General features: G+C 47.1%; 1 protein-coding gene across 1 annotated transcript; it reads left to right on the top strand.

Annotated features, from left to right (window-relative positions):
- The first annotated feature begins 45,976 nt into the window (after positions 1 to 45,976).
- LOC137562217 (piggyBac transposable element-derived protein 4-like) lies at positions 45,977 to 57,302 on the top strand. The gene is made up of 2 exons (XM_068273550.1): positions 45,977 to 47,395; positions 57,276 to 57,302. The coding sequence occupies exons 1-2, from the start codon at positions 45,977 to 45,979 to the stop codon at positions 57,300 to 57,302; spliced, it is 1,446 nt and encodes a 481-aa protein (XP_068129651.1).
- Positions 57,303 to 72,089: the final 14,787 nt, after the last annotated feature.

Genomic DNA, 72,089 nt, shown 5'->3' with positions numbered 1-72,089 from the left:
AAGTGTAAAGACTTATAAGGGTGTATCTACACAAATAATTTTTCTTGGCCAATGATTGACCAATTTTACCACCTCCCATGTATTTTTCACCTTACCCTAGATCAGGGGTCTCAAACTTGCGGCCCGCGGGCCATTTGCGGCCCTCGATACAATATTTTGTGGCCCTCGCCGGCAAAAGCTTCCTTATACTTCGCTTTAGTGCTCCCAAGTAATCCGCCGCATCCCCGCCGCTAAACAAGGGCTGCAGAGCCCCCAAATCGCCCGGGGGGCAATCCGCCAGCATTTCCTGCAAGGGGCAGAGCTTTCAGCTTCAGCTCTGCCCCTCCTGACGTCAATTGCCACATGGATCGCCGCCTCTCCCCACCCCTCTCTGTGAAGGAAGAGTGAGAGGGGCGGGCAGAGGCGGCGATGCACCGCGATTGTGAAATTCGGTGCATCGCCCAGCCTCATCCTGACTTTGCCTCCTGCGGCCCCCAGGTAAATTGAGTTTGAGACCCCTGCCCTAGATCAATTGAGATATGTGTGTGTTCAGGGTGGTGGGTTTTTTTGTTTTGTTTTGTTTTTTTCTGGTTGGACTTGATGGTCGGATAACTATGTATGTAGTATGAGAGCTTACCTATTATTATTTATTGGATTTATATAGCTCCAACATATGCAGCGCTGTACAATACATAGGATTATAGACAATGATAACAGGGGTGATTGATAGCACAATACAGGTAGTAGACAATAGATACCACAATACAGGTAATAAAAAAGCAGTAAGATACACAACACAATGCAGGTAGTAATACAATGCCAGATCATACACTGGAGTGGTTATGCTAATAATACAAGTTCACATATTCTGGGTAGGGTGTACAATAAAGTATGATACACAAGGGGAGAGGGCCCTGCCAAAGGCTTACCATCTAGAGGGAGGAGTGGTGATGAATAGAGATGGCCCGAACCTCCGATTTTCGGTTCGCGAACCTCCCGCGAAAGTTCAGTTCGAGCAAACTTTTGTGAACTGCAATAGACTTCAATGGGGAGGCAAACTTTGAAAACTAGAAACACTCATGCTGGCCACAAAAGTGATGGAAAAGATGTTTCAAGGGGTCTAACACCTGGAGGGGGGCATGGATGAGTGGGATACAGGCCAAAAGTCCCGGGGAAAAATCCGGATCGGACGCAAAGCAGCGTTTTATGTGCAGAAATCACATTGAATGCTAAATTGCAGGCCTAACGTGCTTTAAAACATCTGTGCCTTGATTCACAAAGCGGTGCAAAGTGTTTGCACGCCAGTGAAAAGCCCCTTATCATGCCTAAACTCACTTTAGGCGTGATAAGAAGAAACTCGCGCGAAGTTACCGCGCGTACGCGCGTAAGTGCGCGCGCAGCACCCGACGCTTCGCGCGAAGCTCCCATTAAACCCTATGGGACTTTGCGCGCGCTCTCACGCGCGTACGCGCGGTAACTTCACGCGAAGAGCAGGAAAAAGCGGTGATAACTCAGTGGTGAAAAGGTCATCACGCCTAAAGTCTTTTAGGCGTGATAACTGGGTTATCACCGCTTTGTGAATCAAGCCCCTTGCATGTGTATAAATCAATCAGGGAGTGTAATTAGAGTACTGCTTCACACTGACACACCAAACTCACTGTGTAACGCACCGCAAGCAGCTGTTTGCGTAGTGACGGCTGTGTTGGACTGGTGCGCACCGTGGCGAGAGTGCAGGCGACAGCGGTTTTCCAGCTCATATGGTCGCCGGGCTGTGGTAGCTGAATGACAGAACAGTGACTGTCCAGCTGATCAAATTTGGTCTGTCTACAATGAAGCAACGACCTTATTATCTTTGGTGTGCCACTCGCCCCCCCCCCCCCCCCCGAGACACTCATATAGCCAGCGGTCATTGCTTCATTGTGATACGCAAGCCCCTTCACCGCGGCAAGGTAATGATCACGAAAGGGAACGGGCACATGTACATGCCTTTTGTTTTTTTTGTTGCAGCCGCCCGCAGTGCAGCCAGAAAAATTAGGCAGGCATGTACACGCACCAGAAAAATTTGTATAGCGGCGCTGCTAGCTGAATCCGCCTGGAGTCCTGGACCCTGTTGGTGGTGGCGTAGAAGGCAAGTGGCCTGCAGGCAGAGATGCTGTGGGGAGCGACTTAGTCTTGGGGCAGGTAGCCAGTCACATGGCATGCAGGCAGAGATGCTGTGCGTGGGGACTGACAGTGTTCAGGTGGGCAGTAACCCTCCGAGATCCATGCCTCATTCATTTTGATAAAAGTGAGGTACTGAACACTTTTGTGACTTAGGCGACTTCTCTTCTCAGTGACAATGCCTCCAGCTGTGCTGAAGGTCCTCTCTGACAGGACACTTGAGGCAGGGCAAGACAGAAGTTGGATGGCAAATTGGGACAGCTCTGGCCACAGGTCAAGCCTGCGCACCCAGTAGTCCAACGCAGGGCCGGGCCGAGGCAGAGGCAGGAGAGGCTCCAGCCTCTGGGCGCTGTGTAGGAGGGGGCGCACAACGCACTCAGCTATTATTCCCCTATTGTGTTTGTAGCAGAGAGAAATAAGAAAAGGAGATACATGGCAGTGACTGCAAGACAGATAACTAGAGATTAGGGTGTTGGGGGCCCTGGGACGCCCCTTACTCTAATAGTAATCAGTGTGTGATGAATGGGGGTGGGGGGGGGGCACTTTGGTGTCTCAGCCTTGGGTGCTGGAGGACCTTGTCCCGTCTCTGAGTCCAAGGGTTCATCGCTGCTCACAGTGTCTACATCCACACTTAAGGCCAGGTAGTCGGCTACCTGCCGGTCCAGGCGTTGGTGAAAGGGTGGATCCGGAAGTGCTAAGGCAAGGCGTTGGACTAAAGAATGTCCGCATGTCTGACATCACCATGAGATCGCTGGAGCGTCCTGTCCTTGCCTGCGTGGACATGAGAGGATTATTGGCACAGTGGTACCTTTATTGCGTTGTGCTTTGACATCACCCTTAAATGCATTGCAAAGCATAGTTGCCAGCTTGTTTTGCAAGTGCCGCATCCTTTCTGCCTTCTGGTGAGTTGGTAACATGTCCGGCACTTTGTGCCTATACCGAGGGTCTAGTTGCGTGGCCACCCGGTACAGCTCATTCCCCTTGGGGTTTTTTTATACGGGGGTCCCTCAACAGGCTGGACAGCATAAAAGACGACATCTGCACAAAGTTGGATGCAGACGTACGATCCATCTCCTCTTGCTCTTCCTCAGTGACGTCAGGTAAGTCCTCCTCCTTCCCCCAGCCACGAACAATACCACGGGAGCGTCGAGCAGCACAAGCCCCCTGCGACGCCTGCTGTGGTTGTACTTCTGCCGCCTCCTCCTCCTCCTCCAAAGAAACACCTTCCTCATCATCCGAGTCTGACTCCTCTTCCCCACACGACTCTTCCTCCGCCTCCCCCCTCTGTGCTGCCGCAGGTGTTGAGGAAACATCTGATTCTGATGTAAATTGCACCCACAACTGTTCCTGCCGTCATTGTTCCTCTTAAACAAAAGAGAGGGAGCACCGTTTCCAAAAAAGAGTATGCAGCGTGCCCAAGGTCTCTCCCCAGTGCCTCCTGGGAAGTGCAGTCCAGATAAAACAGAAAGGACCGGCACCGCTGTCTTGTATCAAAGCTCTTTTAATAGCACCAAAGTGGCAGCAGTGACAGACTGCTGTTTCGGTTTACACCTTTATCAAACTGCTCAAAGCCATTGTTCCTCTTCGTCATTGTTCCTCTTCACAGCTCCACAGCACGGCACGCTCCAGGAAGTAAGCATATGGGATCAATTCGCTGATGGTGCCTTCACTGCGACTCACCAGGTTGGTCACCTCCTCAAACGGCCGCATAAGCCTGCATGCATTTCGCATCAGTGTCCAGTTCGGGGGTTAGAACATCCCCATCTCCCCAGATTGTGTCCTTCTACTGTAATTGTACAGGTACTGGGTGATGGCTTTCTCCTTTTCTAGCAGGCGAGAGAACATGACCAGGGTCGAATTCCAGCGAGTCGTGCTATCACATATCAAGCGTCTCACCGGCAAGTTGTTTCTCCGCTGAATGTCTGCAAAGTGTGCCATGGCCGTGTAAGACCATCTGAAATGCCCACACAACTTCCTGGCCTGCTTCAGGACGTCCTCTAAGCCTGGGTACTTTGACACAAATCTTTGAATGACTAGATTCAGCACATGTGCAATGCAGGGTACATGTGTCAGCTTTCCCAAATCCAACACGGAAATGAGATTGCTGCCATTGTCACACACCACGTTGCCGATCTCCAGCTGGTGCGGGGTCAGCCACTGATCCACCTGCTTGTTAAGAGCAGCCAGGATAGCTGGTCCAGTGTGACTCTGCGCTTTGAGGCAAGACATGTCTAATATGGCGTGACACCGTTGTACCTGGCATGCAGCATAGGCCCTGGGAAGATGGGGCTGTGTAGCTGGAGAGATCACAGCACTAGTAGAGTTGAAGTGCCACTCAGCCAAGGAGGAGGAGGAGAGGAGGTGGCAGGAGGCCTGCCTGCAAGCCGTGGAGGCGTCACAAGTTGGTCCGCTGCACAGCCACATACTCCCTGCTTGCCATCGGTCACCAGTTTGACCCAATGGGCTGTGTAAGTTATGTACCTGCCCTGACCGTGTTTGGCAGACCAGACATCCGTGGTCAGGTGGACCCTTGACCCAACCCTGTGTGCCAGAGATGACACCACTTGCCTCTCAACTTCACGGTACAGTTTGGGTATCGCCTTTTTAGAAAAATAATTGCGGCCTGGTATCTTCTACTGCGGTGTCCCAATGGCCACAAATTTACGGAAGGCCTCAGAGTCCACCAGCTTGTATGGTAACAGCTGGCGAGCTAACAGTTCCGCCACACCAGCTGTCAGACGCCGGGCAAGAGGGTGACTGGCAGAAATTTGCTTCTTCCGCTCAAAGATTTCCTTCACGGACACCTGGCTGCTATAGGCAGAGGAGCAGGAACCACTCAAGGGCAGAGGCGGAGTGGAGGAGGGTGGCTGTGAAGGTGCAAGGGAGAAGACGGCTGAAGATGCTGCACCTGAAGGAGGAAGAGGAGAAGGAGGGTGGCTTTTCTTTTGTGTGCTGCTTTTGCTCAGGTGCTCTTCCCATTGCAGTGTGTGCCTTTTCTCCATGTGCCTTCGTAAGGCACTTGTCCCCTACGTGAGTGTTAGCCTTTCCACGGCTCAATTTTTGGAGGCAGAGAGAACAGATGGCATTGCTCTGATCTGAGGCAGACACATTAAAACATTTCCAAACCGCTGAGCCCCCCTGGGGTGATGGCACTATGGTGGCATCAGCAGCTGACGTTGAAGGACATGTTGGCTGGCTGTACATAGGTGGTGATACATGGCGCCGGACACTGCCACCAGCTGTTTCTGACGACGAGCTCCCCCTGCTTCTTTCAGGAACTCATCTACTCCTCTCTGACTCCCCCTCTGAACTGTCCCCTTGGTCATCTTGTCTATTAGGAACCCATGTGGGATCCGTATCATCATAATCATCATAATCATCCTGCCCAGCTTTGCTTGCCTCAGACACCTCCAAAACTGCACCAACAGCAGGTACTTCATCATCATCCTCCTCGTCACACATTACGTCCATAGTCTCCGCCTAACTCAGACATATGAGGTGGTGTAACTTGCCTAGCGCCTTCATCTGGTTGTAACAATAATGGCTGTGAATCAGTTAATTCCCCACCAATTAACTCCTGCGAAGTGTCAAATGCAATGTATGTGGTGCTTGTAGTAGCGCTGGTGGCTGTGGAAGACGAGGTGTTCTGTGTTAAATAGTCAACCACGTCCTGACAGTCTTGGGAGTTGATGGGACGTGCCTTCTTCTGAGCACTGTACTTTGGTTGAGGGCCACACAAAATCACATCAACACGACCTCACACAGACCTGCCGGGTGGCCTTCCTCTGGGTCTGCCTCTACCTTTGCCTGTTTTGTCTGTTGTGTCCATATCGGGGGGGGGGGGTTGAAGTGAAAGGTATGCACTGACTAATACAATGTGCAGTCACACAGGTGCAGTTAACAGGTATGCACGGAGTGGTATATCACACTGCGTGCACTCACGTAGGTAGGTGGGTGCACTGAACACAACAGGTAGGTATATGCAGTGATGGGTATTACAATGTGCACCTGTCACACACACACAGGTACCGGACAGGCACATTGACACTGCGTGCGCTCACGTAGGTAGGTGGGTGCACTGAAGTGAACAACAGGTAGTAGGTATATGCAGTGATGGGTATTACAATGTGCACCTGTCACACAGACAGGTAGCGGACAGGCACAGTGATACTGCGTGCGCTTAACTCACGTAGGTAGGTGGGTGGTGTCAGGAACTGGCACGCCTGCGTATACGGTTCCCGACTGCGGGTTTGACCAGATCAAGCGGGGAGAAGCCTTATTTGAGCTAAAACAAGGCTGGGACCCCTCAGAACACCTCTCACTGCCACCACTAGCGGTTCGCTAGACACTTCCACTCTGCTGTCGAGTCCTCAGCGCGCAATCCGCGTTTTCGTATTCGGGTCAGCTTTGCGCTTAGGCCGAATATGGGAACGCCACGCACCCACACACACACACAGTTGCAATCTTACACTGTAGGGAAGCAAAACCACTAACAGTCATTCCGAACGATACTGTTAGCTACTCGCAATGGCGTTTTCGTACGTTGGGTCAGCTGCGCGCTTTAGGCCAACGTATGACAAATGCCCCCACACACAATGCAATTACAATGTCATATGGTAGTGTTGCTCAAGCATACAATTAGGCATGGATTTATACACAGTTGCACCTCAATCTCTTCTAGGCTATGAGTGTTAGTTTAGTACAGCAGAAGTCAAGCTTATTAAATAATAATTTAACATTCCAGGGAAAAAAGTGGAACAATGCAGAACAGAATATATACAAGAGATTACAAAAACAAAGTAAAAAGTTACAAAGATAAAAGTTACAAAAATACAAGTTACAAAAATACACACACGGATATTTGCATAAAAATAACTGGGGAAAAAAAGAACGTTACCAGCTTAGGTTAGAACGTTGTTTGACGGGAGGACGCCGTTTCGACCAGGAGTCGCGGGCCCCCCGCGAAGGCAGGGGCTGCAGGGCCTATTGTTACGTCAGTGACTATTGGGACTATCCAGGACTTTTTTTCATGTTTTTTTTCTAATATGCTACTTGCACTTTAACATCGCTAAAGGGGTATCCTGTACTGATGACCACCTTACTTTGCCTTACATTTTAGATTTATTTTGAGGCATTTAAGTGATCATCATCAATAAGTCATATTAATGATTTTGTTTATAATCCAAGAGGTCCTTCATACCATTTTTCTTTCTATTATCTTGTAATGTCACCAGTAGAGATGATCAAAGATATGAAAATAATTTCAAGTTGATGGAAATATATGCAAATGTTATGCAAATATATGCAGTTTGAAAATGGACCAATCAATTTAAACCTGGGTTTAAATGGATTGGTCCATTTTCAAACTGCATATATTTGCATAAAAATGTGCATCATTTTGGAAAAATTTGCATCTCATTGATTAACCCTAGTCACCAGACCCTCTAATCTTTTGATTGGATGGAAGTATAACAAGAAAGCAGATTTGTATGAGGAGTCATTGTGGGACCCTGTGGTCATAATGATTACAGCAGCTGTGCAAGCCTCTGAACTCCAGCACAGAAATGTCAGCAGTAAGGTGCCAAAAATACAAGAAACTGGGAGGTGGTCTGTCTGGCACCTGCCTTCTCAGATTCCTGATTTCAGTGCATTAACTCCTTTTTAGTCACTTTAATTTAAAGAGAACCTGATCCGATCCTTAGGTTCAGAAACTAGTACTTACCAAAGGACAGGCGTCTTTGGGCAAGGCTCCCTAATGATCCTGATCGCGCGTGGAGCACGTCCTTAGTGGCTACAGCCCTGATTCACTTTGAGTCCGCCGGATGAAAAGCGCAATATAAATGTTCTGTGTCTTGTCTCGTCTAAGGAGAGGGAAGCCTCTGGATCCTAATGAGGCTTCTTACCGGGACCTTCTTACTGTTCAGGGCTATGCTCCTATACTAGCACAAGTGCAGCCATGCTGCGGCAGTGCGAGTACAGCCACACCTGTGCAATAGCGGGTGCACAAGCAGCTCAGGCTCACTGCACAGGCACTGCCATACTCACACAGGTACAGTACGGCCGTGCTCGTGCTTGAAGAGGAGCGTGGCTCCAATTAGATTACTGACAAACCTTCGTCGGTAATGTTTGGAGGGTCCGTGCTCAGCAAAGAGGGACTGGAGGACACAGTGGGAGATGTGCCTCTCCTTAGATAAGTATTATTTTGTACCTGAGCTTCGTCTCAGGTACACTTTAATTGTTGGAATGGTCAGAAGATGGCAAATTAATGGTTTATAATATCATGATTTTTTTATATATTTTTTTTCTGAAGAGCCAAAATTACAGTATTTAGTTTGCAGAGGAAGAAGAAATTAGATGATGGGAAAACCTGGAACGAGATCAAGAGAATAGCAACCAATAGATCTGGCTGGAGAGTCTTCACTGATGCTCTGTGCTCCACTGGGAGCGAAAGGAACAGATGATGATGAATGATGATGAGAGGTTTATAGGTATGCATTTGCAGATAATTTGCTTGGCTTGGAAGGGTGGTGGTGGGTAGGGAGGGAGGGTGGAGGGGAGGGCACTCTGTGTCTTATTTACTTGATTTAAACCAGACCTGAACTATCTGCAAGGAAAATTAAATAACAGCCCAACCCTCCATGTTCGCCTTTACATAGAAATGCATGAAGCTCTCACTGAAGCTAATAAAACGTATCCCAAAAAATCAGCAGATTTTAGAAGAACCTTAAAGTCCTGTAAGCTGCAGGGTGGGCTTTCCATGGGTCAATCTTGTTTTCCCAGCACATGCCATAAATAGATGGCAATCTATGGAAATTGAAGGCCAAAGAAAATGTGATCCATCAGGCCAGGCCACAGTTTTCATTTGCTCCAGAGTCCAGTTGTGATACTCAGTGTGCTTTGGAGATGAGTTCTGTGGATGGACAAGGGCCACTAAAGGAACTCTGACTGGTGTGCAGCTATCTATAGATATATATAGTTGGGTACAATCCTTTATACAGTGAAGAATTGAAACACAGTCCTTTTTAAAGGGCAGTCCAACTCGCCCACTTAGATCTTTGTTGATTTTAGAAAAGGACTTTATGTCAAAAAGAGGAACTGGAACACAAACTTGTAGTACAAAACTCTTGTAACGATTGTGGAATTATCTCCGTGGTCAGCGCACAAGATGTGCGCTGACACGGCGGAGGTCCTCCACAAGCGTATAAAAAAACAGAATCCAGCTTGGTGCAATGCACTTGTAGAGGGAAATTTCCACCGGCAGATGGAGCTGTGGAGTGCAGAGGAACAACCCTTCTGCACTGCCACAGATGCTAGATGGGAATTGTACGAATTGCAACAATGCAGGGCAAGATAGCCCTCAGAGAGAGAGTGAGCACAGAGACAGAATGTATGTGTGTCCACCAATCTAGTCGCCCCCCCAGCGACGGTGAACACACAACAGCGGAAATCAAGTGGGAACGCAATCGCAAGAGTGGCGATTGCCAACAGTGACACAAGACCGAATAAAGACAGAGCATAAGTGTAGCAAGAAAGACACAGCAAATAACAATGATCAGAACGCCAAGGAAAATAACATAATAACATAACATAGCATAGTGCTAGCTAAAGATTTTGCAGCCATGTGAGCAAATTAATTAATCCTGGGGGCACAAACTAACAAAACCTCCTGAGCGGCATAACGCTCAGGAGGTTAACCTCTTGAAGACCACAGTGATTAACCCCCCTAAAGACCAGGCCTTTTATTGTGAAAATGGCTACTGCAGCTTTAAGGCTAAGCTGCAGGGCCGCACAACACAGCACACGAGTGATTTCTCCCCCCCCCCCCTTTTCCCCCGCCAACAGAGCTCTCTGTTGGTGGGGTCTGATCACCCCCAGGTTTGTTTGTTTATAAATAAATATTTGCTGTGTCTTTTTTTAATTAAATGTTGTTTTTTTTTAATATGAAAATGACCCTCCCTCCCCCTGTCTGCCTATCACAGCGATCGGCTGTGATAGGCTTCAGCCTATCACAGTGGATCGCTTCTGAGTCCCCCAGGGGGACAGCCGTGTCACACAGCTGTCCCCAGTACAGTGCTGCTGCTGATCGCAGTGCTGTACTATAGGTAAAGACGGCAGTTTCGCCGCTCGGAGACTGAAGGCAGGGCGGAGCTCCGCCCCTCAAGCAGGAGAAGCGCGCACAGCCTGCACGCGATCTCCTGCAGTAGCCGGCCCCAGGACCTGATGCCATTTGACGTTAGGCGGTCCTGGGGCTGCCGCCACGACCACGCCCATTGGCATGGGGCGGCCTTTAAGTAGTTAAAATAAACACATGACGTAGCTGCAAATTAATATTACATACTAACCTCACCGTCAGTTCCTCTCAGAAGCTCACCATTTTCCTCTTACAGTAATCCTTTCCAGTTCTGACAATATTTTGTCAGAACTGAAATATACCATTTGTTGTCAGTTATATATCAGCAGCTGTCAGTTACAACTGAATGTGCACGGTAATGTCCATGTTTCCCTGTGGTTCAAGTGGTTGATATTACAGTTTAACAGTGTGCTGACCATTTTTAAAATGGAGGGCGGAGAATTTCATTGATCACATTGGACAAATGGGATGCAGGAGAGGAGAAAGAGATTGAGGAGTAGACTACACAGGAGATAAGTATGACCCGTGTATGGTTATTTTGACGTTTTTATTTTCAGTTAAGGGTCTCTTTAAAAATACATTAATGGAAGACTTTAAAAACATAGCTGAAGGAGATCTTTTTCTCTAACAACAAAAAATAGTATTGTGCCTTATCTAGGACAGGGATTGGTTCGCATACCGGCTTCTCAATGAGCAAAAGTGTAGTCTATTTTTCTATGACGTGTCAAACACTATGCATGACAATTGTTGCAGGGCCACATAGCGTCCCCTTCTTCAGATAAGTGCAGACAAACATGTTTGTTTAAACCAATCCTTTGGACTATTGGGACTTTCATAGGGTGTTGCTTTGCATCCTTGGTTCTGCACCCGAACATTAACGGCAAGGTGTGCTGCTCCTCACCTTCTTTATCTAGGACAGGGGTTCATAGATTATCATTGGTACTACTGCATTTGAACACAAGTGATACAAATAAAAGAGCCAAATTAATCCATGCCATGCACTGATGAGGATCAAACAATCCGAAACAGTCTGTATGCATGTTGGATTATTATGGCTCTGTACAATTTAACAAGCTGACACATCATTGCATTCCAGTGATTCTGGAGGTGTGTTTAGCTTCTAAGGGCACAATGGTTAATTTGCATATATTCAGCAGTGGTGCCTGGGAGACATCTCAAGCTCACTCCAACCTGAAGTATCGCAAATTCTTTCTGTTTTAGGAAAGCAAACTTTTGTTTTTCTTAACATCTTAGTAAGGGGGCTTTTAGGACCATTGTAGTCCCTTACACACCCCAATGAGTTCTGGGTCACCATGAGCTTGCTGGTTAGTCTGTACCTCACAAATAAAAGTGCTAATAAAGGTGAATATACCGTTAAGTTTTTTATCAACATTTTCTGACACAGTTCTGTCAGTCCTCTTCTCTCAAAAAATACGTTGCTTTTTGTAAAATGTCTTTAGGTGTGAAAAAGTGATTGGGTCCCTTTAAATAAGATCCATTTATAAGATATACATTTCTAAGCTACACTGACAGATGTGTGGGCACATCATACTAAACCCATAGGTGCAGATGAACAATACATTTGGCAAACCACAGGTATTAATATGGAGTGGATTTCCACCCACACACATACTTTGGTGCTTAAACAAGCTATACTCTTCTGAAAAAGCATTCCACTGGATTTTGGAAGAATGACAGAAATTGGCTCTTATTCAGACACAAGAGCATCAGTGAGGTCTTGTTTGTAGGGTGAGTGATGGCACCTGACTCATAGCAGTTCATCTCAAAAGTGGTCAACGAGGTTCTGGTCAAGCTCTGAGCAGGCAGGTCAGCCAGTTCTTTCACAAGGGATATACTGTAGTTACCCATTACCATACTGTCATTGCTTTGTACATGGGGTAAAGTCATGCTGAAAAAGAAACAGGCCCTCTTTAAACTGTTGCCAGAAAGTTGGAAGCACACAGTTCTTTCTTTAGTCTAGTCTAGTCATTATGTGCTGAAGCATTGTAATTGACTTTCATGGATATTAAGGGATCCCGCCCAAACCATTAAAACAGAGCCAGTTCATTATTCCAGCACCACCAAACTTTACAGTTGGCTTACTGATTGTTTTCTTGAAAAACTTACTGGAACCCCAGTATGACACTATAATAGTGACACAGTTTGGTGTATATAGACAATTTTTGCTACACCACTTTTAAGCTACTTAAAGTGGAACTGAAAGGTTTTAAAAAAATAAGAGTTTCATTTACCTGGGGCTCCTGCCAGAGCCCTGCAGCCAACCTGTGCCCACGTTGTGACATACCGATCCTCCGTTCCCCCGCCACAGCTCACTTTTCTTCACGCAGTGGAAGCCGACTTCTAAGTTGAGCTCCACTGCACCCTGGCCACGCATATCCTCGTATGCAATCGTGGGGCTAGGAGCGTCCTGCGCAGGCGCAGTACGAGAAAATCTCTACTGCGCAGTACGCTCCTGGCGACGGGAGCATGAACGAGGATGTTCACGGCCGGAGCTATGCAGGCGCAATGGATACCCACTGCGTGAAGTGAAAGTGAGCCGCGGTGTGGGAATGGAAGATTGGTATGTCACGCCGCAGGCACAGGTCGGCTGTAGGGGGCAGGCAGAAGCCCCAGGTAAGTGAAACTCTTTTTTTTACCTTTCAGTTCCGCTTTAAAGGGGTTCTGTGGAGGTGCTCAAAAGATAAAATCCGACACTTACCTGGGGCTTCAATCAGCCCCCTGCAGCTGTAATGTCCAATGCCGTCCTCCTCCGATGCTCCATTCCCCGCCGCCGGTCCCGGTCTAATATTCGTCTAAATAGACGTATAGTTCTTGCTCCCCCACGCATTATCGGGAGCTTACTGTGCAGGCGCAGTAAGAAATGTTCTTGTACTGCACCTGCGCAGTAAGCTCCCAATGACGCACACGTGACCGAGCACTCGCAGCTGCAGTGTAATTTGTTGCGTAATTACACTGGGACAGGGCGGCAGAGAACGGAGCATCAGAGGAGGACGGCGCGGGACATTACAGCTGCAGGAGGCCGATAGAAGCCCCAGGTAAGTTTTTGACCCCCTCCACAAAACTGCGCAGTAAGCTCCCGATGATGCCAGCGGGAGCGAGCACTATTCGTCTATTTAGATAAATATTAGACCGGGACCGGCGGTGGGGATTCGAGGATCGTAGGAGGACAGCGCAGGACATGACAGCTGCAGGGGGCCAATAGAAGCCTCAGGTAAGTGTCGGATTTTATCTTTTGAGCACCTCCACAGAACCCCTTTAATGTTCCCAATTCCATCTACCTCTGTCAAGTCTAAGGTTGTGGCTCACTGTCAGAGATGAATAGTTTATTCTACAGAAATTGTTGTCAAAGAGAATTCAGGGGGAACCATGTTATAAGTCTGACTAGGTGATTGATTTAGTCCACAGCAGAGGTGAGATATGATGACATATTTGCAACTAGCCAATGAGAGACTTGAATTTCAATCACCTGATCAGATCAGTCACATGCTTCTTCAAGAATCCTCCTCAGTGATAATTTTTGTAGAATAAACCGTACAGCTTTGCTTATTGCATGCAGAAGACATAAGAGAGTAGTTTGCCATCCAAATGAAAGCACCACATTCAGTTATGTGCATATATGAATGAATTTATTCACTCTGTGCAGGAACATTCACCCTGTTGACGATTCTCTTCCCACAACCCAGGGAAGCTTCTAGCATATCTTATATAACCTCTCATTAAATTAAATTGTGTAGTGTCCATCTGTGAAACCCTTGTACTGTATTGCTGATGTCTCAGTGGAATAAGATGAATACATGATTTATCAGGCAAGCCGATTTTAAGTCCTAGCTAGGCGACATTGCAATTATTTACCAATTTGTAGGTACTGTAATGAAAGAACTGATTGGTGACTTACAGTGAATACAGGTTGGAGGTGGTAGCTGGATATAGAAAGCATGAGCTGATTGTTAATGGTCTGTATGTAAGAGATGTCCTATCCCTGTGAACAATAATAATCCACCAGAAAAATGCAACCTGGCTTGTTGCTTTTGGACAAGCCTTTTTTTCAGCACTGCATCCATAAATTCCAGTACCAAGAATTCAACAAGAAAGCACCCTGATCCGTGAATGTTGCAGTGTCTGGAGCAAAGGACTATGTGAATCTCAGACACTGGTTCGCACGACAGCCGGGGGGCCCCGGACTCTCTTACTGGCCAGGGCCCCCAAACCACCATGTGATACATAGAGGGAAGTGTGGGTGGGCCCTGGATCTCTCACCACCAGGGAATTCACCCCCACTGCCTCTGAACTGAATGCTAACTGCAACACACACAATTGCTCACTCTCAGCTAAAGCTTAAATTTTATTTTTATCAAATGCTCAGAGCTCAGAGCAAAGGAAAGCAACTGGATCTCTACCTGGATCTAAATTGCTTACTTCAATCACCATAGATACAGAAGCACAACATTTCGGTCCCAGTGGACCTTTATAAAATGAATATTCTACTTGAATATGTTGTTTGAATAAAAGCAAGTGATTTAAAGGACACAGGGAATGAGAGGGATATGAAGGCTGACATATTTTTTTCCTTTTAAATAATACTAGTTGCCTGCCATCTGCATCTTGCCTGCATCTTTCATGCATCAGAAGTGTCTGAATCACACACCTAAAATAAGCATGCAGCAAATCCAGTCAAACATCTGATCTGCATGCTTGTTCAGGGTCTACGACTAAAAGTACTAGAGGCAGATGATCATCAGGACAGCCAGGTCATTTACATTGTTTAAAAGTAAATAAATATGGCAGCCTCCACATCCCTCTCTCTCACTTCAGATGTCCTTTAAATCCAAGTAAAGACCCATGTAAAGTCACTTTTACTCAGTTATTGCTTTTTTGTTACTGTACCACCTTTTGACCCAAAAAGTTAATCGGGCTGTACAGATATCCAGTTCTTTCCTTGTCCAACCATAAACAGCCAGATTAGGTGACGCTCATCTGATACTCTGCACATTTGGCTACACTATTTACATTCTCCTGTTAGTCTGTGCTTATCAGGGCAGGATTTACCATAAGGCACTGTAGGCACGTGCCTACAGATACCTGATCAGGGCCGAGCCTGGGCGGGTGCAAGGCACCCAGGCGCCTGCCTCTGAGAGGCGCCGTCCGGCGTCGCTCTCCCCCTGTGGCCGCCGCTCTGCCTCTCTCCCTCCCTCCCGCAGCAGGTGCACTGGCGCCACGTCAGACCTCGATCAGGCGGCGACCAGTAGTGCGGGCGCTAGGACCTAGCACGCCGCACTGATATGCGGAAGTGACATCACTTCCGCATATAGAGCGGGTGTGTCCGGCGCCCTCTTACTGGTAGAGATGGGAAGTTCGGATCTTTTCAATGATCCAGATGATTCGAATCGGATCATTGAAAAGATCCGGATCTTTGATCCGAATCTCGGATCATTTTACAATGGAAGCATTCGGGGGGTGAAATTACTAGCAGGGCAGGAGAAGGAGAGGGGGTGGACACACAGAGAAGGGGAGAAGATAGACAGAGGGCAGGGAGTGGACAGAGAAGGGAGGAGGGACGAGCAGAGAGCAGAAATGTTTGTTTGCACACAATACCCACATGCTGCAATCATATGCTTTACATATATTTCACCTACATGTTCATCTGTATACCTTGAATGGAAACGTCGCACAGTGAAAGAAAGCATTCCCCAAAGCATTCCCAGAAGATAAGTGCAGCTGTTTAGAGCGAGTGCAGGAGGATCATATTGCCCTGCAATCACAGTGCCTGCAAAGTTACTGAGCTATGCTGAGATGAGCCAAAAGTTTCCAATGTGTTCACTGTGCACAACTAGGAACAGACAGCCTATAATGAGCAGCACATTTCAGCCAGTATGTGTGCTCTACACATATCTGGCAGTGGCACCCATGTCCCCTCTACCTGTCCCTGCAAGGCTGGCTCCCCTGAGTCCCCTCCAACAGAGCGATCCATCTCTGCTCTGCTTCTTCCAGGACCTCGCTGCCCGCTGAGATGGGGCGTGTCGCTCCTGGCCCCGCCCCTTTTGCGATCCGAATCACTCATTTTGATGATTCGGATGATTCGACTCCCAAAATAGATTCGGATCAAAGATCCGAATCGTTCATGATCCGGACAACACTTGACTACTTATTGGTCGGGTCGCCCGCTGATCGAGGTCTGACGCTGCTGCAAGGTGAGGGGGGAGGAGCGGCGGCTAGGGAGGGGTGAGGGGGGACTGTCACTCACTCACTCACTCACTCACTAACTAAAGGGGGTCCCTGTCACTACATCTTCTGAGCACATATACCCCCTGGCTACATCTACTGGGCACATATACCCCCTGGCTACATCTACTGGGCACTAGTGTTGGGCGAACAGTGTTCGCCACTGTTCGGGTTCTGCAGAACATCACCCTGTTCGGGTGATGTTCGAGTTCGGCCGAACACCTGACGGTGCTCGGCCAAACCGTTCGGCCATATGGCCGAACTAAGAGCGCATGGCCGAACGTTCCCCGAACGTTCGGCTAGCGCTGTGATTGGCCGAACGGGTCACGTGGTTCGGACCCGAACGTGCTCTGATTGGCCGAACGGTCACGTGGTTCGGGTAAATAAATACCCGAACCACGTCATATCTCCGCCATTTGTCTGTGGGTTTAGCTTTGGGTAGGCAGGCAGGGTAGTTCGCGCTCCAGCCACGCTAGCCAGGGTCCCCCCTGTCATTGTGTCACTGCTGGGAACAGTAGTACACCGCTTGCTCAGCCACACTATATAGCATTCTGTTTACTGCCACTCTGTGTACCTCGCTCAGCCACACTATATAGCATTCTGTTTACTGCCACTCTGTGTCTGCTGGGAATAGTAGTACACCGCTTGCTCAGCCACACTATATAGCATTCTGTTTACTGCCACTCTGTGTACCTCGCTCAGCCACACTATATAGCATTCTGTTTACTGCCACTCTGTGTCTGCTGGGAATAGTGGTACACCGCTCGCTCAGCCACACTATATAGCATTCTGTTCACTGTTCTGTGTCTGCTGGGAACAGTAGTACACCGCTCGCTCAGCCAGAGTATATAGCATTGTGTTTACTGCCACTCTGTGTACACCGCTCAGCCAGACTATATACCATTGTTTACTGACACTCTGTGTACACCGCTCAGCCAGACTATATACCATTGTTTACTGACACTCTGTGTACACCGCTCAGCCAGACTATATACCATTGTTTACTGCCACTCTGATTCTGCTGGGAACAGTAGTACACCGCTCGCTCAGCCAGACTATATAGCATTGTGTTTACTGCCACTCTGTGTACACCGCTCAGCCAGACTATATACCATTGTTTACTGACACTCTGTGTACACCGCTCAGCCAGACTATATACCATTGTTTACTGAAACTCTGTGTACACCGCTCAGCCAGACTATATACCATTGTTTACTGCCACTCTGATTCTGCTGGGAACAGTAGTACACCGCTCGCTCAGCCAGACTATATACCATTGTTTACTGACACTATATAGCAGACTATATAGCATTGTGTGTACACCGCTCAGCCAGACTATATACCATTGTTTACTGACACTCTGTGTACACCGCTCAGCCAGACTATATACCATTGTTTACTGCCACTCTGATTCTGCTGGGAACAGTAGTACACCGCTCGCTCAGCCAGACTATATACCATTGTTTACTGACACTCTGTGTACACCGCTCAGCCAGACTATATACCATTGTTTACTGCCACTCTGATTCTGCTGGGAACAGTAGTACACCGCTCGCTCAGCCAGACTATATAGCATTGTGTTTACTGCCACTCTGTGTACACCGCTCAGCCACACTATATAGCATTGCGTACTCTGCCAGTCAGTGTGTATATTGCTGGGATCAGTAATACTCCACTCACCGTCAACCACTATATGAGCTCAACATGAGTTCCCCAGAGACCTCCGCTGTGAGCAGCACTCCCAACAACAGCAACAGCCAACGCCCCACGCAAGCTATAACATCCACCCCAGCAGCCAGTGGTCAGCAGCAGCCCTCCCCGGAGGAGAACGTTGTGTCCATCAGTCCGTCGCCAGAGCGATTAATGAGGGCTGCCATTGAGGAGATGATGGGGCCTGATGTGGAGGAGGAGGTCTGGCTCAGGCCAGCATCCCAAGTTAATGTTGAGGACGATGAGGGGTCTGTGTCTGGGGATGTTGGGGTGGCAGAGGTGGTGGGTGGGTCAGACTCAGGAGAAGAGTTGTATGATGAGGATGATGATCGGGACCATCTGTATGTGCCTCAGAGTCCGACCCCGGAAAACATGTTGTATCGTGTGTTTAGGTACTAAAATCTGCGTTCCCTCCCAGTAGTGTTGGGCGAACAGTGTTTGCCACTGTTCGGGTTCTGCAGAACATCACCCTGTTCGGGGTGACTATATAGCAGACTATATAGCATTGTGTTTAATGCCACTCTGTGTACACGGCTCAGCCACACTATATAGCATTGTGTTTACTTCCACTCTGTGTCTGCTGGGAACAGTAGTACACCGCTCACCCGCCACTGTATAGCATTGTGCTCTGTGTCACTGCTGACAATAGTGGTACACCGCTCACCCACCACTGTATAGCATTTCTGTACTGCCACTGTACTGCTGCCAGTCAGCGTGTACTTTAAGGATAAGTGAAATGAGGAAGAAATCCGGTGAAAGAGGGAGGGGCAAGGGAAGAGGTGTTTCCCCTGACGGTTCACGTACAGGCCACAGGGGAGCACCCAAGAAAACCCACTCAATACTGCCCATGTTGTCCAGGACAACAACCCTCACAGATCCAAAAGAACAGGACCAGATAATTACTTGGATGACCTCTCAAGCGTCCAGCAGTGGGTTAAGCAGCACCAGCACATCACGCACGAGGTCCGAGTCCTCAGCCAGTTAAAGTCTGGGCTTTCTTTGAAGACTGCACTGAGGATGTTACCATGGCGATTTGCAAGGTGTGCAAGACCCGCCTGAGCAGGGGGAAAAGTATTAACAACCTCTCCACCACCAGCATGAGCCGCCACATTCTATCCAAACATCCCACTCTGTGGGCAAACGCGGCAGGACAGGGTACCACCAGCAACACTGCCTCCCTTGGGTTCACCAGACTCACCACCAGACCCGCCTCAGCAGCAGCAGTAGCCCAGCCATTGCGTGGTTCACAACATTCACAAACATCAGACGATGCTGACACTGTCACTTTCCGGACTAGTGCTCTTGAGGTCTCCCAGTGTTCATCAAACACAACAACCAACAGCCCTTCGGTGTGCAGCGCTACGGTTGAGTTGTCTGTCTCTGAGATGTTTGAGCACAAGAGGAAATTGCCAGCAAATGACCCCCGGGCCGTGGCAGTAACAGCCAGCCAGCATAGCCAAGCTTCTGGCCTGCGAAATGCTGCCATATCGAGTGGTGGAGACAAACAGCTTCAAGGGCATGATGTCAGTGGCCATCCCACGTTACGTTGTTCCCAGCCGCTACCACTTTGCGCGCTCTGCAGTGCCTGAGTTGCATGAGCACGTGGTCAGCTAAATAACCCGAAGCTTGAAGAATGCCGTTGCCTGCAAGGTTCACCTCACCACTGACACCTGGACGAGTGCGTTCGGCCAGGGTCGATACATCTCCCTTACCGCGCACTGGGTGAACCTTGTGGAGCCTGGCAGCGATTCCTCACCTGCTACGGCGCGGGTGTTGCCCACGCCGCAAACAGCTGGATAACAACAGCAGCACCTACCTCTCTGACTCCTTCTCCTCCAACGCATCTCAAAGCTGTACCTCATCCGGAAATGCTAACCCAGCACCAGCAGCAGTAGGATCGTGGAAGCAGTGCAGCACAGCTGTTGGCATGCGTCAGCAAGCGTTGCTGAAGCTGATCTGCCTTGGGGATAAGCAGCACACAGGGGAGGAAATTTGGAGGGGAATAAAGGAACAGACGGATTTGTGGCTGGCACCGCTGGACCTGAAACCGGGCATGAAGCTAGACACCTGGCACGAACTGGCAATGTACGCAATAGAGGTGCTGGCTTGCCCGGCAGCCAGCGTTATGTCGGAACGCTGTTTCAGTGCTGCCGGAGGCATCATCACAGATCGGCGTATCCGCCTCTCCACAGAAAATGCAGACCGTCTGACTCAAATTAAAATGAATCAATCCTGGATTGGAAACGACTACGCAACACTCCTGGACCCCAACCAAGTAACATGACCGATGAACATCTGGGATGGTTTAGCGTTTCCGGTCCCTGTTTATTGAACCTCTCATCTGTATTACATTTATGACTGCATGGCGGCAAAAAGCATTGCTGCTATATCCGCACGCTTTTTGTCCTCATGCAAGGCCTGGGTTGTTGTGTCTCACAAAGCGTGGCCTTCTCCTCCTGCGCCTCCTCCTGTTCCATCACGTGTGCTGCTGCTGCTGCTGCTGCTGCTGCTGCTGGGTTACCGTTGCCGGTCCCTGTTTATGGAACCTCTTATCTTTATTGCATTTATGACTACATGGCGGTACAAAGCATGCTATCCGCACGCTTTTTGTCCTCATGCAAGGCCTGGGTTGTTGTGTCTCACAAAGCGTGGCCTTCTCCTCCTGCGCCTCCTCCTGTTCCATCACGTGTGCTGCTGCTGCTGCTGCTGCTGCTGGGTTACCGTTGCCGCGTGGTCCCTGTTTATGGAACCTCTTATCTTTATTACATTTATGACTACATGGCGGTACAAAGCATGCTATCCGCACGCTTTTTGTCCTCATGCAAGGCCTGGGTTGTTGTGTCTCACAAAGCGTGGCCTTCTCCTCCTGCGCCTCCTCCTGTTCCATCACGTGTGCTGCTGCTGCTGCTGCTGGGTTACCGTTGCCGCGTGGTCCCTGTTTATTGAACCTCTTATCTTTATTACATTTATGACTACATGGCGGTACAAAGCATGCTATCCGCACGCTTTTTGTCCTCATGCAAGGCCTGGGTTGTTGTGTCTCACAAAGCGTGGCCTTCTCCTCCTGCGCCTCCTCCTGTTCCATCACGTGTGCTGCTGCTGCTGCTGCTGCTGGGTTAGCGTTGCCGCGTGGTCCCTGTTTATTGAACCTCTTATCTTTATTACATTTATGACTACATGGCGGTACAAAGCATGCTATCCGCACGCTTTTTGTCCTCATGCAAGGCCTGGGTTGTTGTGTCTCACAAAGCGTGGCCTTCTCCTCCTGCGCCTCCTCCTGTTCCATCACGTGTGCTGCTGCTGGGTTAGCGTTGCCGCGTGGTCCCTGTTTATTGAACCACTTATCTTTATTACATTTATGACTGCATGGTGGTACAAAGCATGCTATCCGCACGCTTCTTGTCCTCATGCAAGGCCTGGGTTGTTGTGTCTCAAAGCGTGGCCTTCTCCTCCTGCGCCACCCTCCTCCTGTTCCATCACGTGTGCTGCTGCTGGGTTAGCATTACCGGTCCCTTTTCCTGGAACCTCTTATATGTATTACATTTATGACTGCATGCCGACAAAAAGCATGTTACCTGTGCAAAGAAAACAGACATTTCCCGCATTTAAAAGACAGTTTTCCCTTTGAAACTTTAAAATCGATTTTCTCAAAAACTATAAGCTCTTTTTGCTAAAATTTTTTTTCCTCTTGTACCCACTCCCAAGGTGCACATACCCTGTAAATTTGGGGTATGTAGCATGTAAGGAGGCTTTACAAACCACAAAAGTTCGGGTCCCCATTGACTTCCATTATGTTCGGAGTTCGGGTCGAACACCCGAACATCGCGGCCATGTTCGGCCTGTTCGGCCCGAACCCGAACATCTAGATGTTCGCCCAACACTACTGGGCACATATACCCCCTGGCTACATCTACTGGGCACATATACCCCCTGGCTACATCTACTGGGCACATATAGCCCCTGGCTACATCTACTGGGCACATATGACCCCTGGCTACATCTACTGGGCACATATGACCCCTGGCTACATCTACTGGGCACATATACCCCCTGGCTACATCTACTGGGCACATATACCCCCTGGCTACATCTACTGGGCACATATAACCCCTGGCTACATCTACTGGGCACATATACCCCCTGGCTACATCTACTGGGCACATATACCCCCTGGCTACATCTACTGGGCACATATGACCCCTGGCTACATCTACTGGGCACATATACCCCCTGGCTACATCTACTGGGCACATATAACCCCTGGCTACATCTACTGGGCACATATACCCCCTGGCTACATCTAGTGGGCACATATACCCCCTGACTACATCTGCTGGGCATATATACCCCCGGCTACATCTACTGGGCACATATAACCCCCGGCTACATCTACTGGGCACATATAACCCCCGGCTACATCTACTGGGCACATATAACCCCCTGGCTACATCTACTGGGCACATATACCCCCTGGCTACATCTACTGGGCACATATACCCCCTGGCTACATCTACTGTGCACATATAACCCCTGGCTACATCTACTGGGCACATATATCCCCTGGCTACATCTACTGGGCACATATACCCCCTGGCTACATCTACTGGGCACATATATCCCCTGGCTACATCTACTGGGCACATATAACCCCTGGCTACATCTACTGGGCACATATGACCCCTGGCTACATCTACTGGGCACATATACCCCCTGGCTACATCTACTGGGCACATTTAACCCCTGGCTACATCTACTGGGCACATATACCCCCTGGCTACATCTACTGGGCACATATACCCCCTGGCTACATCTACTGGGCACATATACCCCCTGGCTACATCTACTGGGCACATATACCCCCTGGCTACATCTACTGTGCACATATAACCCCTGGCTACATCTACCAGGCACATATACCCCCTGGCTACATCTACTGGGCACATATACCCCCTGGCTACATCTACTGGGCACATATACCCCCTGGCTACATCTACTGGGCACATATACCCCCTGGCTACATCTACTGGGCACATATACCCCCTGGCTACATCTACTGGGCACATATTCCCCCTGGCTACATCTACTGGGCACATATACCCCCTGGCTACATCTACTGGGCACATATACCCCCTGGCTACATCTACTGGGCACATATACCCCCTGGCTACATCTACTGGGCACATATACCCCCTGGCTACATCTACTGGGCACATATTCCCCCTGGCTCCATATACTGGGGACACTGGCTGTTTGTCATTATGTGCATTTACTGGTGAAAAGCGGTCTCTTGTTAAGTGCATTTACTGCTGAAAAGCGGTCTCTGGTTATGTGCATTTACTGTTGAAAAGCTGTCTCTTGTTATGTGCATTTGCTGGTGAAAAGCTGTCTCTTGTTATGTGCATTTACTGGTGAAAAGCGGTCTCTTATGTGCATTTACTGGTGAAAAGCTGTCTCCGATGTGCATTTACTGGTTAAAAGCTATCTCTTATGTGCATTTACTGGTGAAAAGCGGTCTCTTGTTATGTGCATTTACTGGTGAAAAGCGGTCTCTTATGTGCATTTACTGGTGAAAAGCGGTCTCTTATGTGCATTTACTGGTGAAAAGCGGTCTCTTGTTATGTGCATTTACTGGTGAAAAAAACTGTCTCTTATGTGCATTTACTGGTGAAAAGCTGTCTGTCATTACGTGCATTTACTGGTGAAACGCTGTCTCTTATGTGCATTTAGTGGGGAAATTTTGTCAGTAAAAATCTTTTGTCAGTAAATTTTTAGGTATTTGTCAGTAACATGGCAGGACATGGGTGTGGTTATGTGGTTGGGCGTGGTTAATTTAACCACTCCCATAGGCGCCAGAGAAAATCTTGCACCCAGGTGCCAGGCACCCCAGGCTCACTCCTGTACCTGATGATGGAAAGGTGGCTCACACCCCTCCAATCCCCTCCCCTAGTGTCTCCTCCTTCCTTATGCAGAGTCTCGAGCTGATTGTATATGTGGTTACTCACCCAGCCCTTAGCATTTCACTGATGATATTTCCCTTCAGTTGGGGGAACCTCTAGCTACTTAATAGTGAGGGTACCTCTGGCTACCTAATGCTAAGGGATACCTGTAGCTACCTATGACAGGTAAAAGAAGTAAGGGTGAAGTGACAGCTGGGCCAGCTAGCACACTTGTTGTGTGCTTCAATGGGTGTTTTTAGATCCGTGGAGGGAGAAGTCTGGGGTGCCAGGACATCTGTGCCTATAGGCACCTATGATGTAAATCCGGGCCTGGTGCTCCTACTTGCTTAAAGGGACACTTAAGTCAAAAAAAAAAAGAGTTTTACTCACCTGGGGCTTCCAAAAGCCCCCTGCAGCTGTCTACCCCCTGGCTACATCTACTGGGCACATATGACCCCTGGCTACATCTACTGGGCACATATACCCCCTGGCTACATCTACTGGGCACATATAACCCCTGGCTACATCTACTGGGCACATATACCCCCTGGCTACATCTAGTGGGCACATATACCCCCTGACTACATCTACTGGGCATATATACCCCCGGCTACATCTACTGGGCACATATAACCCCCGGCTACATCTACTGGGCACATATAACCCCCGGCTACATCTACTGGGCACATATAACCCCCTGGCTACATCTACTGGGCACATATACCCCCTGGCTACATCTACTGGGCACATATACCCCCTGGCTACATCTACTGTGCACATATAACCCCTGGCTACATCTACTGGGCACATATATCCCCTGGCTACATCTACTGGGCACATATACCCCCTGGCTACATCTACTGGGCACATATATCCCCTGGCTACATCTACTGGGCACATATAACCCCTGGCTACATCTACTGGGCACATATGACCCCTGGCTACATCTACTGGGCACATATACCCCCTGGCTACATCTACTGGGCACATTTAACCCCTGGCTACATCTACTGGGCACATATACCCCCTGGCTACATCTACTGGGCACATATACCCCCTGGCTACATCTACTGGGCACATATACCCCCTGGCTACATCTACTGGGCACATATACCCCCTGGCTACATCTACTGGGCACATATACCCCCTGGCTACATCTACTGGGCACATATACCCCCTGGCTACATCTACTGGGCACATATACCCTCTGGCTACATCTACTGGGCACATATAACCCCCGGCTACATCTACTGGGCACATATAACCCCCGGCTACATCTACTGGGCACATATACCCCCTGGCTACATCTACTGTGCACATATAACCCCTGGCTACATCTACCAGGCACATATACCCCCTGGCTACATCTACTGGGCACATATACCCCCTGGCTACATCTACTGGGCACATATACCCCCTGGCTACATCTACTGGGCACATATACCCCCTGGCTACATCTACTGGGCACATATACCCCCTGGCTACATCTACTGTGCACATATAACCCCTGGCTACATCTACCAGGCACATATACCCCCTGGCTACATCTACTGGGCACATATACCCCCTGGCTACATCTACTGGGCACATATACCCCCTGGCTACATCTACTGGGCACATATACCCCCTGGCTACATCTACTGGGCACATATACCCCCTGGCTACATCTACTGGGCACATATTCCCCCTGGCTACATCTACTGGGCACATATACCCCCTGGCTACATCTACTGGGCACATATACCCCCTGGCTACATCTACTGGGCACATATACCCCCTGGCTACATCTACTGGGCACATATACCCCCTGGCTACATCTACTGGGCACATATTCCCCCTGGCTCCATATACTGGGGACACTGGCTGTTTGTCATTATGTGCATTTACTGGTGAAAAGCGGTCTCTTGTTAAGTGCATTTACTGCTGAAAAGCGGTCTCTGGTTATGTGCATTTACTGTTGAAAAGCTGTCTCTTGTTATGTGCATTTGCTGGTGAAAAGCTGTCTCTTGTTATGTGCATTTACTGGTGAAAAGCGGTCTCTTATGTGCATTTACTGGTGAAAAGCTGTCTCCGATGTGCATTTACTGGTTAAAAGCTATCTCTTATGTGCATTTACTGGTGAAAAGCGGTCTCTTGTTATGTGCATTTACTGGTGAAAAGCGGTCTCTTATGTGCATTTACTGGTGAAAAGCGGTCTCTTATGTGCATTTACTGGTGAAAAGCGGTCTCTTGTTATGTGCATTTACTGGTGAAAAAAACTGTCTCTTATGTGCATTTACTGGTGAAAAGCTGTCTGTCATTACGTGCATTTACTGGTGAAACGCTGTCTCTTATGTGCATTTAGTGGGGAAATTTTGTCAGTAAAAATCTTTTGTCAGTAAATTTTTAGGTATTTGTCAGTAACATGGCAGGACATGGGTGTGGTTATGTGGTTGGGCGTGGTTAATTTAACCACTCCCATAGGCGCCAGAGAAAATCTTGCACCCAGGTGCCAGGCACCCCAGGCTCACCCCTGTACCTGATGATGGAAAGGTGGCTCACACCCCTCCAATCCCCTCCCCTAGTGTCTCCTCCTTCCTTATGCAGAGTCTCGAGCTGATTGTATATGTGGTTACTCACCCAGCCCTCAGCATTTCACTGATGATATTTCCCTTCAGTTGGGGGAACCTCTAGCTACTTAATAGTGAGGGTACCTCTGGCTACCTAATGCTAAGGGATACCTGTAGCTACCTATGACAGGTAAAAGAAGTAAGGGTGAAGTGACAGCTGGGCCAGCTAGCACACTTGTTGTGTGCTTCAATGGGTGTTTTTAGATCCGTGGAGGGAGAAGTCTGGGGTGCCAGGACATCTGTGCCTATAGGCACCTATGATGTAAATCCGGGCCTGGTGCTCCTACTTGCTTAAAGGGACACTTAAGTCAAAAAAAAAAAAGAGTTTTACTCACCTGGGGCTTCCAAAAGCCCCCTGCAGCTGTCTACCCCCTGGCTACATCTACTGGGCACATATGACCCCTGGCTACATCTACTGGGCACATATACCCCCTGGCTACATCTACTGGGCACATATAACCCCTGGCTACATCTACTGGGCACATATACACCCTGGCTACATCTAGTGGGCACATATACCCCCTGACTACATCTACTGGGCATATATACCCCCGGCTACATCTACTGGGCACATATAACCCCCGGCTACATCTACTGGGCACATATAACCCCCGGCTACATCTACTGGGCACATATAACCCCCTGGCTACATCTACTGGGCACATATACCCCCTGGCTACATCTACTGGGCACATATACCCCCTGGCTACATCTACTGTGCACATATAACCCCTGGCTACATCTACTGGGCACATATATCCCCCGGCTACATCTACTGGGCACATATACCCCCTGGCTACATCTACTGGGCACATATATCCCCTGGCTACATCTACTGGGCACATATAACCCCTGGCTACATCTACTGGGCACATATGACCCCTGGCTACATCTACTGGGCACATATACCCCCTGGCTACATCTACTGGGCACATTTAACCCCTGGCTACATCTACTGGGCACATATACCCCCTGGCTACATCTACTGGGCACATATACCCCCTGGCTACATCTACTGGGCACATATACCCCCTGGCTACATCTACTGGGCACATATACCCCCTGGCTACATCTACTGGGCACATATACCCCCTGGCTACATCTACTGGGCACATATACCCCCTGGCTACATCTACTGGGCACATATACCCTCTGGCTACATCTACTGGGCACATATAACCCCCGGCTACATCTACTGGGCACATATAACCCCCGGCTACATCTACTGGGCACATATACCCCCTGGCTACATCTACTGTGCACATATAACCCCTGGCTACATCTACCAGGCACATATACCCCCTGGCTACATCTACTGGGCACATATACCCCCTGGCTTCATCTACTGGGCACATATACCCCCTGGCTACATCTACTGGGCACATATACCCCCTGGCTACATCTACTGGGCACATATACCCCCTGGCTACATCTACTGGGCAAATATTCCCCCTGGCTACATCTACTGGGCACATATACCCCCTGGCTACATCTACTGGGCACATATACCCCCTGGCTACATCTACTGTGCACATATAACCCCTGGCTACATCTACTGGGCACATATATCCCCTGGCTACATCTACTGGGCACATATACCCCCTGGCTACATCTACTGGGCACATATACCCCCTGGCTACATCTACTGGGCACATATACCCCCTGGCTACATCTACTGGGCACATATTCCCCCTGGCTCCATATACTGGGGACACTGGCTGTTTGTCATTATGTGCATTTACTGGTGAAAAGCGGTCTCTTGTTAAGTGCATTTACTGCTGAAAAGCGGTCTCTGGTTATGTGCATTTACTGTTGAAAAGCTGTCTCTTGTTATGTGCATTTGCTGGTGAAAAGCTGTCTCTTGTTATGTGCATTTACTGGTGAAAAGCGGTCTCTTATGTGCATTTACTGGTGAAAAGCTGTCTCCGATGTGCATTTACTGGTTAAAAGCTATCTCTTATGTGCATTTACTGGTGAAAAGCGGTCTCTTGTTATGTGCATTTACTGGTGAAAAGCGGTCTCTTATGTGCATTTACTGGTGAAAAGCGGTCTCTTATGTGCATTTACTGGTGAAAAGCGGTCTCTTGTTATGTGCATTTACTGGTGAAAAAAACTGTCTCTTATGTGCATTTACTGGTGAAAAGCTGTCTGTCATTACGTGCATTTACTGGTGAAACGCTGTCTCTTATGTGCATTTAGTGGGGAAATTTTGTCAGTAAAAATCTTTTGTCAGTAAATTTTTAGGTATTTGTCAGTAACATGGCAGGACATGGGTGTGGTTATGTGGTTGGGCGTGGTTAATTTAACCACTCCCATAGGCGCCAGAGAAAATCTTGCACCCAGGTGCCAGGCACCCCAGGCTCACCCCTGTACCTGATGATGGAAAGGTGGCTCACACCCCTCCAATCCCCTCCCCTAGTGTCTCCTCCTTCCTTATGCAGAGTCTCGAGCTGATTGTATATGTGGTTACTCACCCAGCCCTCAGCATTTCACTGATGATATTTCCCTTCAGTTGGGGGAACCTCTAGCTACTTAATAGTGAGGGTACCTCTGGCTACCTAATGCTAAGGGATACCTGTAGCTACCTATGACAGGTAAAAGAAGTAAGGGTGAAGTGACAGCTGGGCCAGCTAGCACACTTGTTGTGTGCTTCAATGGGTGTTTTTAGATCCGTGGAGGGAGAAGTCTGGGGTGCCAGGACATCTGTGCCTATAGGCACCTATGATGTAAATCCGGGCCTGGTGCTCCTACTTGCTTAAAGGGACACTTAAGTCAAAAAAAAAAAAGAGTTTTACTCACCTGGGGCTTCCAAAAGCCCCCTGCAGCTGTCTGGTGCCCTCGCCGTCTCCCTCCGATCCTCCTGGCCCCGCCGGCAGCCACTTCCTGTTTCGGTGACAGGAGCTGAAAGGCTGGGGACGCGAGTGATTCTTCGCGTTCCTGGCCACAATAGCGCCATCTATGCTGCTATAGCATATATCATATACCATATAGCAGCATAGAGGATGCTAATGTGTCTGGGAACGCGAAGAATCACTCGCGTCCCCAGCCTGTCAGCTCCTGTCACCGAAACAGGAAGTGGCTGCCGGCGGGGCCAGGAGGATCGGAGGGAGACGGCGAGGGTACCGGACAGCTGCAGGGGGCTATTGGAAGCCCTAGGTGAGTAAAACTCTTTTTTTTTTTTTTGACTTAAGTGTCCCTTTAAACCATCCTAACATTATGTAACTAACTAGATATGAGAAGATGATACCTTGAATCAGTCAGGAAGAAACTATCTGCCATTATATTTCTCTCTACTGAGGGTGCTGCGAGGTTCAAGAGGTTGAACTTGGTGGTTGTATGAGTTTTGTCAACCTAAAAAACTATGTAAGAAACAACAATTCCAGCATCAAACACTCCTGCTTCCAGTAATACTCCAGATATTATTTTGTTTATATGATGCCCATTATCTTTGTGGACCTGTACAGTGTACAAAAACTGTACAGACAATAATGGGCACCATAGTTACATAAGTAGTTCTCACAGAATTGAACATCGGGCATGGCAAGAACAAAATACAACCATAGTTCATGCATGGCATAAAACCATCCAGTGGCACAGGTACATGATGATTTAATAGAATAAGTACTGCTAAAATGATAAAGGCTAGGAGGTGGACCTGGCCTATGCATGCTTGCTTACAATCTACTAGAGGGCAGCGAGGTGTAGACACCAGATAATGTACCGAAGGGACTGCTGGGTGAGGAAATACAGTGGGATGCGAACGTTTGGGCAACCTTGTTAATTGTCATGATTTTCCTGTATAAATCGTTGATTGTTATGATAAAAAAAATGTCAGTTAAATATATCATATAGGAGACACACACAGTGATATTTGAGAAGTGAAACGAAGTTTATTGGACTTACAGAAATTGTTTAAACAAAATTAGGCAGATGCATAAATCTGGGCACCACAAAAAAGAAATGAAATCAATATTTAGTACATCCTCCTTTTGCAGAAATTACAGCCTCTAAACACTTCCTGTAGGTTCCAATTAGAGTCTGGATTCTGGTTGAAGGTATTGTGGACCATTCCTCTTTACAAAACATCTGTAGTTCATTCAGGTTTGATGGCTTCTGAGCATGGACAGTTCTCTTTAGCTCACGCCACAGATTTTCAATTATATTCAGTTCTGGGGACTGAGAGGGCCATTCCAGAATATTGTACTTTTTTCTCTGCATAATGCCTTAGTGGATTTTGAGCAGTGTTTAGGGTTGTTGTCTTGTTGAAAGATCCAGCCCCAGTGCAGCTTCAGCTTTGTCACTGATTCCTGGACATTGGTCTCCAGAATCTGCTGATACTGAGTGGAATCCATGTGCCCCTCTACTTTGAAAAGATTCCCAGTCCCTGCACTGGCCACACAGCCCCACAGCATGATGGAACCACCATCATATTTTAATGTAGGAAGCAGGTGTTTTTCTTGTAATGCTATGTTATTTTCCCTCCATGCATAACCCCCTTGTTATGCCCAAATAATTCAATTTTAGTTTCATCAGTCCACAGCACCTTATTCCAAAATGAAGCTGGCTTGTCCAAATGTGCTTTAGCATACTTCAAGCTGCTCTGTTTGTGCTGTGGTCGGAGAAAAGGCTTCCTCTGCATCACTCTTGCATACAGCATGTAATGCCTGGGGATTATACTTTGACCACCCAGAGAACAAGGCTGGTAGCTGAATAATGGAAGAGGCTACACAGGTTGCCCAGAGCAACTGCAGCTCTGGGCTTCCGATATCGCTACAAATAAGACACAATGGCAGCGCAGTGCAATGTTGCGCTGCCTTAGCGATAGCAAGCATTCAGACAGGACTACAGATTGGAGCGTAACTAGTAGCCACCGCAACTCACAGTCACGTCCACAGAAGCAGAGCAAGCAGGTTAACAATCAGTCACCAGCAAGCTTCCACACAGGCAAGACTACAGGAAAGAACATAACTAATAGCAACTGCAGCCTATAGTTACGTTCCCAGAAACTAGCGTAGCAGGAATACTACCAGTCACTAACCTGGTGATGGCAGAATCCAAACTATCTGGATAATGGACTTCACTGACCCATTGCGGATGCAGCGAACGTCCATCAGGCATGGAAACAAGGCAATTCACAATAATACAGAAAAATAACAAACGGCTCAACTAACGGATAAATATATATTAGCAAGTCTGCATGTATATTTATCAAGAAACTAGCTAAAGCACAAGTACTAAGGTTGCATTGAACTACAATAACAGATCTATACAGAGTAAGAAAGTGCCCTTCAGACCAGCATACTGACTGCTATGTCGGGCGGGGTCTAAAATGGGAGGCAGACTTTTATGTGGACCTCAGCCAATGAGTGCAGGCATGCATACTCCCACACAGCTGAATGACAATCACTCAATCCTGAGTTAGACAACAGAAACGAAGAGATCACCTCACCTCGGGAATAACCAACAATAAGTCGGCCAGCCGGTGCTCAGTGTCATGCAGGTCCACCACACCTGCAAACAAACAGGCAAACACGAAAGGAAGACACACCTGATGAAGGGCTCCGCCCGAAACATGTAGTGTACTGCCTGCTTCAATACAGCTTGTTGCTGCACACAGCTCCTGAGTGCCGTGTCTTCCTTTCGTGCAATCCTGAGTTAGTCTGATCTGCTAGCTGACTGTGAATGCAAAGGACCTTCATAAGAAATACATGCAGTATTATGTAACAACATGCATGCAGGAAATCCAGGGCTATCCGGCCGCAGCTCAGCTGCAGCAAGCAATAGGTGGAATGATGACAGCATCCTAAGCTGCCCCGAACTTCACTGCGATCGCAAATGACAATGAGACTCATTGCGAATGCACAACCGAATGCAAGCAGACAAGTCGGAACTGCCCAGTTGCAGCTCCACTGCAAGCAACAGAACATGCTACAGGAGATATCTGAGACAGCATCTCCTTGTGTAAAGTGCGCTGAATGGTTGAACGATGCACAGTGACTCCATCTGCAGCAAGATGATATTGTAGGTCTTTGGTGCTGGTCTGTGGGTTGACTTTGACTGTTATCACCATTCGACGCTTCTGTTTATCCAAGATTTTTCTTGGTCTGCCACTTCGAGCCTTAACTTGAGCTGAGCCTGTGGTTATCTATTTCCTCAATATGTTCCTAACTGTGAAAACAGACAGATGAAATCTCTGAGGCAGCTTTCTGTATCCTTCCCTAAACCATGATGAGGAACGATCTTTTGTCTTCAGGTCGTTTGAGAGTTGTATTGAGACCCCCATGTTTCTACTCTACAGAGGAAATTAAAAGAGGAGGGAAACTTACAACTGACCCCCTTACATTCTCTTTCTCATACTTGGATTCAACCTGTGTATGTAGGTCAGGGGTCACTGAGCTTACCAAGCCAATTTGAGTTCCAATAATTAGTTCTAAAGGTTTTGGAATCAATAAAATGACTATGCACTTGCCTAATTTTATTAAAACAATTACTGCACACTTTCTGTAAATCCAATAAACTTCATTTCACTTCTCAAATATCACTGTGTGTGTCTTCTATATGATTTATTTAACTGACATTTTTTATCGTAACAACCAACGACTTATACAGGAAAATCATGACAATTAACAAGGTTGCCCAAACTTTTGCATCCCACTGTAAATTGAGGGGCTAGCTTATGGAGAGCTCTATAAGACCGGGTTAGGAACTACAAATGGATCCTCTGGGTAATTGGCAGGTAATATAGGGACTGGTGAAGAGGAATAGGCACTAGTGAAGAGGAATGGGAGAAGAGGTGCATGAGACAGGCACAGTTCAGTGGGGATTGGAGAGGTTCCAGCCTGTTGCAGTAGCTTAGAGACAGGATAGGTCTAGGGCATGCACCAGCATTTTAGGAGCCTCTTGTGTGAGGAACGGGCAAATTTGGGAAATATTTTTTAGACAAAAGAAGCAGAAGTTGGTTAATGAGGTAATATGAGTCATCTCTGCCCTCAACATATGTCATGGGGAAAACTTTGTCCAAAGAAACATTTGTGCCAACAGGCAGGGAGTGCAGAGCACCGGGGAAGGAAGGACTCACTATGGGGCTTATAACAGAGAATTGCAGTAAAGAGGCATATAATGGAAAGTGGCTTTACAGTGAACTTATAATATAAAGCAGGGGTTTTTGTCCTTAAGTGGTCCCAAACCATCCTATGAATAATAGTTTGTAAATGATCGTTCGGAAAATTGTATTTTTAGTGACCACCTGTAGGCAGAGTAGGCTAAGGTTCATTTTACACTACAGTATATCAGTTCCTGTCAGTTGTAACTGAAAGGACAACTGATATGTTTCCTTATGGCCTCTTTCACACTATACACTAAAAACTAAAGCTTTTTCACAACTCACTAACCAATGGACCTAATCCGCTAAGCTGCTGTGTAAATCCACCTGGCGCATTACTACTGTGGATTATGAACCTACAGGCTACAAAAATGAACAATGAGCTATTAATTATTAGCTTATTAAGCACATTTTTGACACAGATTTTAGAAAACAAATGAGCAGATTCACAAGAGAGAGTCTTCTGGGAAAGCATGAATGAAGTGTTACAGAAATCATGGTTAAAAGAGGACTTTTCCCTCATGTGCCTTGAAGCTCAGTCATAGTACTGCTGCTCTATGCTTGTAATCTCATTCAGCTGGGATATGAAATCAGGTAAGCGGAGCAGAAGGTAAGAGATCTGGGCTCAGGTATCCTGCTGGGCATATTTACTGCAAGAAGCAGATTGGGGTTTTCTGTTGTTTTCCCTGTAGAGCCACAATATCAACTCCAAAGAGATAGAATGCTGAAGTAGGAAGGATAGCGCTGTTATGGTATTGCTGAGGTCTGCATCTACCCAACTGGAAAAACACTGCAGTGCTTTCGAGAGCGACGTGTCAGTTAAATTCCACAGAAAAATAATGATTGCTTTTAGGCATTAAAGCTTTGTAAGAAGCCATGTTTTACCTGTAATAAATGTGTTAGAGAATACATACATAAATACTGAAGTATTGGGCTCGAAAGTGAACAGTCCGGTGTCTTCATTATTAAAGCAACTAAAAAAATGAAAAGTCAAAATAAACATACGCACGTCATACTTACCTCCCGCGTAGTCTACTCATAAATCTCTTTCTCCTCTCCTGCGTCCTGTTTGGCCATTTTTTAAAATGGCCATTACCCCATAACAGCTTCCTGGTCAGCACACTGTTAAACTGTAATATCGCCCACTTGAGCCATAGGGAAGCATGGACATTATTACCTTACTCATCAGTTGTCCTTTCAGTTATAACTGATAGCAACTGATATATTTCAGTTCGGATAAAAGTTGGAAGGAATTATTGTAAGAAGAAAATGGTGAGCTTCTGAGAGGTGAGGTACGGTAAGTATGTAATATTCGTTTGCAGGTACATCATGTGGTTATGTTAAATAATTTTACTCGGTTCAGATTCCCTTTAAGATCTGGAACTGGCATTGGAGGTGTCAGTATGCAACCCACAGCGTATCTGACTGATGCACCTTCTTGAGAAAGTCACAGACTGTCACCTATATAGAACATTTTTCTCGTTTTGCTATTCCCTGCTGAAGCAGCAGAGTGACAGCTGAGAGTGTAGAGAGCCCTTTACATATGCAGCTGCAGGAGACACATCTATATATAGACAGTCTCATAAGGGGAGGGGGATGGGTAATGCATGTTTTAAACTGTGCAGTTTCTAGTCCCCCTCTGCAAGCAACCTATTAAAAAACTAAAACATAAGATTCAGGTCAGAGGAAATCCATTGGGTCTCCTCACTCACCTGCCGTGTGTGGTTCATGCAAGGCTATAGCACAGCAGCCACAACACAGTGGCACGCAGAGCTGCTTTTGGAGGCTTCGACATGTGTAATATAAGGTAGCCTGGCATTCAGCTCTCTAGCTACCTAAAAAACCCCTCCATAAAGCTGCTTGCAGACATCAGTTGTTAGGTGACCATACACAATTCAATTTTTATTTAAATAAGATTTTGATCTATTAGATTATTTTATCAAACCTACCAGATACACTGTTCAATTTTCAAAGCAATCAACCTATCCAATCACATCCAATCATATTTTTATCAAAAAAATTGAACAATTGGTCGTTCTTTATCGATCAAAAAAATTTTTATTTTTGAATTTCTTCTCTTTTTGATCATTTTGATTGAAAAAAACGGGAACATCAAACTATTTGATTATATCGTGAGTACCTTAAAGAGGAGCTGCCAGCCATACCATCTCAGAAAAAAAGCCACATATATAAGTAGATAAATACTTGCTCTACTTACATAACCTATGTATTGCACTGTCCACATTTTGATTTTAATGATTTTTCTACAGTAATAAAATAGAAAATCCTTCTTAGCAATTCCCATTTTAACTGTGGCTATTTTGAAGCCAATCCTGATGTCATTTCCTCCCTTACTCTCCTCTGCCTGATTGTGTATGCATTGCCCTCCCTTAAAGAGAGTCTGAAGCGAGAATAAATCTCGCTTCAGACCTCATAAATAGCAGGGGCACGTGTGCCCCTGCTAAAACGCCGCTATAGCGCGGCTTAACGGGGGTCCCTTCACCCCTAAATCCCCCTCGGTGCAGCGGGGGAGCGCTTCCTGGTTGGGGCAGGGCTAACCGCCGCAGCCCTGCCCCACGCGCGTCTGTCAGCGCGTATCTCCGCCTCTCCCCCGCCCCTCTCAGTCTTCCTTCACTGAGAGGGGCGGGGGAGAGGCGGCGATGCGCCGCTGACAGACGCGACTGGAGGCAGGGCTGCAGCCGTTAGCCCTGCCTCCAGGAAGCAATAAATCTGCGACCTTTCTACGACACTCTTTTGCGGGGGGTGGGTTGGGGGTGAAGGGACCCCCGTTTAGCCGCGGGATAGCGGCGTTTTAGCAGGGGCACACGTGCCCCTGCTATTTATGAGCTCTGAAGCGAGATTTATTCTCGCTTCAGAGTCTCTTTAACTATAGAAAGTGCATTGTCTCAGCATGAGAAATATTGGCTGAAAGCTCAGATGTGTGTGGCGGCGGGTCGGCAGAGATCTTCAATCAAGGTGAAGATCGCAAGATAGAGGATATTGGCGTGGGACCTTTTCGGAGGATATTGGCATGGGAACATTTTTTTAAAGAGGAACTGTAACATAAAAAGATCCCCTGGGGGGTACTCACCTCGGGTGGGGGAAGCCTCCGGATCCTAATGAGGCTTCCCACGCCGTCCTCCATCCGTCAGGGGTCTCGCTGCAGCCCTCCGTGGAGTCCGGGCAGCGGTGACGTCAATATTTACCTTCCTGGCTCCTGCGCAGGCGCTCTGACGGCTGTCGGCTCCGAACTACACGGAAATACCCGATCGCCGTCGGGTCCGCTCTACTGCGCAGGCGCAAGTTTCCTGCGCCTGCGCAGTAGAGCGGACCTGAATGAGATCGGGTATTTCCGTGTAGTTCGGAATGGAAAGCCGCCACAGCGCCCCCGCTGGAGCCAGCAAAGGTAAATATTGAAATGACAGTCGGCACAGTCGCCGGCTGTTCGGAGGGCTGCGGAGAGACCCCCGTGGGACAGAGGACGGCGTGGGAAGCCTCATTAGGATCCGGAGGCTTCCCCCACCCGAGGTGAGTACCCCCCAGGGGATCTTTTGAATGTTACAGAGTCTCTTTAAAGGTACAGGTAAGTATTTCTGGTTAATTAAGAATAAAAAAATACTTTTTTCGCTGTTGTGTTTTTATTTCACTTAACCCTTTATGGAAATGGGTAAGGGGTACACCTATACTCATTTCTCCTGGGAAAGGGGGCGGGCATCTGGGGTCCCCTTCTTAAAGGGGACTCCCAGATGCCACCATGAACACCCCCCCCCCCCCCAGGGAGTCTTCACCCCCACCTCCTCCTGGGGCACCGGAGGTGGGGAAATTCTTACTCTCGCCTACAAAGCTCTGCACAACATAGCTCCTTCCTATATAAATCAACTTATTTCCAGATACCATCCTACACGCAATCTCCGCTCTGCTAATGATACCCTTCTGTCTTCTTCCTTCATCACCTCTTCCCACTCCCGCTTGCAAGACTTCTCTCGACCCTCTCCCCTTCTCTGGAACACTCTCAACACATCCGCCACTCACCCACACTTAATAATTTTAGGCACAATCTGAAAACTTACTTCTTCAGGCAAGCATACTCTCCTACCTAGGACCCTGCCTGCTAACCCTGCCCACCATTTCTACCACGCCATACACAGCTTCCCTTTACCTACTGACCCATACCTCAAATGTTTAGACTGTAAGGCCTTTTGGCCAGGGCTCTCTTCCCCTTTGTCTCACAATGCTGTGCAATGGGTGTACATACCCCCCACCTTTTGTAAAAACATGTAGTTAATTTGTTCACTGTATCAGCTGTTATACCCTCTTGTCTTGTATCAAGTGTTGTATTGTATACTCTGTATTGTTATACCTTGTATGCTATTGTACAGCGGCAGCGCCACGGAAGATGCTGGTGCTATATAAATCAAAAATAATAATAATAATAAAGAGCCTCTTGTCCATGGATTGGACAAGGGCTCCGGGGGGGAAGGCTTGGCCGCCCCTCCCCCCCGGAGCCCCCCCATACCATGGACCATGCAGACTGGTATAGGCTCAGGGTGCGAAGCTACTGTCAGCTGGGGCTTCGCATTCTGGCTATCCCAGCCTGCATGGGGGACAAGGGGTTTTAAGAGGCTCGGGAGGGGGGACCCCACGTCATTTTTTTTTTATTTCCCACTATGAGCACACACAAAAAAATGTAAATTTAAAAAAATATATATATATTGTTTGCCACTATCTTTTAAAATATCCTGCAAATTTGGTGATGCTAAGATGTAAGGGGCCTTTGCTATTAACTGCTAAAGTCAGCGGGAATTGTTTCACTAAGAACTGCCATTTACCGCATTTAAATGTATACTTTTTTCCTTTGAAATTTTAAAACCGATTTTCTCAAAAACTATAAGGTCTTTTTGTTCCCACTGTACTTCTTAACATATCTGGCAAATTTGGTGTTCCTACCATATAAGGAGGCTTTGCTATTAACTGCTAAAGTCGGCGGGAGATAATCACAAATTCATTTTTACCATGATCCCTGCGATCACGACCGTGATTGCATTCTGAATATTTGTAATCATAGAATTTCCGTGGCCGATTTCCATGATCCAGAATCGATCACGGCGTTGAATACCGAAGCCGAATAGTGAAAAAACGGAAAATATCTGCCCATCACCGCTCTTCTCCCTTACTTCCCTTGCCTTTCATAACTAGCTACATTTGCCCCTTGGTTAGAGCCACAGGCATACTGCCAATCTGGTGTGCAGTTATGGAAAAAAAAAAGTGGTGAAAGGTGTGTGTGCGTGTGTGTGTAAGTGTGTGTGTGTGTGTGTGTGGGGGGGGGGGGGGGCAAGGTTTGATAGTTTTGGCAACATTTCCCATGACACCTCTCTCTCAAGTGACAGGTGCTTGGACATTGTCCCAAAAATTGGAAAATACATGTGCAGACGAGGCCAAGAGTGCAACCTGCCACAGCTTAGGGACAATTTTAGGAGTGAATTTATGATGCGTGAGGAAACTGACACAAACACAGAGAGGACATAGTAAGCTCCATGCAGATGGTGTTCTTGGTGGAGATCAAACAGGGGACTCTAGACTATGATCTTGAAATACTGCCAAAATAATTTTCAATAAAACTTGCATTATATTTATTTCAAACTATTTCCTCTAGGTTGTAAGCCTTCAGGCAGGGTCCTCCTCCTTATGTAGAGTGACCAGACGTCCCGGATTGCCCGGGACGCGTCCCGGATTCGGGGTCCGCTGTCCCAGGCTTAATGAGGTCCCGGGAAACGTCCCGCTTTCAGCAGCGGGACGTCCCGGCCTCGGGACTCTGGCCACTCTCTCCTCAATGAACTGGCAGCGGCGTCTATAGACACCGTGCCAGTTCATTGCTTGCAGCCCCGATCCAGCCTCCTCTTCCGGTGTCTGTTTCCGACACCGGCAGGCGAGCAGGGCTACGGCAAGATGGCTGCCGAAGCCCTGTACTGGAGACCTATTTGTGTCTCTAGTACAGGGCTTCGGGCGCCATCTTGCCGTAGCCCTGCTCTGCCAGGCTGTCAGCGCGGGAGACTTCAGGAGGAAGGTGGTCCCGGGAGCAGCGCGCCAGAGGCCGGAGACTTCTGCCAGGTGAGTAAATCAATGCTTTCTTTTCCAGGTGAAAGGTTTGCCCGCATTGTTTCTTTTACAGGTGAAATGTTTGCCCGCATTGTTTCTTTTCCGGTTAAATGTTTGCCCGCATTGTTTCTTTTCTGGTGAAATGTTTGCCCGCAGTTAGAGTTGGGCCGAACGGTTCGCCTGCAAACGGTTCCATGCGAACTTCAGTGGTTCGCGTTCGCGTCCCGCAGGCGAACCTTTGCGGAAGTTCGGTTCGCCCCATAATGCACATGGAGGGTCAACTTTGACCCTCTACATCACAGTCAGCAGGCCCAGTGTAGCCAATTAGGCTACACTAGCCCCTGGAGCCCCACCCCCCCTTATATAAGGCAGGCAGCGGCGGCCATTACGGCCACTCGTGTGCCTGCATTAGTCAGAGTAGGGCGAGCTGCTGCAGACTGTCTCTCAGGGAAAGATTAGTTAGGCTTAGCTTGTTCCTGTCTGGCTGCATACCTGTTCTGTGAACCCACCACTGCATACCTGTGCTGTGAACCCACCACTGCATACCTGTGCTGTGAACCCACCACTGCATACCTGTTCTGTTCAGTGGACCCGCCACTGTATACCTGTTCATTGAACCCACCACTGCATACCTGTGCTGTGAACCCACCACTGCATACCTGTGCTGTGAACCCACCACTGCATACCTGTGCTGTGAACCCACCACTGCATACCTGTTCTGTTCAGTGGACCCGCCACTGCATACCTGTTCTGTTTAGTGAACCGCCACTGTATACCTGTTCTGTTTAGTGAACCCGCCACTGCATACCTGTTCTGTTCAGTGGACCCACCGCATCAGTGCGCATACCTGTGCAGTTAAGTGAACCCGCCACTGCATACCTGTTCTGTTCAGTGGACCCGCCACTGCATACCTGTTCTGTTTAGTGAACCCGCCACTGCATACCTGTTCTGTTCAGTGAACCCACCGCATCAGTGCGCATACCTGTGCAGTTAAGTGAACCCGCCACTGCATACCTGTTCTGTTCAGTGGACCCGCCACTGCATACCTGTTCTGTTTAGTGAACCGCCACTGTATACCTGTTCTGTTTAGTGAACCCGCCACTGCATACCTGTTCTGTTCAGTGAACCCACCGCATCAGTGCGCATACCTGTGCAGTTAAGTGGACCCGCCACTGCATACCTGTTCTGTTCAGTGGACCCGCCACTGCATACCTGTTCTGTTTAGTGAACCCGCCACTGCATACCTGTTCTGTTCAGTGGACCCGCCACTGCATACCTGTTCTGTTTAGTGAACCCGCCACTGCATACCTGTTCTGTTCAGTGAACCCACCGCATCAGTGCGCATACCTGTGCAGTTAAGTGAACCCGCCACTGCATACCTGTTCTGTTCAGTGGACCCGCCACTGCATACCTGTTCTGTTTAGTGAACCGCCACTGTATACCTGTTCTGTTTAGTGAACCCGCCACTGCATACCTGTTCTGTTCAGTGGACCCGCCACTGCATACCTGTTCTGTTTAGTGAACCCGCCACTGCATACCTGTTCTGTTCAGTGGACCCGCCACTGCATACCTGTTCTGTTTAGTGAACCGCCACTGTATACCTGTTCTGTTTAGTGAACCCGCCACTGCATACCTGTTCTGTTCAGTGGACCCGCCACTGCATACCTGTTCTGTGAACCCCCACTGTATACCTGTTCTGTTCAGTGAACCCACCGCATCAGTGCGCATACCTGTGCAGTTAAGTGAACCCACCTACCTACGTGAGTGCACGCAGTGTGATATATCACTCCGTGCATACCCGATATGGACAAAACAGGTAGAGGAAGAGGTAGTGGCAGAGCCAGAGGAAGGCCACCCGGCAGGTCTGCGCGAGGTCGTGTAAATGTAATTTCGTGTGGACCTGGCCCACAGTACAGTGCTCGGAAGAAGGCACGTCCCATCACCTCCCAAGATTGTCAGGACGTGGTTGAGTATTTAGCGACACAGAACACCTCATCTTGCTCAGCCACCAGTGCTACTACTAGCACCACTTCCGCTGCATTTGACACTTCGCAAGAATTATTTAGTTGTGAAATCACTGATGCACAGCCATTGTTGTTACAGCCAGATGAATTTTCACCAGCTCATATGTCTGAGTTACGCGGCAACATTATGGACAGTCACTGTTCTGTCATTCAGCTACATCAGCCAGGTGACCATATGGGCTGTAAAGCCACCAAAACCTGCACTCTCGCCATGGTGCGCACCAGTAAAGCACGGCCGTCACTACACAAACAGCTGTTTGCGGTGCGTTACACGATGAGTTTGGTGTGTCAGTGTGAAGCAGTACCTTAATTACACTACCTGATTGATGTATACACATGCAAGATGTTTGAAAGCACTTTAGGCCTGTCATTTAGCATTCAATGTGATTTCTGCCCTTAAAACGCTGCTTTGCGTCAAATCAAGATTTTTCCCGGGGACTTTTGGCATGTATCCCACTCCGCCATCCCCCCCTCCAGGTGTTAGACCCCTTGAAACATCTTTTCCATCACTTTTGTGGCCAGCATAATTATTTTTTTTTTTCAAAGTTCGCATCCCCATTGAAGTCTATTGCGGTTCGCGAACTTTAACGCGAACCGAACCTTTCGCGAAAGTTCGCGAACCCGGTTCGCGAACCGAAAATCGGAGGTTCGGCCCAACTCTACCCGCAGTGCGTTTATTTTCTGGTGAAATGTTTGCCCGCATTGTTTCTTTTCCGGTGAAATGTTTGCCCGCAGTGCGTTTCTTTTCCGGCGAAATGTTTGCCCGCAGTGCGTTTCTTTTCTGGTGAAATGTTTGCCCGCAGTGCGTTTCTTTTCTGGTGAAATGTTTGCCCGCATTGTTTCTTTTCCGGTGAAATGTTTGCCCGCAGTGCGTTTCTTTTCCGGCGAAATGTTTGCCCGCAGTGCGTTTCTTTTCTGGTGAAATGTTTGCCCGCATTGCGTTTCTTTTCTGGTGAAATGTTTGCCCGCATTGCGTTTCTTTTCTGGTGAAATGTTTGCCCGCATTGCGTTTCTTTTGTACTGACATGTTGTCCGCATTGCGTTTATTTTGTACTGACATGTTTGCCCGCATTGCGTTTATTTTTATTGACATGTTTGCCCGCATTGCGTTTATTTTGTACTGACATGTTTGCCCGCATTGCGTTTATTTTGTACTGACGTTTGCCCGCATTGCGTTTATTTTGTACTGACATGTTTGCCCGCATTGCGTTTACTTTGTACTGACATGTTTGCCCGCATTGCATTTATTTTATACTGACATGTTGCCCGCATTGCGGTTATTTTGTGCTGACATGTTGCCTATTGCGTTTATTTTCTGGTGTCCGGGGTAACCGTTACTGCATTTATTATGTAATGGTCATAGATGGCTATGTTTGCTGCTTTGTGGTTACGGTATACTATTAGCATCAAACAGTTTCTGCACACCCATGATGCAAAGTCTCGTTTGTCCACATCATGGCGTAAACACTGCTTTCTTATGCCTCGCTGTTACATCATTACGTTAGCTCCGCCCATACAATGTCATGGCCACGCCCATTTTTCGCCGCGGCGCAGCCCCCCCCCCAGTCTTCGTCGCTCCTCAGTCCTCCCCACTTTTCGCCGTGGCGCGCTACGCGCGCCGCCCCCCTCCCCCCACGCCCCCCTCCCCGTCCCAGGTTGGACCCACAAAAATCTGGTCACTCTACCTTATGTCTCCTACCTGTTCACGCACCTCCATTACTGCACACCCATCATATGGATCTGAGTGAACTCTTCAGTGAACTCAGCTTGCCTAATCTCCATGCTCCCCTCCAGTGACTGACTAAGCATTACCTTGTACTCATACTGTGCTGCGTGATGTGGTTTGCATGTATTCCTGTATTCTTATTGCTGTATGTCACCCCTTAATATTGTCTGTAACCTTAACTAATGTACAGCGGTGCGTAATATGTTGGTGCTTTATAAATACAATAAATAAATAAACTACACATCAACTCCACCATTATATGTTTTGTGCTATGTACATCGATTTGAAAGATGTTGGTGGAATATAAATACTGTATTTTTATAAGCTACTGATTTTCCCCAAACTATAGCTTTGTGAAATTGTGCTTTTTGAGCCAATTGACGTCAGTGCATTGGGTGAAAAAGTGTTTTTCATGTCCTCTGATTTTTACGCAAAATGTCTTTTCACCTGTGCATATGCTGTCATAATGATTCCCCTCTGAAATTGTGAAACTGTCATTAATGCTATGGTGAAATGACACTGTGAAGAAAGGCGCCCTGAAGGATGTGTTAAATGAGTAAAAATAGTTTAAAACATAAGAAAAAGATGCGTGCTTCAAGCCAATTCTAGTTTACCTTGAGACACTGTTTTATGGACCTGAAGAAGCGAGAGGATGCCTGTGAAATGCGTTCTCCAATATGAATACATTATTTTTGTCTATTATATTAGTCTTTGTCTTGAAGTAAGTTTTTTTCTTGCCTTTATTTTTTTTGCCTTGTTTTTAATCATTGTATACATCCTTTGGGCCGTGGGGCTCCTCCTTCCCAGTGTCACACCTCCAAACCGCCATGGGGGTTTGGATTTTAGCTCGGGCAATCATTTGTTTTTACATTTTCCCATCTACTGTCCTAATTTTTGGAGCGTGACCTAACGACACCGAAACAGGTCAACCCCTCCCTTGGTGGTTGGATCCACCACCTTCACACTGGAACCCATAGTTGCCTTTTTGCAACCAGTTTTGTGAGTACTCATCTGTAATATGTTCTTTCCGTATTACTTGATACCTACACCATAAAAGGTTCCCGATTCTCTCCTGCTGTTTTTTTTTACCTTCATGACAGGTATTCTAGACCACCATCGTGGTGAAATGAAATTGGCATTATGCGCTCATCGCTACTCTAGATCTACAGGGCAAAAGTAGTTCCATCTCTATATAGGATGCACTGTTGGTGGTACTTAAGGACAGGGTTGGGAGCAGGGGCTTACCTAGAGGGGAGCAGCCCCTGTGATCGCATGGGGGCTCAGAGCTGTGAGGGGCCCCAACTACTAACCTTCCCTCCCTCAGGTAAAGGGGTCTATCCTTTGGATCAGGTGTTTTTATGGCTACACTTGTTAAGGGTGTGAAGACAATGACAGCCACACTTGTTTTATAACTCTTTTAACCCTCTGGCAGATAATCCCGACACTGTATCGGGGTGAAAAAAGATGCCCATTTAGATAATCCCGATACAGTGTCGGGGTAAGAAAAAAAAAAGTTCCCCAGACTGTACCATGTGTTGCCGAGTGCGCCGGGTACAGGAATTGCTGTGATCGTCCTCCGGAAGGTCTCCGGTCCTCCTGAGCCCGTCCTCTGGTCCCCTCCGGTCTCTCCATGGTGTCACCTTCGTCGCGTCTCCTTCCGCGATCGTCCCGGGCCTTCCGATTCCGCCTCTGGGCCTTCCGATCCCGCCTCTGGGCCTCCGATCCCATCCTCATGGCCTTCCGATCCCGTCATCGTGGCCTTCCGACCCCGATTCCGTCCTCTGGGCCTTCCGATCCCGTCCTCCGGTCCTTCCGCCTCCTTTCGCGTGTTCTTCCGCCTCCTTTCGCGTCTCCTTCCGCGTCCACGTAATGACGTTGTGAGGTCGACGCTAGGGGGCGCGGCGGTAAATTTGAATTTGAATTTGTATTGGATTGAATGCACCTGTATCCAATCCAATACACAGTAAAAAGAAACAAATTTGAAACATAAAGACAAAAGAAAAAAAAAAAAAACACCATTTGCTATTTGAGATTGCTGACACTTGCACTGATATATTTCTGCTGATTTTCTGCTTTGGACTATCGACTATTCTATTGATTGCCGCCTGGATTTGACCCTTGCTTTTGGATAACGACGACGCTTTGATTTGATTGCCGCCTGGATTTGACCCTTGCTTTTGGATAACGACGACGCTTTGATTGCTGCCTGGATTTGACCCTTGCTCCGAATAACGACCACGTTTTTTCTGCCACCTGCCCTGCTATGGCTTCCAGCTCCCGTAGACGCCTCTCCCCGCGAACCCTGATGCAGGAGTTTGAGGACAGCGAGGATGAGCAGATGTTTTTCTCAGACTCAAGTGACAGCTATGTGGCGAACATGTCATCGTCTGACTCAGAGTCTGACAGCGATGACTTCACCGAAGAGGTCGAGAGCATCCGCACATGGATCGCTAAAGACACTACCCAGAATAATCCTGCCCCCCCACGATTCCCATTTACAGGCGAACCCGGCCAAAAAGTTCCCTGTGATCCTAACCCCCTGGCCTATTTGAAACTTTTTTTGGACGAGGCCATAATCCAAATTATAGTGGAGGAGACCAACCGCTATGCGGAACAGCAGCCTGGTCCATTCAGGAGGTTTGCTAGGGGAAAAAGGTGGGAACCAGTCACCCAGGATGAGATATGGCTATTCCTGGCCATCCTCATCCTCCAGGGGGTTGTGGGGAAACCCCGCCAGACATCATATTGGAGCACCAACCGACTGATTGCTACACCTTTTTTTGGGACTGTCATGTCAGAAAACAGATTTAGCCTCATCATGAAAAACCTGCATTTCATGAATAATGAGACCTTTGATGAGGCCACCCATCCTGCCCCCAAACTGTGGAAGATCTACGACCTATTTCAAATGGTCATACGCAAATTTCAGTCCGTGTATGTTCCAGAAAAAGATGTTAGCGTGGATGAAAGCCTAATGGCGTATAAAGGGAGACTTGCCTGGAAACAGTATATCTCTTCCAAGCGTGCCAGATTTGGGATAAAATCGTTCCTATTGTGCGAATCTAATTCCGGATATATTTGGAATGCCATTATATACACTGGCAAAGGCACACAATTTGACCCCAGCTACAGCCAGTTTGGCCTTGCATCCGCCTCTGTCCTCTCCCTCATTTCACCGCTTCTTGGTCAGGGATATTGCCTGACCACAGATAATTACTATACCTCCCCTGAACTATATGAATACCTCATCAGACACAAGACTGATTCATATGGCACTGTCCGGCCTAACCGTCGCAATCTGCCATCAGCCTTTTCTGCTCAGAAGCTGAAGCCAGGGGAAATTGTGGCATGGCAGAAGGGTAAACTGATGGCCCTCCGCTGGAAGGACAAGAAAGATGTTTCCGTTTTGTCAACAGTCCATAACACTGACACTGCTGCAGCCAAGAATCGTGCTGGGAAGACAATCCTGAAACCCCAGGTCATTCTGGATTATAATCAGACAATGGGTGGGGTGGACCGTGCTGACCAGTGCATAACATTCTACCCCGTTGTGCGCAAACAGCAGCGCAAATATTACAAGAAAATCTTTAGACATCTGGTGGAGCAGTGTCTTTGGAATTCTTATGTCCTCTACAAGAAACAAAATGACAGGCCTCTTCCTCACTTTGACTACATTTTGAAGGTTTGTGAGGAAATATGCTTACAACATCAGCAACCACAAACTGAGGCGAATAGACCAGGACGTCGTGCCTCCTATGTCGTAAATCCAGTGCGACTAACAGGACGTCATTTTGTAGAGCATGTGCCACCCACTGAGCGCAAAGCAACACCTACCCGCATGTGCGTTGTGTGCTGCTCTAAGAGGGGGCCGAATGGAAAATTCCATAGACTTTTTTTGGGCAGAAATTAGGGGAGAATTGAAACGCCCAGGAGGTTAAGACGGGTCCCAGGTTGTGAAGGGCACTAAGGGGAGGCAAGGGAAGGGGTGTTAACATTGTTTAACCTCCTGAGCGTTACGCTACTCAGGAGGTTCTGCAGCCTAGAGTCCCCCAGTATAATTGTAACAAATCCCATGCCTGTAAAAGCTTTAGCTAGCACTAGGCTAGCTAGTACAGGTTGCTGGCATCCCCCGATCACTGCTGATCCCCCCCGATCCCCCTGCTAATACATTACCCAGCCTGGATCCAGCGATCGGCGCAGCCTCCCCGCACAGCTCCGGTCTTCACTATGGGGAGGATTGAAAATGAGGTCATGCGCAAACCCGATCCTCCCTCATAGAGAGACCGGAGCTGTGCGGGGAGGCTGCGCGATCGCTGGATCCAGGCTGGGTAATGTATTAGCAGGGGGATCAGCAGTGATCGGGGGATGCCGGCAACCTGTACTAGCTAGCCTAGTGCTAGATAAAGCTTTTACAGGCATGGGATTTGTTACATTTACACTGGGGGACTCCTGAGGCCAGCGAGTGGTATGCCTGACACAGTGTCGGGTATACCGCTAAGGAGGTTAAGGAAAGGGGTGTAAACATTGGGCAAAGGAAGGGGTGTGAACATGGGGGGGGGCATCAAAGTTCAGCTGGGGGGGAGCCATGACCATGAATTGTAGTTACACCCCTGGTTGGGAAGCCCTGGTATAGAGAATGATCATATTAGGGCATGACCACTGGGAATAAGGAAGAGCTAACACATACATATTTTTCCCTCCGATGCATATAGATAAAAATTCTGCTGTGAAGTGAAATTCCTACACTTCTTGCATTCACCATCACAGTCCCAAGGGAATGTTCACAGCATATGTTAACTGATGCCATTCTGGCCTAATGTTCCATATGCACGCCAAGCCTGCTGAATGTACAGTTTTTAAAAAGATGGCAATCTATTACATTTCCAGTAAACTCTGAAGTAACGTAATATCTCTGTGGGAGATGGAATACAGGATCTCTGGATTGGCTGGGAGAAGGAGGACAGGAGTGATCTCAGCCATCTGTGCAGTGAGGCCACATGAAAGTATAAACAGAAAGGAAAGTATACTTATGGATGTGTGCTTTAAGATAGTACAGCAGCACTGCAAAGGCAATATCAAGTTAAAGGCAGCATGGTGGCATAGAGGTTAGTGCCCTTGCCTTGCAGCGCTGGGTCCCTGGTTTGAATCCCAGCCAGGTCAACATCTGCAAGGAGTTTGTATGTTCTCCCTGTGTCTGTGCGGGTTTCCTCTGGACACTCCAGTTTCCTCCCACATCTTAAAAACATACAGATAAGTTAATTGGCTTCCCCTAAAATTGGCCCTAGACTATGATACATGCACTACATGATACATACATAGACATATGAGGTGTAGCTCCCAACTGTCCCTCTTTGGGAGCTCTGTCCCTCCTCATTTGTCTCTCTTTCAGGACTTTGTTTCTCTTTCTATGTAAATATATATATTTCTCGACTAAAAATTATGTTTGATTGACTCTAAACTTTATTCCCATCCTTTAAATTGATATATTACTAATTTTAAAATTTGAATATGAAGGAAAATGAACCAGGATAGAAAGGACCAGTGTGGATTAATTTATAAAACAACATATTTTTCTTATGAAATGTTTACGGAATGCGTGACTAGGGGTGTGACGGGGCGGGATCAGGGGTGTGGCAGGGGTGTGGTTTAAGTGTCCCTCTTTCTCATCTCAAAAAGTTGGGAGGTATGTATGAGGGACAGTTAGTGACAAGACAATGTACTCTGTACAGTGCTGTGTAATATCTTAGTGTTATATAAATACTTACATAAAAATATAAAAGGATACCTTAGTGCCGTTCTCCTCCATCCCCCTCTGCTATGTTTTAAAAGCCCCCCCAAAGCTACTCCCAGGTGATCAGTGTGCAGACGCTGCCTGGCTAAGCGAGTCCTTGATCGCGCATCCACGCCTGGGAGTGCTCTGTGCATGATGTTGCAACCTTGTAGTGCACGTGAGCAGAGCGCACCTGGCCGCGGGTGCTGGATCAAGGATGCGGGTTGCTGGGCAGTGCCTGCCCACTGATCACCAACCCGGAAGTAGCTTCATGGGGGCTATTAGTACATAGCGGAGGGAGGTGGAGGAGAACGGGGGTAAGTGGTGGCCTTGAGGACAGCACGGTACAAATGCCTGCTGATCCCATTTTTAATTGTTTGCCAGCACTAAGGTATCCTTTAATCTTGTACACTACAGGTCAATATGGACATTAGACTTTTGTTGCTTGAAATGTGATTGTGTGTTAGTTTGATGATCACACATACATCCCCCAATCTCTGCCACTGACAAATCACAGGCAAATGGCAAGAAGTTGGATTTTTCCAACAGATTGCTATTGTATTTACCCACAGCCGTAAGAGAGCCCCCTGCCTCTCCATTTTCCTCCTCCAGAGGCCTGTCACTCGGCTAGAGCATGTATGTCTGCCAGGGATTGTGGGCATAATGTCCTCTAAAACAATCAGGAATAAACATATTGGGGAAAAAAGTAGGCAGTTCATAACTCTGAATGGGTCCTGAAGCCCACTTACACTTCAGGGCTGGTCCACACGGGCGTCTGCAGGACGGCCTTGCGGCATCTTCTTTAGCTGATGCTAAATGCTTTAATGCTCTGAGCAGTCACACTGCCATGCTGCATTTTTGGTGTGATTCAGCCCCATTCAATAGACTTACAGTTCTGATTCTGTTCTGTATAATGCCTGAAGAAGAAACTTTAAACGGGATTGTCAGCCACGAAATCAGATTCCATTTACCCTCTGCTCTGTGTTTATTATGCAGCCTGCAACCTGACCCTGCATTGCAAGCATTCCAATCTAATCGTAAATGTTTCTGCTGTAATACATCTTATTTCAGTCAGCCTGGCTCTATTTGGTACATGGCCGACTAGAAGGAAGCTTGTTATCTCTCCTCCCACATTCTTGCTCCTCATTGATTGGCTGAGGGAAGCCATCCTCCTCTGCCTGTTGCCTCCGCAAATTGTCCCGGAAAGTCCTCCGATCCGAGGCATATTGAGCATGCGCAGCCCAGCCACGCACGCGCCACGGGAGCATGACGGGGGATCGCATACAGCCTGTACCAACTGACCCTGAATGGATGACTTACCAGGGCCAGTTGTGGAGGCTTCAAGCATTGGAGGATGGCAGCGAGAGAGTGGTCATGCCGGAAGGGGCTGGAGGAAGCCCCAGCTCTGTATACATTTTTCATTTCCCCCCCCATCTCAGGTACACTTTAAACAACTTTTATTGTTATATCTGCGGATTCTCTCCATGACTAACACCGGACCACATACAAAATACTTATGATTTACACTAATCAACATGAATGCTATCAGAATGTGCCTTGGTCTATTTTGGGTTTAATAGGGCTTTCAATGGAACCTGAAATACCTTTAAAAAAAAAAAAGAGTTTCAATTACCTGGGGCTTCTACCAGCCCCCTGCAGCCATCTTGTGCCCGCACCAGAAACAAACCGATCATCCGGTCCCCCGCCGTGGCTCAGTTTCACTTCTGCCAGTCGATGGCCACTGCGCCTGCGGGGCCCTGACCGCACGTCCTCATTTGCGCTCCCATTGCCAGAAGCGTCCTGCGCAGTAACAGTAGAGATTTTGTCGTACTGCGCCTGTGCAGGACACTCCCAGAGATGGGAGCATAAACAAGGATACCCGCAGCCAGAGCTGCGCAGGCGCAGTGGCCGTCGCCTTGCAAGTCTGCGGGAATGAAACTTAGCTGCGGTGGGGGACCGGAGGATCTTTGAGTGATGGCACAGCCACAGGACAGCTGCAGGGGGCTGGTAGAAGCCCCAGGTAAGTAAAACTTTTTTTTTAAAGGTATTTCAGGTTCCCTTTAATACAGGAGGTCTTTGTTGCTTATAGATGGAAGGCATTGGTTTGTGTATAATTAGCTTTTGACTCATCTTGACCAAAACCAGATCTGCCAGTCCTAGAGCTTTTCTTTAAAGATCAGAACATTCATATTTATATAAAGTTAGGATGTTGTAAAGGTGCCTGAATCTCAGTATATTACATGATAAAACTGTTTTACGATCAACAACCCTGCCTTGCTTCATGAGCTGCACTGTTTACATAACGTCCTTTAAAAGCCATTAGAAGTTCATTTCCTCAGTCGCTGGCAGCACCATGTCCCAGATTTAATAAGATAGAAAATAATTGCCTTGGTCTTACTGTGGCGCACATTCATCTTACCCAAAAGGGCATCCAAATGGATTTACTACTTATGTTTAAAGGGAAGATCCACGGAGTTGTTTAAAAACATAAAAATACTAACCCACTTACCTGGGGCTTCCTCCAGCCCGTGGCAGGCAGGACGTGCCCTCGACGCCGCTCCGGAGGCTCCCGGTCTTCTCCGGTGGCTCACCCGACCTGGCCAGGCCGGCTTCCTGGTCGGGCTTCTCTTTGCGCTCCAACGTGCGTCTCACGCGGTCGCGCTGTCATCAGACGTCCTACGGACTGTACTGCGCAGGCGCAGAACTACTGCGCCTGCGCAGTACAGCCTGGAGGACATCAGATGACGTCAGCCCGACTGCGTGAGACGCACGTTGGAGTGCACAAGAGCCCGACCTGGAAGCCGGCCTGGCCAGGTCGGGTGAGCCACCGGAGAAGACCGGGAGCCTCCGAAAGCGGCGTCGAGGGCACGTCCTGCCTACCACGGACTAGAGGAAGCCCCGGGTAAGTGGATTGGTATTTTTATTTCTCCGTGAACCCTCCCTTTAACTAGTGTCAAATTTCGTAAAATTGGTGGGTGTGCTGAAATGTGGAGGTCAATTATATGCAGGATTTTTTTCAACATACAGTGAATAAAGTAATTACCTAACATTACACAGTAGAGTTGACTTATACAGCTTGACTATGCAAGGGCAAAAGGTGGCCATACATCTGCAGACCATCAGATTTGATAAAGATTCGATAATTATTATCAAATGTGAGAAAAAAATTGGTGCCGCTAGGAGAATGTCCAATCAACAATTCAACCAATTTCAGGCCAAAATTGTTTTTTATGTATTAAATGGACATGCTGGAAAACATCAGACCGACATGCTCGATTGGGTGTGCGGCGGTAACGGCTTGCAAAGATCGCAAATGAAAAATGCAACGGAAACCCCGTGCCGTGTCCCCCCCAATGTACATGTATCCCCCCAGTGCCGTGCATTAATACTTTACCTGTCCACCACTGCCTCCGCACCAGGGGCGTAGCAATAGGGGGTGCAGCGGTAGCGACCGCATCGGGGCCCTTGGGCCAGAGGGGCCCCGAAGGGCCCTCCCTCAACTACTGTATTAGCACTCTATTTGTCCTGTGCTTATAATAATCACTTTTATAGGTGCTATGGATAGCAGTAATCATTAACAAGCTGTTCCCCATCCCCCTCTTTCACCTCTGACACTGTAGTAGCCATTGGCAAGTTTTGGTGTGCCGTATCAGTTGTTATGTATAGAGTGCTAGGGGGGCCCCATTGTAAAACTTGCATCGGGGCCCACAGCTCCTTCGCTACGCCACTGCTCCGCACTCTTCTTCCTCATTCGTGGCCCGTGTGATTGCCTATGTATTGCAGCACGTGGTGCATGTGTGTCATGTCACACCGTGTGTGTGATTGCTTGCACATAATGTCCTTACATGAAGGCCGTGTCCCCCCAATGTACATGTATCCCCCCAGTGCCGTGCATTAATACTTTACCTGTCCACCACTGCCTCCGCACTCTTCTTCCTCATTCGTGGCTCATGTGATTGCCTATGTATTGCAGCACGTGGTGCATGTGTGTCATGTCACACCGTGTGTGTGATTTCTTGCACATAATGTCCTTACATGAAGGCCGTGTCCCCCCAATGTACATGTACATTTGGGGGACATGTCCGGGCGGCGAGGTGACAAAGCGGCATCACTATTCCGATTCCGGAAAGATTTCATGCTGAAATCAATCGGGAATCAGCCTGTGGGTTATGGCGGCCAATAGATCTCTCTCCGGACAGGCTCAATCAGCACAGAGCACAGAGGGGGTAAGAGGCGCCCAGAAGTGTATAAAACTGAGTTAAAAACAAATAAAAGAGAAAAGGGGGAGGTGGCTTACCTCAATAATGACAAATTCATATATATACAAATAATGCATTTTTAATAAGCACAGGCAACGCGTTTCATGGTCTCTGCCAAAGTGGCAAAGATTTTCAAAAGCCAGATGGGGAGCGTTCTTTTTTATACAATCAGTTAAAATTCAGTTTTATACACTCCTGGGTGACTCGGGCTCGTTCACACTAAGGAAGTTTTTGTCCTTTTTTTAAGCGCAGACGATTTTCAAAATTGCCCTGAAAAAGCTTATGCAATGATTGTCTATGAGAGAGTTCACATCTGGCCTTACCCCCTTTGTGCTTGTTTCCCTGGGAGTGGGAATTTAAAGGACCACTAACGTAGAATTGTAAAATGTAAAAGACATGCAAACATAAACAAATAAGAAGTACTTTTCTGCCAGAGTAAAATGGGCTAAAAATGACTTTTCTCCTATGTTGCTGTCACTTACAGTAGGTAGTAGAGACTTGACAGAACCGACAGGTTTTGAACTAGTCCATCTCTTCATGGGGGATTCTTAGCAAGGCTTTTATTCTTTATAAAGAAATTCCCTAAAAACTATTTATACAGTGATGCTGGCCAGCCTCTCTGCTCACTGCACACTCTTTTGGCAGTTGGACAGAGCAACTGCCAGTCACTAAGTGCTTTTGAAACTAAACAAAACCCTGAGAATCCCTCATGAGGAGATGGGCTAGTCCAAAACCTCTTAGTAATGTCAAATTTCTACTACTTACTGTATGTCACAGCAATATTGGAGAAAAATAATTTATGGCTCATTTTACTCTGGAAGAAACATACTTCTTATTTGTATGTGTTTACATGTATTTTAAACTTTGCAATTTTCACAATATTGGTCCTTTAAATAGAGATTATGATCTTGGTTTTTGTCTCTAAGAGCCTCTACACACCCTTAAGGGGGCCAATAACGACCGCCTCAGCCAATAATCAGGTGTGTGTACAGCAGCCACCGACCCCAAACACGGCGAGCAATCTGCCTGGAGGATCAACTCAACCTTGTGACGGCCAATCGCATTGTCTGCACCACTCCCCCGCCCATCGCGTCATGAAAGCGCTGCTCCATCGTCCCTCCATCCACCTGCATAGCAACAGAACGCATTGTCTACAGTGATGTAGACCAAGGAGATCGGGTCCTAAGGCAAGAGGTGTGCACGCACCTTAAAATGAACCTCCAGACTAAAAATATACTCAGCATCACTGAAAGGGCTTGGTGTTTCTTTAACCTGCCTGGCGTTCTATTAAGATCGCCAGGGAGGCTGCGGGAGGGTTTTTTTTTAATTAAAAAAAAACTATTTCATGCAGCCAACTGAAAGTTGGCTGCATGAAAGCCCACTAGAGGGCGCTCCGGAGGCGTTCTTCTGATCGCCTCCGGCGGCCAGAAGTAACACGGAAGGCCGCAATGAGCGGCCTTCCGTGTTTCGCTTACCTCGTCGCCATGGCGACGAGCGGAGTGACGTCATGGACGTCAGCCGACGTCCTGACGTCAGCCGACTCCGATCCAGCCCTTAGCGCTGGCCGGAACTTTTTGTTCCGGCTACGCTGGGCTCAGGCGGCTGGGGGGACCCTCTTTCGCCGCTGCAGGCGGCGGATCGCCGCACTGCAGCGGCGATCAGGCAGCACACGCGGCTGGCAAAGTGCCGGCTGCGTGTGCTGCTTTTTATTTGAGCCAAATCGGCCCAGCAGGGCCTGAGCGGCAGGCTCCGGCGGTACTGGACGAGCTGAGCTCGTCCAGACCGCTCAGCAGGTTAAAGGAGAACTGTAGTAAGAGGTATATGGAGGCTGCCATATTTATTTTCTTTTAAGCAATACCAGTTCCCTGGCAGCTCTGCTGGTCTATTTGTCTGAAGTAGTGGCTGAATCACACCAGAAACAAGCATGCAGCTAATCTTGTCATATCTGTCAAATTTGTCAGAAACACCTGATCTGCTGCATGCTTGTTCAGGGCCTATGGCTGAAAGTTTTAGAGGCAGAGGATTAGTAGGATAGCCAGGCAACTGGTATTGCTTAAATGGAAATAAATATGGCAGCCTCCATATACCTCTCACTACAGTTCTCCTTTAACAGTTGCACAGCATCAGAACTTTGTTTTTCTTACCCAAGCCTCTTTTTTAGCTGCACAGAAGAAAACTGCCCGGGCATTTTTCCCCTGATGCTGCGCAAACCATGATGGGATTTCTGATGTTGTTGTTCTCGTTCTGCTGTTCTGGCACAAATTTGTTTTTTTTATTTTGAATTTGAGATTTGAAGCCTAGCGCACGCAGCTGGGAGTGGTGATCAGGACACAGGACAGTTGGAACTGTGTCTCATGCTCCCTGTCACCTCCTTTCAACCAAAAAGATGGCTTCTGCCATGCCAAAGATGGCTGAGTCCATGAAATCACAAACATTTGCCTGTTCTTTTAAAGCAAGGTGGGTAAGATATTATATTACCTATCTATTTTAATTAGCATAACTAATGTAACTTAATGACAGTATGTTTGTTTAGGCTGAAGTTCCTCTTGAAGTCTACACTTTACTGGCGGGGCTCATTGTGTTTATTTAGCCCCTAGGGGGTGCTGTACTTATTCTCTAGGGGGAAGCAATAAAAATGACATGACCGTGGTTTATTAATATACACCCTTAGCCTTCATGTAGTCCCAGGGGGAATATCAGAGCGAGAGCAGTGAGGGACAAGATGGACCTGCTCCTATAGACATATATATTTTTTGGAAACAAGCACCACTATAATATTGAGTAAATAACAAGGTCTGGGTGTGCTATAAGCTATAGAAATTGGCAAAAATCTCAAAAGAAAAAGAATAGCCTGACAAGCACCACACCATACCAAAGTATATAAATGTGTGAAAAGGTATATCTTTATTGAAACATCACAAGATTAAAAACATATAAAAACAAAACCATGGGTCTGGGGTCCCAAATGGTAGATAAATACACCAGCACTGATAATACAATACAAAATAATATACAGTGCATATAGTAATGATATGAATATAACAGTTACTCTCGCCTGTGCCAGACAATATAAAACGACAATGATTCAATGTTCCAAAAATATATGTGTATATATAAAAAATAGCATACAGTGCAAAATTGCAATGAGGTAGTATATATCACAAACAAAGTTGTACAAAGCAAAGTGACACGTGCAACAGTGAAAAAATATTTTATGAATATATATGTGTATACATATATATTCATGTGCAAAACCGCAATACAATAATATGCTCCTGTGGAAATGACAAGGAATAAACCAAGAATAAATGCGCCAGAGAGGAACACAAGGGGTGAAGAGGAATAGCAAGATACTCACAAATGAAGGCACAAGAGAGTAGGAATGGGACCCCCAGACGCAGGGAACGCCTAAATATATATATATATATACACCCTTAGCCTTTATGTAGTCCCAGGGGGAATATCAGAGCGAGAGCAGTGAGGGACAAGATGGACCTGCTCCTATAGGTAAGTATGATGTCTTTTAATTGCAGGAACCATGGAACACAAACGTCTGCTAAGCTGTTATTTGGGGGGCACATTAATTGTTATTTTCTGCATAACTGTTTTGTGTTATTTTGGGGTCACTCTGTAAGACTGAACTGGACTTTCGCTAAAAAAACAAAAACAGAAACGGTGACCCCTGTGATTTGCAACCACTGCCAGGTTCCTATTGCTATCTGTGTCCCCATTAGAGAGATTAACCTTGCTTCCTGTCCAGGTGACACAAGGGCTCCAGTCTGTTTGAGCCCACAAGGTCAGGTAACAATTTAGGGCTCTTTCACAGTGCGACGTTAAAGTCGCACGTTATAAAATACTTTAACGCAGAGTAACGCACAGCAATGCAAAGTCTGTGCGACATTCACAGTGCACACATTGCATTAGTGTGTAACGTGTAGCGTTATTAAAAAGTGCTGCATGCTGTGCGTTTAGCAATGAATCTGCTGCGTTACATGTGTTGCACATGCTCGGTAATGTTTTTCCCCTTTTTTTTAAATGTTCCGCATGCGCCGTTTTCATCCCATAGTGAATACATTTTATAACGTGCGACTTTAACATCGCACTGTGAAAGTGTATATGCGTTGCGCTAGGGCCGCATTGTGCGACCTTAACGTCGCATCAAACGTAACGTCCTACTGTGTATGTAGCCTTACAGTAGAAAAACCTTATGCAGGGTTTATCTCTGGACTGGGGAAATGTACAAATAAACACATTTCTTTCAAGAAGTGGCGTTCATACATCTGACCTGTTGATGGCACTGTTCTACTGTATTACTGCCTAAGATCATCTAGACTATTGTGGGTCATTGGCTCCTGTTATGCCTTGGCTAGGGACATGGAGTGAAAACACTGCTTGTGTAGAGTTGGGGAACCCTGTACATAAACCTAGTTTCAGATATCCTGCCTCCGTGACTACTGAACACAACTCAATGGCCTGCCCAGGCGTTTGGTCGTGGTAACATACTATTACTCCTATAATAAGATTAAGACTTTTTACTGGCTTATTTTTAAGTTCAAATTTCAGATTGTGAACAATAAGCTGTACCTCCTTTTCTATAAATTTCATCTGACATAGCATGTGAATACAAAAATTGTAGGAATGTGCCTCAGTGTGGAGGAGGTTATGGAAACTCGTCTCCTAAACGTTCTAATGTAAATCTGTACAGTTAAGGGAAAATTGACTGACTGGAGGTGAATACAGTTTCACATTTTGGCCATTTATAGTTAAAGAGGAACTCCAGTGGAAATAATGTAATAAAAAAAAGTGATTCATTTTTACAATAATTATGTATAAATGATTTAGTCAGTGTTTGCCCATTGTAAAATCTTTTAAATCCCTGATTTACATTCTGACATTTATTACATGGTGACATTTTTACTGTTGGCAGGTGATGTAGCTGCTGCATTCTTTTTTGGCAGTTGGAAACAGCTGTAAACAGCTATTTCCCACAATGCAGCAAGGTTCACAGACAGGAAACTGCCAAGAGTACATACTCAGAGTTTCTTGTGGTAGGGGTTTCACCACAATATCAGCCATACAGCGCCCCCTGATGGTCTGTTTGTGAAAAGGAATAGATTTCTCATGTAAAAGGGGGTATCAGCTACTGATTAGGATAAAGTTCAATTATTGGTCGGAGTTTCTCTTTAAATGAAGCGATGACATTGTCTGTGCGGATGCAGCAAATGCTTACTGATAAAATGTGCTCAGTGAATGGTCAGTTGGGCAATTTAAAGCAGATCTAAACTCAGAACTTCCTCTCTGCTCTAAAAGATAAGCAACGGTATACTAACCTTTAAAGAACAACATAAAATCTGCAGAGTGTCTTCTTCCTGCTTTCATGGAATCAAAGGGTTAACATCCTGTGTTTACATATTAGCTGTGTCTGTCGAGGACTGCAGAATTTCTGTGCTGACAGCTCAAATTACACTTGTGACAACTTACAGATGAGAGTGTATTAGACAGGCTGTTCTCTCTAAAAACACACAGGGTGCATTTCTCTCTGTTTTCCTTGTGTCCTAAGTAAGAGTTCAGGTCCACTTTATGAAATCTGATTGGGGTTTCCTTCACCCAAAACCAGCAACAGCAGGCCCCGCTATTCCCTCTTTTTCAAACAGCAACATAAATGTTTACATTTATAAATCACTCCATTTTTACTGTGAAGCAAATGAGACAAGGTCCAGTGCAAAGGTGGCAATACACTTTTTTCCATCAATGTCCATCAGATTTGATCACTGTAATAGAATCTGCTAGAAATCGATGCCACTAACGTCACTCAATCAATATTGGCCACAATTGATTAAATTGCTTGATCGCACAAGATGAAAGATATTGCTCGATCAGCGGCAGGTCTGGAGTACGTCGGTAGCAGTGTGTGATTTTGGGACAGCCTATGCGTAAGCTCCTTACACTCACCTGGCGCCGGCACATGTCTCTTCTCTATCGCTGCCAGGGCTGCTCCTCCCTATCTCTTCTCTCCATCACCTGTGTCCCATGGCAAGCCCTAGAGGCAGAACATAGAGGAACGGTGTGTGTGTGATCGTGTGAGGTACCTGCCCAAGGCTGGACTAGGCCGTTTGAGAGCCGGAGAATCCTTCAGAAGGCTACTGCTGAGCGCCCCAATTAATGATATATATATATATATATATATATATATATATATATATACATGGCTTGGGCAGCCACGGGCAGGCCCATCAAACTGATTCTGAGTGGCGGCCCACCGCACGTGCACATCTTGATATACTGTAGCTGCTGTCACTTCCCCTCTCTTTTGCCCCCAGGTGGGCCCATCAAACAAAAAAAAAAGGATATGTCCTCCTTTTGGAAGATGTCTGGTCACCCAAGCTTTAGGGGTTTTAAAAGTGTACCTTTAGCGAAAAAAGTGCCCCTAGTGGGTACTTACCTGAGGAGGGGGAAGCCTCTGGTTCCTAAAGAAGTTTCCCCGTCTATACTCACAACCTCCAGAGGGTAACACGCGCCACTGAATGGAAATGAAGGAAAACTCGACTTAACCAGGATTTCCTACAGAACAATGCTAACCTGCATTTCCACACTGCTCTTGCTGATGGGAAGCAGGAATACTTCACCAAGCTCATCAGAGCACAATATTTCAACCCCCGGCGTCTTTTTGCCACTTTCAACTCCCTGCTTAACCCACCCCTCACCCTCTGTTTCTTCCCTCTCTGCCACAGATTTAGCCACCCACTTCCCCATCAAAATTGTATCCATCAGTCAAGAAATATACAGGCCTCAAACCTCACCTTCCACCCCCTCCCATCCGGCTCCTCATACACCCTATCCTCCCCTCACCTTCTCAACTCCTACTACCATTGAGGAAGTCAACCACCTACTGCACATTTCCCATTCCACTACCTCCCCCCTTGACCTCATCCCTTCTGACTTACTCCGTCCTCACTTCCTGGCTTTGGCCCCAGTCCTCACTGCCTTGTTTAACCTCCTCAGACTTCAAGCAGGCCACTGTACTACACCTTCTCAAGAAACCCTCCCTCGATCCCTTACTACCCTCCAACTACTGCTCCCTCCTCCCATTTGCCTAAAAACTCCTTGAGTGTCTGGTTCACAAACGCCTGACCCAGTAACTCAATGCCAATTCCCTACTGGACCCAATCTGGATTTCGGCCTGTCCACTCAACTGAAACAGTTCTCATCAAAGTGGTCAATGACAACACCTTAGCTAAAGTTGAAGGCAAATACTCCATTCTCCTCCTCCTTGACCTTTCAGCAGCTTTTGACACAGTGAACCATCCCATACTCCTCCAGTCCATCTAGTCCATGGGCATTCATGACCTCGGCCTGGCTCTCATCCTACCTTTCTAACCGCTCCTTCAATGAGTCCTCATCCACCCCCAACCACCTCTCGACGGGAGTGCCCCAAGACTCGGTCCTTGGCCCCCTACTGTTCTCCCTATACACATCCTCCATTGGCAAGGTTATCTCCTCCATGGGTTTTAACTATCATCCGTATGCAGATCACACCCAGATGTACCTCCACACCCCTGACCTATCCACCACTACCATGGAGAAGGTCTCCTCCTGCCAATCAGCCATCTCCTCTCCTGGATGTCGTCTAGGGTCCTGAAACTAAACCTGCACAAATAGGAATTTATCATTTTCCCACCCCAGTCATCCCTGACCCTACCTGGTGTGCATGTCACTGTTAACCACACTACCATTCGCCCTACCTCTCAAGCCCGCTGTCTGGGTGTCACCCTGGACTCCACATTCTCCTTCACACTTTACATCCAAAACCTCACAAAGTCCTGCAACTTCCACCTCTGCAAGATCCGCCCTTTCCTGACCTCTGTCACCATCAAACTCCTCATCCATGCCCTCATAATTTCCCGCCTCGACTACTGCAATGCCCTTCTGTCTGGTCTCCCTTTGACCCAAATTGCCCTGCTGCAGTCCATCATGAATGTGGCAGCCAGAATTATCCACTCCTTCCATCGCTCCACCACGGCGGATCCCGTCCTTGAATCCCTCCACTAACTTCCTATCCAGTCCAGAATCAGATTCAAGATACTGTGTCTGGCCTACAAATCTGTCCACAAAACCTGCCCAAGCTACATTTCTGATCTTACTCAGAGGTACACACCTCTGGCTTAACCCCCTCACTGGTGCTCTAAACCCGCAGCTGAACTTTGGTTTCCTACCATTCGTGTCCCTACCTCTCCCTCTAGATTGTAAGCCTTCGGCAGGCCTCCTCCTTGTGTTTCCTACCTGTTCACGCATCTTCATTATCGTACACCCATCCTATGGATCTGAGTGAACTCGACTTGCCTAATCTCCATGCTCCCAGTGTCCAGTGTCTGACTAAGCATTAGCTTGTACTCAATACTGTGCTGCATGATCTGGTTTGCATGTATTCCTGTATTGTCTTATTGCTGTATGCCACCCCTAAATATTGTCTGTAACCTTAACATGTCCAGCGCTGCGTAATATGTTGGCGTTTTATAAATGCAATAAATAGCAATACCTCTGCAGCCCTGTTATAGGCCTAGTGCACACCAGAGCTGTTCTGCTGCGGTTTGCGATCCACTTGCGGGTGCGGATCCACTAGGGTAATGTATTTTAATGGGCTGGTGCACACCAGAGCGGGAGGCGTTTTGCAGAAACGCATACTCCCGGGCTGCTGCAGATTTTGGATTGCGGATGCGTTTCTGCCTCAATGTTAAGTATAGGAAAACCGCAAACCGCTCTGAAAAACGGCACTTCAGAGCGGTTTGCCAGGCGGTTTTTGTTACAGTAGCTGTTCAGTAAGGGTAGAAACACACTAGGCAGAATCGCATATGCGTTTTCCACTATGTGCTATTGAAAACGCATATGTGATTCTGCCTAGTATGTTCCTACTCTAACAGCTTTACTGTAACAATACATGAAATCTACTACACCAAAAACGCTTCACAAAACCGCAAAATGCTAGCTGAAACGCTACAGAAAAAGAGTTTCAAAATCTGCTAGCATTTTGCGGATCTGCTAGCGGTTTTTGGTGTGCACCAGGCCATAGTGCTGGGAACCACAAAAAAAAACAAAAAAAACTTGTTGGCAGGTTGTGCAGGTGCACTGGCACGGCCCGCTCGGCTGTCAGGCCAGACCGGTTCCAGTAGCACAGACCCAATCAGGCTTGAGTATTTCCACCACAGCCCCAGTGAGCCGGTGCTAGTGTCTATGCACAGGGGAGCGGTTTTTGAATCGGACTTGGCACAGGCACCCATGCTGCTGCGAAGACGCAGCTGAATCGCTATAATTGTGCCATGCGTGGCTACTTTATATTGATTCGGATGTGTGCTATGGAAAAGTGCAGCACGCCATCCAGAATCGCACAGACATGCGATTCGAGTGGCAAGCCTATTATCTGAATAGACAGCGTTTCCCCATCCGGCTCACATGCTGGGAAACTCTACATATACAGACTTAGTGGAAATGGGCCTTTATGCACGCCCCTTATGGGCTGCCACTTGTCAGACATTTGCACGAGATGGCTTTGAACCATGTGGTTAATCACCTCCCGGCAAATGCTAACCCAAACCACCCATTCAGATGCCCCATTTGGTCACACATACGGTACTACTTTAGGGTGGTCAGTCCCAGGCTGATGTGCCTGGCTGCTGTTTCTGCTTTTTTACTGCTAGCAAAATCAGTCAAAGTAAATCAGTCAAAGCAGTAGGTGGCGCTCCAAACAAATATTAGAACTAAAGGTGATAGGTAAATCATGAAGCTGATAGATGCTGTAAAAAAAGGCTATACATTACCCATTACATGAGACACCTCACTAAAAAAGGAATCACAATCATTTGCCAAGGACACGACAGTCACATTTGTTGACTGCAGAGGATTTGTTTTGTGTGCCTTCTTCATTATCTCACTACAGTACTCAGCTTATCTAAAGGCCTATCTGATAACAAAAAAAACAATAAGGTGTGTACACACCTTTTAGGCAGTGATCTTAATGCTGTGATTGGCGCCGACCGCGGGCGTTTTGCGATTAGCGCCAATCACAAAACATGTTACCTGCAACATTTTTGCCGTGATTCTGGAGCGAATGCAGTACAGTGCTTGATAAAGCACTGACTGTGATCGCTCTGAATCGTGGAAGTGTACAGCGATCTTACCGTGTTAATCGCGGTAAAATCACCTGTGCAAAACTGCGCTTTTTAAGTTTGAACGGGCCCTTAGGCCTCCTTCACAATGGGAATCAAAAAATGCTAGAAAATCACTAGCATTTTGCAAAGCAATTTTTCACTGTTTAGGAAAACAATTTGGAGAGACTCCATTTTGTGAATTTATAATATTGAAACGCAATCGCTCCAAAATCACAAAAAAAATGCTTTTTATAATTTCAGCAAATCGCTGGCGATCGCTAGGTGTGACATATACATTACATTGCAGTAGCAAAACGCTAGGGATTTCGATTGAAAAGGCTGCTGAAATTGCTAGTAAAACGGTCCAGTGTGAATAAGGCCTTTTACACTGGGGCGTTTTGTGGGCAATTCCCGCAGATTCCAAAATTGCCGGCGATCGCTAGTGCTTTGGAAATCGCTAGTGTAATTAATAGCATATGGCAGTGATGTCACTTTAGCGATTGCCAGTGATTCACAATTTGTGGGAAATGAAAATGCGGTGCATGCAGCAATGTCGGGCACGTGTGACGTCATACATGCGCCATTGTTACTGATCGGGCATGCACTTGGTGGCACAGAGTTTCATCTGATTCAATAATAATTATCGAATTGGATGGTTGAGCGGCCACCAAGTCGATAGATGTATGGCTACCTCTAAGGCGTATTCTATAGCTACCAGAACAGAGGCATTCTATAGCCTCGTATACACGCACATTTGTTATTAGGGGGGAGGGAGCATCGGGCCGGCGAGGCGGCGTCACAAGGCCGATTCCTGAATGATTTCAGCATGAAATTGATCGAGAATCGGCCTGCGGTGTATGGGTAGCCGACAGATCTCGCTCTAAAAAAATTAGATCAGAGAGATTTGTCTCTTGGTAGAATCTGACCATCATCGCTAGATGTATGGCTACCTTTAGGGCTGTATCACATTGGACGATTTACTGCAATTGCGATTTGGCAGCCCAAATCTTGCATTTTTCCGCAATTTGCGCTTGTGATTCCTGTTCAATAGAACAAGAATCACAATCATTGCCAAAGTGCTGCATGCAGCACATTCGCGTTCGATCGTAAACGTTGCAGTGTGAATGTATCCATAAGGATACATTAGCGCTTTGCTAATCGCCGGCGATCAGCAAATCGCTACAAAAGTCTCAGCTATTCAGCGTTCATGGACAACTGATCATGAGCATTTTAAACAATATAAGTAATGTGACCTGTTACGTAATTTGATTATAATAGCTAATGACTGCACAATGCAATGTGTAGCAGGTCACATTCACTCACATAGTAACTTATTTCTGGTTTCCAGTAGACTCACATTCCCATCATGCCTGCACTCCCTTTGCTCCCAGCTCTGTTTGAAGCAAGAGAAATAAATCTCTGTCATGTTGCATGAAGAGTTCACTAAAACCTCAGCGCAGGGCTCCTCGAAAGGTTTGAAGCCAATGTCAACGTGCTGGATAAATCTGCCATTACTGACTGCATACACTGCTCAGCCAAAACATTAAAACCGCCCGCGCCACTAAAATAGCTCTCACCTGTCGAGGCATGGACTCCACAAGACCTGCAGGGGTCCTGTGGTGGTTGGTAAAAATAATCTGGCCTCCATGGGTCAAACTTGCTTTTTCAGAACATCCCACAGATGCTTGATCAGATTAATATCTGGGGGATTTGAAAGGCAAAGAAAGCATGTTTCTTTAAGCTAGGCTTTCTTCTTCCATTGCTTCATGGTCCACCTCTCACATGCATGTTAACAGGGCTGGATTTCTGGGTAGGCCCCCAAGGCCAGGGCCTAAGGCAGAAGAATGCTTGGGGCGGCTGGAGAGCTAGAGCCACCCACGTCATTTCTTATCCCCACGTTCACCATTGTAGTGTCCGTTCACAGCTGCCTGCATTGCTTTGCACACTGCGGCTAAAGAGGAGGAACGCCAGAGAAGTAGCTGCTCAGAGCAGGGAGCGGCCGCACAGAGGAACAGAGGTCTCGCTGTGCCACAGGGGATGACGTGCAGGCAGTGGCAGACAAAGCCAACAGTGGGCCCCTGTGCAGAATAAATGAAGGGTCCCCATGCGAGTGACACAACAGATCATGGTTGATAACATACAAAAGCCGTATTTTTACAAACGACACTCGGCGGATCAGTCAAAAACGGTCTTATCAGTTTGCCGACAGCTTGTACTCACGTGCTAGTGTCAGCAGAACGACCGCCCCGCGGGAGGGTCTGACGGACCCGTCGTTTGTACATGCTTTTGGTCACATTCTGTAGGCACTGCAATAATGTAGCACACGCTTTATACATGTATATGACTGAGCCAGGCACACTTGTTTGTTTTTGTGCATGTTTTCTGCATGTTACTCATTAGTTCAGACTTAAATGCGTTTTCGCCTGGCACAGAGGAGCATGACCTCACCAATGAACAACAAAATGCGGCATCAGAATGGAGATGGTAAACTGGGATCTAAGGGTTGTGCCCATAGTCTCATTTTTCGCTTACCTCCAGGAAATGAGGCTATCTTGGAATTTCAATTATACAATTAAAATAATACATTACACAAGAGAGACAAAGAGCTAGACCTACCATAAAATAAACAAATTTAAGAATGGGGGTTGATCAGGTCAGAGGTGCAAATATATATACTGTAAATATTTTTTTAAATTTTGCATCCAAGAATGTCATAATCCTTCAAGATGGAGATAGCCATACGTCATGCCAACCATTGCTGCTGCACTTATACACTTCATCTTCTTGAAGGACACCCGAAGTGAAAATAAAGTAATGAAATAAACAATTGTATCTATCTTCCTTCTCCTAAAAATAACTTTTTAAGATATTCCACAATTTTATTTTATGTTTAAATCTACTTTTTAAGTTTAAACTGTTTTATTGTTTTTGCTCAATGACACATTCATTGAAGTATACCAGAGCTAAAATCTATGAACTATTGAACCTTTTTATATCTTTCCAGCTCTCAGAAGCCATTTTCTGCTAGGAAAATGTTTTATAGTTGGAATTTCTTATCAGTGAGGGTCACACTGTAGTCACTTCCTGTCAGGACTGAGTCAGCCACTTACATACCTGATATTTAACTCTTTCAGGCAAAAAGAAAGAAGAAAAGGAAAAGAGCATAGTTATTAGTGTGCTTGGCACTGTACATACCCATATCTATCTCATCATGTCACGCGTCACTTTGGGTATCCTTTAAATACTTGGCAGCAACATGACATTTATTTTTGCTATGACTTCTTGGCTAAGGAAAATGTTTCCCCAACTTCAGTTGCAGTAGAGGTTGCACTATTGATTTTAAAGTTCACAGTGGGAGCTGCGCTGCGTTCCCTGTAAAAACAGGAACGCAATGGAGGGGAAAAGTTGCATCGCACGTTACATGAGTGGTGTATCGCATAAAATACAATCAATGAAAAGCGTGCTTTACTGCCACTGTTAATGAACACGTGTAATGCGGTAACGCACTGTATGCACTACGTTGGGATAACTGAGTCCGCTGGATCACATTACACCAGATGCGCTCTGAATGTCGCATAGACTTACTATTGCAGTTGCTATTATTTTTGCAAATAATGGCTTGTAATTATTGATATAGTATACAACAAAAAACACAAACTGGAAATAAAATACACCTTTATTTCCAAATAAAATATTGTCACTATACATTGTACTAGCGACTGTGACTATCTTACCTTCCTCCAGCGGGTCCTGCGGCGTCCGACAGCGGGACTTCCGCTCCGGCGTCTTCTGAGGGCATCCCCGGCATCCCTCCGACGTCATCTGGAGGCATCCCCAGCATTCCTGCGGCAGAGCTCCGGCATCCACGGCAGCGCAGTGCGACTGAACGGTCGTGCGCAGCACAGGGCAGCCTTTACAGGCTGAGAAGGTGTGTCTAAGATGTCAGCTGTGATGTCATCAGCTGACACCTCTCCTGGGGGCTGGGCTCAGGAATTACCATTCTGTATATAAGGCCGGAGCATTCAGTTGCTCGGCAGCCTTGATACGAATCAGTTCGCTGATACTAGGTCTGGCTAGTGATTTTGAGCTACATTGATATATTGTGTAGACGCACAATATATATGTACTCCAGTTAGTCAGTCTTTGTTATTTTCGTATACATTACTTTATTATTGTAACATCTGATTGTATATTTTCCTGTGTACCGACTTCTTGCCTGCCTCCTGACCTTGCTCGTCTTATCCTACTGTACCGCTGCCATCTGATACACGTGTTTGACTCGGCCTGTTCGTGAATACGTTACTGTCTCATCCTACTAAATACGACTGACATCTGACTAATGTGTATGACCTAGCTTGTTATTGACTAAGAATTTGCCTCACTCCTCTGTACTTCGTTACCTCTGACTCTGTGCACGACTACGGGCTGTTATCACTACGTCTACCACGCACCAGCGTGATAGCGACATAATTTAAATGTTGTAATAATTGGGACAAATGGGCAAAATAAAATGTGTGGATTTTATCTACAGTAGAACTTTTTCTTTTAATCTATAATGGACTGATATTAAGAATTTTTTTCTTCTCCTTCCCTATAAAACGCATATAAAATAAATCTTAGCAAAAAGTACAACCCAAAGAAAGCCTCGAATGTCCCGCAAAAAAACAATATATAGATCATTTCAGTGTTATAGTAGTGACAAAGTTATTGGCAAATGAATCGTGTGCGATGGAGCGTGATGTGAAAATTGATGTGGTTTTTAAAGTGTACCTGAGCTGAAGTTCGGGTACAAAATTAGATACATACCTATAGAGGAGGAAGCCTCAGGATCCTATTGAGGCCTCCCTTTCTTTTCTAATGTCCCCTGTCGCTGAGCGTTCCCTGCCCCCCCCCCCCCTTCCCCCAATGATTAGTGGCAATGCATTGTCGCTAATCTCATCCGGGACGCACATCTCTTCTCCCTCTATTGTGGCCAATCGAGCCCACCCATACATGCGCAGTAAGCCGGAGCCCAGGGCTCTGTACTACTGCGCATGCGCAGCCGTGCTCACGTGTCTACTGCGCTACCACACTGCAAGAGGAGAAGGAGCGCTGCCCAATCTGGAGGGGAGCCGCGCTCAGCGGTGGGCGACATCTGAGTAGCGAGGGAAGCCTCAATAGGATCCAGAGGCTTCCCTCTTTTACGGTGAGTATCTGTCTTTAATCCCGAACTTCGGCTCGGGATCGCTTTAAGGGTAACTAACCTGTGGTAGTGGAATGGTTAAAATGCCTCCGTTGCATCTCATCACAATGTACCACTGTGATCTTAATAGTGGTGGTCTAATGCAAAAAAAATGGTGGTACAATCTGACCTGAAATAAAACTGCAAAATATCAGTTCACAGGAATAAAAATTGTACACAGTAATAACAGTACAGTTCATGCAGGACAACATTGCCTGGATACTTACTGACCTCTAGTGAACCAAGTCCATCAAACATTTGATGTCAGTGTCTGATGTTGCTTTTGAAGTGATTCATTGATCGCTGTTTGAAGTCTACGCCAGAATTCTTAGTGGTAGCGAGCGGACAACAAAATCACAACTAACACGTTCTGTCCTTGCCGGAGATTGTGGACAGAAATTCTTCTTATAGCTCATAGCAAATACAGAAGACCAAGAGATCTCTGTAGACCCCTGTCATTTGCTCTTCACTGTTTTATCATACTTTAGATTACATTAAATAGTGTGTGCCCTTAAGGACCAGAGACTGCTGGTACCCCCAAAAAATGGGGCTTACCAGCGTCACACTGCACGGACCCGCCGGTCAAGATGTTGATGCCGCTCACCGATTGCTCTGCCATTGCTATGACAGCAGAGCTCTCTGAGCCGTTCAAATTCATTGGCTCGTGACCCTATGATCAATGTGAGCCAAAGAGATTGGCTTACAGTCATCAAGGGGTCAAGAGTCAATGATATCTGCTCCTGATCGATTTACAGAGCCCTTCCGTCATAGCGATGGCAGAGGGATGTGCCTGTGGCGACAAGAGAGCAGCGTGATCTGCGGTAGCGGCGGCTACGTGCGAGGGTGGTACTTGTTATCCTCGCCCTGGCAGGAAAAAGCAGCTACAACCAGGATGTAGATTTCAATTACCGCGGTCCGGAAGCAGTTAAAGAGAAAATGTAACCAAGAATTGAACTTCATTCCAATCAGTAGCTGATACACCCTTTCCCATGAGAAATCTATTCCTTTTCTCAGATGGATCATCGGGCGCCTTGTATGGCTGATTTGTTGCATTGAGGGGGGGGGGGGAGGAGGAGAGGAACAGCTGTTTCCAACTGCCAAAAATGCAAGCAGCATCTCCTTCCAGTAACATCACCTGCCAGCAGTAAAAATGTCTCCATGTGATAAATGTCAGAATGTAAATCAGGGAGAGGAAAGATTTTACAATGTGCAAACACTGACTAAATCATTTATACATAATTATTGTAAAAATTAAGCACTTTTTTATGACATTATTTTCACAGGCAGTTATATTACAAATCGGATTCCCAGTGATCTGCTTCTTGCATGTGTTGTTATGGGCACTAGTTATCAGCGAAACAGGACAGGTTTGTTCAGTACAATTCTCACATACATGTCACAGCAATTATTTTTCCACCCCTTTACAGGTAGAAAGAGCTAAGCTTCCAAAGTATACAGTGGCTTGCAAAAGTATTCGGCCCCCTTGAAGTTTTCCACATTTTGTCATATTACTGCCACAAAAATGAATCAATTTTATTAAAATATCACATGAAAGACCAATACAAAGTGGTGTACACGTGAGAAGTGGAATGAAAATCATACATGATTCCAAACATTTTTTACAAATAAATAACTGCAAAGTGGGGTGTGTGTAATTATTCAGCCCCTTTTGGTCTGAGTGCAGTCAGTTGCCCATAGACATTGCCTGATGAGTGCTAATGACTAAATAGAGTGCACCTGTGTGTAATCTAATGTCAGTACAAATACAGCTGCTCTGTGAGGGCCTCAGAGGTTGTCTAAGAGAATATTGGGAGCAACAAAACCATGAAGTCCAAAGAACACACCAGACAGGTCAGGAATAAGGTTATTGAGAAATTTAAAGCAGGCTTAGGCTACAAAAAGATTTCCAAAGCCTTGAACATCCCACGGAGCACTGTCCAAGCGATCATTCAGAAATGGAAGGAGTATGGCACAACTGTAAACCTACCAAGACAAGGCCATCCACCTAAACTCACAGGCCAAACAAGGAGAGCGCTGATCAGAAATGCAGTCAAGAGGCCCATGGTAACTCTGGAAGAGCTGCAGAGATCTACAGCTCAGATGGGGGAATCTGTCCATAGGACAACTATTAGTCGTGCACTGCACAAAGTTGGCCTTTATGGAAGAGTGGCAAGAAGAAAGCCATTGTTAACAGAAAAGCATAAGAAGTCCCGTTTACAGTTTGCCACAAGCCATGTGGGGGACACAGCAAACATGTGGAAGAAGGCTCTCTTATCAGATGAGAACAAAATGGAACTTTTTGGCCAAAATGCAAAACGCTATGTGTGGCGGAAAACTAACACTGCACATCACTCTGAACACACCATCCCCACTGTCAAATATGGTGGTGGCAGCATCATGTTCTGGGGGTGCTTCTCTTCAGCAGGGACAGGGAAGCTGGTCAGAGTTGATGGGAAGATGGATGGAGCCAAATACATGGCAATCTTGGAAGAAAACCTCTTGGAGTCTGCAAAAGACTTGAGACTGGGGTGGAGGTTCACTTTCCAACAGGACAACGACCCTAAACATAAAGCCAGGGCAACAATGGAATGGTTTAAAACAAAACATATCCATGTGTTAGAATGGCCCAGCCAAAGTCCAGATCTAAATCCAATCGAGAATCTGTGGCAAGATCTGAAAACTGCTGTTCACAAACGCTGTCCATCTAATCTGACTGAGCTGGAGCTGTTTTGCAAAGAAGAATGGGCAAGGATTTCAGTCTCTAGATGTGCAAAGCTGGTAAAGACATACCCTAAAACGGGGATCCCCAACCTGTGGTTCGCGGCCCACTGGTGGTCCGCGGGACGCTCCCAGTTGGGCCGCAGGACTGTCCTCTTCAACCCCCCTCCCCGCGGCCTCCGCTGTTATTACCTTAGCAGCGGCCGCTCTCCCCTCTCCAGCGCATGTATTTATTCAAGCAGCGTATCTCCTGGCTGCTCTGTGTG

Source organism: Hyperolius riggenbachi, chromosome 3, assembly GCF_040937935.1.
Source record: "Hyperolius riggenbachi isolate aHypRig1 chromosome 3, aHypRig1.pri, whole genome shotgun sequence".
NCBI classification, from domain to species: domain Eukaryota; kingdom Metazoa; phylum Chordata; class Amphibia; order Anura; family Hyperoliidae; genus Hyperolius; species Hyperolius riggenbachi.
Note: the sequence above shows the minus strand (reverse complement) of the source record. Positions and strands in the feature narration are given on the sequence as shown.

Excerpts from the sequence above, each read along its gene's own strand:
- LOC137562217 (XM_068273550.1), top strand. The coding sequence starts at position 45,977 with ATGGCTTCCAGCTCCCGTAGACGCCTCTCCCCGCGAACCCTGATGCAG. Across the intron at positions 47,396-57,275 it reads ACTTTGACTACATTTTGAAG|GAACCATGGAACACAAACGT; the intron begins GTTTGTGAGGAA and ends TTTTAATTGCAG.